Source organism: Tinamus guttatus, unplaced genomic scaffold (assembly GCF_059628265.1).
Source record: "Tinamus guttatus ecotype Peru unplaced genomic scaffold, ASM5962826v1 Tinamus_guttatus_pri_ptg000045l, whole genome shotgun sequence".
NCBI lineage: Eukaryota > Metazoa > Chordata > Aves > Tinamiformes > Tinamidae > Tinamus > Tinamus guttatus.
Genome location: NW_028288579.1, coordinates 1,370,290 through 1,441,624, shown reverse-complemented (window position 1 = coordinate 1,441,624; position 71,335 = coordinate 1,370,290). Strand labels below are relative to the sequence as shown.

General features: G+C 47.5%; 2 protein-coding genes across 2 annotated transcripts in view; one reads left to right on the top strand and one right to left on the bottom strand.

The window, feature by feature from the left end:
* Positions 1-42,088: 42,088 nt before the first annotated feature.
* RGS9 (regulator of G protein signaling 9) lies at positions 42,089-64,725 on the bottom strand. The gene is made up of 17 exons (XM_088537639.1): positions 64,634-64,725; positions 61,238-61,334; positions 58,589-58,639; positions 58,317-58,423; positions 57,493-57,544; positions 56,341-56,399; positions 55,873-55,949; positions 54,505-54,586; positions 54,041-54,103; positions 50,599-50,628; positions 49,912-49,973; positions 48,092-48,205; positions 47,047-47,162; positions 46,465-46,552; positions 45,573-45,711; positions 44,320-44,405; positions 42,089-42,381 (listed from the first exon to the last, which is right to left on the bottom strand). Exons 1-17 carry the CDS (start codon positions 64,694-64,696, stop codon positions 42,210-42,212), a joined length of 1,458 nt encoding a protein of 485 aa, XP_088393765.1. The 5' UTR covers positions 64,697-64,725; the 3' UTR covers positions 42,089-42,209.
* A 5,533-nt stretch (positions 64,726-70,258) lies between these two features.
* The window catches only part of GNA13 (G protein subunit alpha 13), a 21,611-nt gene continuing 20,534 nt past the window's right edge, over positions 70,259-71,335 (top strand). Inside the window, exon 1 of the mRNA XM_010211892.2 lies at positions 70,259-70,600. Coding sequence (XP_010210194.2) covers positions 70,318-70,600 — 283 coding nt within the window. The 5' untranslated portion in view covers positions 70,259-70,317. The remainder of the gene's footprint in view (positions 70,601-71,335) is intronic.

The following is a 71,335-nucleotide window of genomic DNA, read 5'->3' as shown; positions in this document are numbered from 1 at the left end:
ACATTTACAGAAGTGCTACACCAAAAAAAAGGGAAAGGGGAAAAACTCCACTAACAACAGTAACAAGGTCAGCTCTAAAACCAGAATTAAAAGGCACTGCCGGGGAAAAGACGACGACTCAAAAAAAGCACCAAGAGCTAAGAACACAGCTTGCCAATCAGATCTATACAGATTCCCCTTGATATCTTCCCACTAACAGGCTTTCCTGCAGGACAAGTAAAAAGTTTAAGCGACTGCCCTGGAAAGGTGGGAGAGAAAGCGGGGAAATGGCAGTCGCAGGTTTAACATGGATCTTCAGGTCCTGCATCAATGGGATTTCTCAGAGGAGCTGGAATCTGAAAGCAGGGCCTTTAGCAGCAAAGCCCATGGAGATGGGCAACTTGAATCCATATGGACACCCACACCTGAACAGCCTTGCAGGTGCCCTCTGACTGCTTTTGGCACTGGCAACCAGGAGACAGAAGGGTTATATCAGGGCACATAAAGGGAAGTCGGGTCCTGAGCTTCACCTAAAGCAAGAGTTAAAATTAGGATCAGCTGAAGTCAAGCAGGAAAAGCACTTCCTCATGGAAAGAAGGCTTCCTACTTCACTATAAAGAAGTCTACTTTCTGTTGAAAAGCTTCCCCCGTCTGGGGGAACATGGAAGTTTTCAGCATTTCACCAGAACAGATGAGTGCTTTTTACACAGCAAGGGCACAGCAGCCCTCTCTACTTCCTGCCACGTACATATTTATTTGGGCTTCGGTGACTCCAGTCAGGATGTGAGCACGTTCCTCCCTACCAACAGCATCCAACCATGAGGCAAATTCCAAAATTCCCTTTCCACCAAAACTAGCTATGCCCCATACCAAAAGCTAGGGAAAATAAGTAATCTTGAGATCTTTATTATCCTAAGTCTCACTGTTCCCTGATGGCCATGGAGGACAAGGACGTTTCACACCACATGCCAATACCAAATCAGAAAATCCTGGGCACAGACAGTGCAGCATTTCTGAGAGCCAGCCGAGCCTTACTGCTAGGAGCTCTGATCTAGCATCTTAATTTCAGCCCCGTTAGCTCCATGTGAAGACCAAAGCTGGAAGACAAGGGACTGAACTTCCCTAGATGGAATGAGCTCTTGCATCTTTCAAGTCTCAAGAGTGACACTTGCACTCAGCAGCGAGTCACACTCAAGTGGGGACTGGTGCCTGAGCAGGAGTGCATAGGTGCAGTTTTGGGAGCCTAGGTGCAGTTTTGGGTGCCCTGAGGACCTCCTCAACCTCCGCACTATGCTGGAAGGCACACGTCTCCTGCAGGCTGGGCCGTACCTGCCAGCCCACAGAGATCTGCATGCCCCAGGGGTCCAAAAAAACGGCAGGTCACTGACTAGCTCCCTAGATAATGCAAAGTTGGAAATACCTGCCAGGATGATAAACACCTGCCTGAGTGGGGCAGTTAGTTACCCCAGCTCATCCACAGGAGCTCAGAGAGACCAAACATCACAACAAACCTGCAATCACACACCCTCTGCTAACATCACTATAAAAGCCAGATAGGCTCCTGCAAACTAATTTTGCAGGGCTGGGTACTAATATTGCATTTTTAAAGCAAGTCCTGCTTGCTTTTTGCCCAGTCCCTTTGCTGTAGAGCAGTGCTTGTTAGTGAAAGCCAAGAGACTTTTGATTTCTAAAGCCAATGTTGGAATGAGCATTTCCCCGTGAGAGCACCTGGTTCTCGTGTTTAATGAGTAAACACAAGGAAACAGAGGCTTGAAGAACGATTGTTCCCAACATCATTACTTCTGAACCCAACATTAAAGAGAGGTAAAAGACAACAGCACAGCAGTTCTTTGTTTTTCTACGACTCTTCCTTAAAAAACATCTTTAATGAGACGCATTTGAAGTCTAACACGGGGCCGTTCTCCTAGATTATAATTGATAAATCTTCCAAAGTGGTATGGGGAAAGGATTGTGTAATAATTACTTGTTTCTTTTGAGGAAATAAATAAAATATGAAAAATGTAATTACTAACCAACAAAACGTGGAGAGCGGGTTTCCTGCCGCTCTGCCAACCAGAGCGTGCAGAGAGCCAGGATTTCAGAAGTCTCTCCCTGAGTTCAGCATGACATACAATCATGTTGCTGCTCATCTTTGCTTTCCAAGTGCCAACTTTTCCAGTCAGAGTCACTGGATTGTTTGAAGCTCCTGCATTTATTCATGTGCCATAATTAATTTTGCTTAAAAAGGGAACAAATTGCTCTCCTTGCAGGGCAGGTGGTAGGGAGCTCCATCAACTGCAGAGTGGCAGGAAGGGAAAGAAGGTGGGATGGGGTGACCAGGGCTCCCCAGGTAGCTTGGTGCTGATGTGATCTCCACAGCCTCCCCTCAAGGGGCACAAGGACCCAGGTGCAATAGCAATTGCATTGGGTGCAGTATCTATTGCAATATCCATTGCATCCACTCTGTTCAACCTATAGCACTGCTGGCAACGAGGAGTCTTTGGGGAATCGTTAGAGACGCACCTGAAGAAACCCTGCTTGGGATGAGCAGGGGAGCCCTTCCCTGGAGTTTCGGCAAATGAGGCATTTGCACAACAGGTCTGCATCTGCCACACAAACTTTTGCTCAGTTCTGCAACTTGTTCAAGTACTGGATTTCCCAACCAATGCATATATCTATGCCTCCTAGACCCTTTGCCTTTCTTGCCTTTTTAACCATTGCTTAGAACAACAGCATGCAAATTTAATAGATTTAGAAGACTTCAAACCAATTCTCCCCTTCCTAATTTTGTAAAATGTTATCGTAAATGTTTTATGGCATTTAAAAAAAATCCTTCCTTAAAGTAACAATTTTAATATTTCATGCACAACAAAGACCTTTATCTTATTCACAGTTGTCATTTTCTGTTTAGCATCACAGCACACTACTAATAAGAAAATGGATATGAATTGCCTTAAGCAATATTGCCAATTTTAATGTATGGTACAGCTTTGTTCCTATTATTCCTCTTTATAGGGCATCCTTAAACCTTTTTTTTTTGTTTCTTTCCCCTCAGAGAATGTCATCCGTTGGTTTTTATATAGGGTCAGGTATGCCTAAGAAAAATGAATGACTTTTTGATTCAACTACTGCGTGGCAAAATCCTAGCAAAGACAATGAATAGTAAATTCTAGTTTCGTTCTACCCTTTATAAACTCCAATCCTAAAGAAAGGAAATCTAGCCCAGATGCTCCTCTCCAAGCAGGCCACGATCCTCAGAAGCATTTCTCAGACTCCTACCTAGCAAATTTTGTGTTTGTTTCTGAGACTTTGTAGTATTAGATGGCACTAGAAAACCAAGAACCATCCATAATGCTACAGTGACCGTGCTGTCAGCAACATCTGTCCAGAAAAAGCCAACTTTTCTTGGTTGCACTTTCTCACGACAATGGACCTCTGCTCCAAGGAAAGCATTTGTTTATGAATAAGGTTGAAAGGCCCCCAAAACACTTCCTCTCAACCAAACCTGCAGATAAATTAATCCTGGATCAACCTCAAGATGGACCACAACACACCACCTTAGCTCAGGGCAAGCGACACACCTGGGATGGGTCTCAGTTAAGGTAAGTCCCCCAGGCCTGAACCAGTTCTATCGAACCTGAGAAGAATAAATGGGTCTGCCAGATCTCTCTGCTGAAGAGATCTGCAGCTTTCCAGACTCCAGGCTGGGAAGTGCATTGCTTTCAAGTTCCCAGGCAAGAGATTTCCTCTCCTCCTTTTGCTTTTGAGAATTCTACCAGCATCTTCCATTAAATACAAAGATATTTAGCCTTTTAACCCTCTAAACGCAATACCACAGGCTCTAGTGATCTATTGTCAGTTAAATTTACCCTCTACACTCACTACTACAGTGTCTCTCTTGTATTTTCTTCCCTGCTGCGTGCACTTATCCCTGCATTGAAAATATGCTTTTTAGGCTAATACGCACCATTGGTTATTTTTAGGTATCAAAGACATTTTTCTCAAGATCTTTCTTCATTAATTCTCTAATTCACTTTTTTGTCTTGATCCCTGTTGCCCCATGTTCTTTAATGTCTCTTAACCCTGTTTCTCAAAACGTGTCAGCACAGATTAACAGAGAGTTTGATAGCTTCTGGAGAATAGTATTTCACATTTTCCTGCATCATTTTAATCAGGCTTAAACTTTTGTGGCCTTATGTGTAAGTTCAGTTTGCAAATAGCCAGAAAGCCTCCAATGAAAGTCCAAATAAGAAAACAAGTACTTTTTTTCCTATTTCAAAATACACTCCACATATGCAGAAATGCAAAAGGAGTCAGAATAGGGAAAAAACAACTGAAAGTTTTGCTCCTTCTATTAGTTATATAAATAATTTTGCTTGAGTAGATCAATAAGAAGAATCACATGGTATGACACAGAAAACCCTTCATTCTCTTCTGCTCCACAGCAAAGTGGAGTATTGAGGCCAAGAGATAAGAGCTGCAGATGTGCTGTAGACCTCTGGAATGGACTTCTCAGCAATCCCACAGGAATAAACCTCAAACCTCAAACTCAAATGCCTCTTCATCCTAGGGTCTTCAGAGTTCGATCCTAGTTCTTCTCAATTCGGCAGCCTGAGTCCATCTCAACTCTCAACCCAGTCCAAAATAATACATCGTTGTAAAAAATGTAGCTTTATCCCCTATAGACTAGTTGTCTTAGTAATAGCTTCTTATTCCCAATTGCTTTTCCTATGCCAAAATGAGCAAAGGCTCAGCAAGCAGTTAAAGGTGGGATTGGGAGTCTGAACTTCTGGCTTCTAATCCCAGCTCAGCTCCTCACATATTTAGGGAAAACAGGCTACTTTTCTGACACCACAGAATTGGTGGCATTTCTTTATTCTGATACTTAGGTCACAGAAGTTTGCAAATGGCTTTGAAATCCCTGGCCGAAAAGCTCTGTAAAAGGTCGAGGTGCAATTATAAAATATCATATAGTCTCTTATTTCCCATTACTGGGTCTAACTTAAGAAAACGCAACTAAAACAAAACTTTGGGAAACTCAAAGGACTCAGTATTATGGGAAACCTGAACTGTCTTGAACTTGTCCCACATTGACATCCCCAAGAATGATTTAAATAGGAGCAGCCCTAGAATCATTCTCTTTTGAGGGCTACCAGGTGTTTCTGAGGCCAGAGAGATTCAAGCCACTGAAAGTGATGCAAAGTCTCTGTCTCTACAAAAATGGCCAGCAATGTCAGAGTTGTATAGCCCTGGAAAGAGTAAACAAATTCAAGGGCTACTTCTACCATTGATTCAAGATCTGACCAGCCCCTTGGCCTTCAGGCAGCCTCAGTGATGTCAATGTGCCTGATCCCAAAGTCAGAAATGGGTAAATCCAACAATTCCCTGTCTAGGCAATGGGCACAGCAGGCTATTGAGGTCACCCCAATGCTACGGTAGGAAAACATGGCCTCAGAAAGCAAAAATAGCTTTCTGCAGTGTTGGAGACCAGGAAGCGTACCCAATTCTCAAGCCTAAAGCGAGCCCTTTGCAAATACAAGTAGTACTTGGTTGCAGAAGCAAAGGAGTGCAACAGCCTTTTCATCCCACAGTTGCTATTTTCCAGTGCCCACATTGTTTTCTGTTGGTATCCAAAAAACAGAAAAAAAAGTCAGCTTATGCTAAGCAGTGCATACTTGTCACCCTACCTCTGCCAATCACCAGATAAAAGAAGTCATTATTTTAAGACCCCTGCAGATGTCTGTCTGTCTTTTGTAATGAACTCATGAGCAACAGAGATCATCGTGGCACCATTAATTGGAGCACCCACCGTGCTGGCTTCTGAAAGGCCTGTTGTTTGTGTCACACAAGGATTTCTTCTTCCAACAGGTTTCGTTTTCATAAATACAAACATGTCTGCACATATTTGGATGCAGGTGGCTCTAGAAAGTCAGCTCTTCTTTGGAGGAAGGCTCCTTTAGACGACTTCTCAGGGCAGTGTCTTCCAGAAACCTGCTCTGCATCTCCTCTGGGACACAGGAGGGAGGGCCGGGGTTGACAAGGTGTCCCATTAGCTTTATGGGAACCAGTGTGACTGGCCACCCAAGTGTTTCAGCCTCTGACAAGCTTCCACCTGCAGCAATAAGCTCAGTTGCGTAATTAATACCAGCCTTTACTACCTGTGCTACCAGGACTGCTATGGAGAAGGCAGTTTTGTTATTTTTTTTTAAAGGGCTTTCATGTGGTTACTGAGGCTTATGAAAAAAACAAACCCCAAATCCCCTCACTCCCCGCAATAGCCGTCTGTGCAACCTGCTTTGTATTTTTCTCCCCCCTACTCCCTTCCATGCCTTTCAGGCTTTCAAGTCACATAGTATTTCAACATGGCACTGGGAAAACAAGGAAAGAACAGAATCATCACAAAGATGTTTGAAAACCTAACAAAATACTTGAACAGCAGGGCTAGGTTAGTTAGCAGCTTTGTTTAGCTTGATTTCTTTTTGAAATTTATTTACTAGAAAAGCCCAGACTCCAAGACATAGCATCTGGTTTCCATGAGGATGTTCCAGCAATTTTTTTCTTTCTGCAAGAAGCAAAGAAAAAGTAGACCTGGCCCATGTCACTTATCAAGTTAGAGGCCAAGCCCAGACTAGAAAGAACAGCTCGTTTCTCTGCTCCACCCTGCTGCCATCTCCGCAGTGCCTCCTGTCTCTTTGGTCCCTGTCACCACGCCACACTGCTCTGTTTGCAGTGCTTCAAGGCCAGAGTCCAGCAGCCTCATGTCTATTTTAAGCCTCAAGCACTGGCATTTCCTATCAGGCTACTCGAGACCCCCAGAGGCACCTGGCCGATAGATAACCAGTAGCTCAGGGGCCTAGGTGGGCTTTAAGGTAGCTAAAAGTAGACTCAAGTCTGCCCACAAAGATGATGGGCTCTGGATAACCAGCATCCTGCAACTTTGAGCATCCGTTTAAGTAATTTCCCCTACAGATATGGTCAGTCAGGTGCAGAAAGCATGGGACTATTTTAGCTCAAGTGCTCCACAAACTTCACCACTACTACAGCAACTCAGCCATAGCTCAGCTGATGTGTCCCAGTCTGGGAATGGAAACTGCTTGTCCTACTCCAGCACGTGGCTGGGAGGAAGTCAGAGGCAGGAGCGATGCTCCTTCCAAGGGCAATGGGAACATTGGCCCCAGGGTGCCCCAAGTTCCATCCTCCAAGGGCAGGATCCTGTGGACAGGCAGTGGCTACATTTCCTTGGAATTGCACTTTGCCCAACAACTTGCTGCCGGTCTAGAGTTCAGTTTTGAAAAACATTTAGTTGTTGTTTAAAGGGTCTAAGTGATAGAAGATCTGCTATACAACCATCACAGCATCTTTTTCAGATAAGTACACCCTGTGCAAATCTTTGTCTTAATTTTAGTCTGACCTTTGGTGGTTCCAGCTTACTGGATCTTGCTCTTCTTTTGTGTGCAAGTTTAAAGGACCCTCCAACCAGAGTTGATTATGGGGAATAAATGAACTTTCTGCCATCTTTGCTACTTCAAAATGAGTACAAGGTGATTTCTCAGCACTGCAATCAAGGGGAACCAGATGTGACTAGTTACCGGCTTGCAAAAGGAGCACAGCTGGATCCAAACACACACACCTGCTTATGCAGCAGATATTTCACAAGCTCAAATACAGACATGAAAACTATGAAGGAAAGAAAGACAACCTGCATTTAGACATTGTGTTGGTTTTGCCATGCCCGCATTCCATATAGGCCTGTCCATTTGCTGATGATTTATTCCTATTCCAGAGCAGCATTTAGAAAGCAGCACAGAAGCACAAAGTGTTGAGAGGCCCTTCTCCAGACCCAGGAAAAGAAGGCACAAGTTCAGGAGGGGTGAGGAAATTGGTGTATGGCTCCAAAATGATCAAACAGCCACAATTTACAGCTCAAGGAAAGATGTCTGGACCTAAGCACACGACAGGTCGTTTGTTTTTTCTCCTCCTCTCCTGAGACCCAAGGGAGAGTCTGGAGGGGAAGGTTCAGTTCAGTGCAAGCTCTTGTAGTGCAGAGGGGTCCAAGATGCCTAATTTCAGCTGTGTAAAAGTCAGGTTCAGTCTCCATTAAGTGAGAGGGATCCCACCCTCCACAACTATATGTTACTGAGCAGCAAAGAGTGGTGATGTGCTGTGTTTCTCTCCGTTTTCACCTGGATTTGCACAATAATGTGCAAAGTGCTCTGTGCCCAGGGGCTGCAGCGATGCTCAGACTCTCTGGTGATGCAGCTTGGAGTTCAGACCCCTAAACAGTCCCCAAAAGCAAATTTCAGGTCAAATATTTTAAGTATGTTGTTAGTCCGTCATCGAAGCCATTTGTAAGGAAAGAGAAACAATACCATATGACAGAGTTAATTTGCCAGCATCGATAAAACTATGAAGTTTAACTCTTTGGGAATAACCTGAGGTAATACAAAAGCAAAAGAAACTAGAGATAATGACTAAGGGAGATAATGACTAAGCTACCTTTTCTCTGCTATGTGAATCATACTGGTAAACTCTGCTTTAAGGAAAAAGTGCAGCTTTTGTTTTTTTATTTGCTTGTTTTTAAGACAACACTTAAAAACAGGAGCTCCAGCCTCAGAGCAACCAGTTTGACTGGGACATGAAAGCCAGGGGAATCACAGCTCTCCAAAACAGTGACAGAGCAAAGCAGCACCTCAAGAAACACACCAAGACATTTCCAATGCTCCCCTAGAAAAAGCCACTCGAGTGGCAGAGCCTCAGCCATTGCACCCTCCTAAGGACAGCTTAATGCTGCAAGGAACCAGACTAACCATTACAGCACAGAAATGCAGCACGTGGTAGATGAGAGATGAGCAACCCTGGCAGCCCGTGGGGCTGCTCATCACTGCCTCCAACCCTAGCTAATCCTGGGCACAGGGCAAGAGGAAAAGGAAAGGCAGCAAGGAAGCAGAGGGGGTCAGGACTCAGGAAAGTCAAGGCCTATGACAACATGCACATCTTGGATAGGACAACACAACATTGCATGGTAAGGTTACCAGTGGAAAAGAACTGCCCAAATGCAAGAGCTAGGGCTTGTTCCATCCCCTTCTTTCATGTTTCAAAGACAGGCCCGATGATTTGCTAGCATTATATAAAAGTATCAGCTTCTAATTACTCTCAAAGCTCTTTGCTTTCTGAACAGAGGACCAGATCTCAACTCTCCCTGGAAAGGTAACAGAACATGGATCAGGGCGTGAAAATAGCCAAGAACACAGGATGTTTGCAATTATTGCAAGAGCCTGAGAACCTGCATGTCAATATTTGGAAACTTATCCAAAACCATGAGTTCTAAATTTAGCTCAGAACATAGCACATTAGAGCTGAAACTATTTTGTCTTTGGCAAAATATGTTCTGCAAAGTTTATGATTTATTCATCTCGTTTGTTTTCTTTGGTCATCCTAGACGCACAGGGGAGTTATTTTCAGACATGATTCTGCATAGTTGTAATTAGTCTTTTATCATTGCAAGAAAAGTAAGTTCTACAAATGTAAGATTTGGAATGATGATCCAGAGGTTTCCCAAGGCCCTGCTGGTGTATCCAGAGGATCAGGAGACAGTGCAAGCAGCTGGGTACGAGGGGATGGGGGTTTTTGCATTGCCAAAAGGAAAAGCCAAAAGCAGCACTCAGCGCCCTTGAATCCCCTTCCACAACACCATGGGAGTAAAGGGATAAAACACCAGTTTACACCTCCAATAGTCATGATCCTGCGCACACAGCATTAAACTAGTAAGATCTACTCAACAATTATGCATTCAGAATAAAAAAGATTCTTTGAAGACCTGGATCATACATCCATTATGGAGGAGACGAAGAGGTCATGGTTAAAGTGGTAGCCTTACCCCCTTGATGGCAAGGATCCCTTGCCCAAACTCGCACTTTGGTTGCCTTCACTGTGCAATGGGGGATGGCTACAGGACACATGAAGAAGCCAATGAATTAATGCCTGTAACTGCTTTGAGAGTCTCAGATCAAAAGTGCCGCTAGAGGCAAAGCATCATATTAGCCTGAGCCAGTGGTTATCCCCCCTCACCATCTCCAGTGGCAATGTCCAAACAGTGTGCAGTGTGTGGGCCATTATTGCATTTTCCTTAACTCCATGTTTTGCTTTCTTTTGCTTTTACTTGATGGAGAACTGGGATGCAGGAATAACAAACACAAGTGTTTAGAGGGACCCACACGCTTGCGGAGTCAGTGCAGGCGAGATCTGTCCCCATCTTTCATTATTGCTTATCAGCACAACAAACACACTTGAATGTAAGAACAAGAAAGAGGAGAGACTTGAGCTGTAGCACAAATTCAGTCCGATGCTCAGATCCTGCAACTGGAAAACCCAGTCCTTGAAGAGGAGAGGTGCTCCACTGGGCTTTCCAGAGGGAAAAATTCAATATGAGCTGGTGGAGTAAATAAACCACAAGGGCATCCTTACATCTAGTGCACGAGAACCTGCAGCACCAGCTGGACCCAGCCAGAGTGAGGATGGGGCTGCAGAGCATCCTTACTAGCTTAGAAAACACCTGCTGCAAACTTCCCTTTCTATAAGGAAAAGCAGGGCTAAAGCCATGCCAAAAAACCAAGACTTTGAGTTGGTGGCCAACTCTGGAAACTGCTGGCCCTGCATTTCAGTTTCTGGAAATGCTGCATTTTTCTCTTGCAAAGAGCTGAAAAAATCCTCTCCCTTTCTCTCCCCCCTCTCAGCTGCTCTGAGCAAGGCCATACCTAACAATTATTCAAGGAAACATTATGTTGACATTGCTGTTTAGAAAATAAAAAAGGGTTTTTAAAGCTAGAGAGTAACATCATGACCATATAGCACTAGTGAATGATTAAAAATTTAGATGACTGCCTTTGAAACAATAAAAAGCTTTCGAAGCTTCTTAATGAGCAGCTATCAGAAATAAAGCATTTAAAACTTCAGAAAGTGCCTCTGTGGAAATTTCATTGTCTTTGATGCTGTAAAATAACTGCAGGGTGGATTCATTTCAAGTTCTTTTTAGCATACTGGTCGTTTAGAAATATTGGGAGATATCTTTCTTAGCAATATGTGGGGAAAACAATGTCTTGGTCGCTTTCATTTATCTGCAATTTGACAGGAGTGCAGTTTATTAACTTGAAAAGAGACAGATACATTATCTGAAACACAGAGAGTATAGTGGGTATTGCCTCCTTTTCATAGCAGTGGGAGTCCATGACACTTTGAACTTGCTCACCATTAAACGCCTTCCTGAGTTGTTGAAGAGGCCTTTAAAAAGGGAGCCTGTGCATTTATGATGTAAATTCGTTATTTTGACAGTCTTTGAAATCTGTCATATTCACGTCCAATTTAATGCACCGCAAAAATTCTTTTCTTTTAAAATACTTTTCTTTTAAGATTTCAAAGCCATTTTCATGTAGAAAACTATTGTTATACCTAATATATCCTGAAAGTGTTTTAGCAAAGGAACTTATATGATTCTGTTTTAAGTCATGTCAGGTTTTTAAACATGTCGTTTCTTCAAATAAGCTTTGACCATGTTATCTCTCTCGCTTTTTTTTTTCATTAGTTAAAGTGCACTTCATTTCCATGGATACAATTAGTCAGAATATAGGCTCCAGGATCATCACCGGATCAGACGGGATTCTTTCAGCCCGTGTTCGGTGCAGCAATTGCCCACATATCCGAGATCAATACGGGCAGCTCACAGGTAGGCAGGTGCAGGGAGGCAGTGGGAAAGCAGAGGATTTAGCCAGAGCGCAGGATCTGCAACAAGAACCTGCCCTGGCCGGAGAATTAAACTACTTTTCCAAAAAGCAATGAGCTCTGAGGATTTGCTTGCTCTGAAGGTGGAGTGGGGGGAGGCAAAGGGGCAGCGCGGGCCCCGTAGCATCTGATGAAGCCCAACTTGGGCTTCATGCTGATTGAATCCCAACCTCAGATGCTCCAGCTCAAGCTTCAGTCCAAAGCAGCCTCCTTAGGCTTCACTAATCCTTATTACACAGTGATTTCAGCTGTACCTGCATCTCTTTATCAGGTTACAGGATATTTTCAGCCAGCACAGAGGTCTCGGTGCAGCTCGGCTTCAAAGCGGCGGCCGCGGAGGTGCTGCAAGGGGAGCAGCGCAGCCGCCGGTGCCGCATCGCCACGGCCGGGGAGGGGAAGCCCACGGCTCCGAATCATCCTAATCTGCGGGAACCATCAAATAAGAGTTTCAAAGATCTCCTGCTCCAAAGGGAGGCATTAAGCTCACTGGCTGCCCGGCCAGCATTGCACCCATCACACCATGAACCTGCCACAGATGAGTTAAGTACCATTTCACATGCCCCCAGTGGCCGCGTTTAAAATACAGTGTATCAGGAGCAAGATAAACCAGGAGAATCATTACTTCAGTGGCACCTAACCCTATAATTGAAAGGGTTTTGTTGTTGTTGTTGCTTTTCAGAACTAATTTTATAAGGTCACCCTGGTATTTCCTTTGCTGACCACCTTGGTACGGTGCCCTCATGTTGCTGCTCTTACCCATTGCAGGGAAAGGTACTTCAGGGCTGAAGCGGTGGCAGGTCTGTAACCACTGCCTTCTCTCACACTGCAATGGTCTGCAAGCCTCAAACAGCCAAAAACTAAGGGTGAAGAATCTGATCATTTTATAGCCAGATCACCTTGCCCATCTGCAAATGTGGGATGTTCTTCCCTGATAGAGACCATAGCAGATAGTAAGGCAATACTACATTTAATCTCAGAGAGGGGAAAAAAAAAAAAAGACAAAAAGCAGCCATTAAATCACTGGCTTGTGCCAGTGTGAGCTGGCACAAGCAAAACCCTGGGCTGCATCCAAAAATACTTTAAAATTCTGCCCAAGTGATATGAGTGGAGTTCAAGGCATAGCACACCACAAACCACCCCAACAACCAGAGAGAAACAACGTCCCCACGTTTGGCTTAAACAGCAGAATATTTCCTCTGCAGAAAGCTTTCTAATGACACTCAGGTATAGGTTTGCTGGGGCAAAAGGAGCCACCTGGTCCAGTTATTGACTTTTCCTGGAGAAGGAAATTTCTGCTGCAATCCAGGGAGGTGTCCAGGGTCCATTGCACCAACTGCATTGGCTTAGCTCACCTCATTGCATCTCCTCCCTCGCCTCAATGCACCTTCCTGTGGTCTGCAAGGCTCATTTCCACCCAGATTTGCTGCATTCAAACTTCAGCCCCTGGGATTTAGGCCCACTTTCCTTTTTCCTGCATTTTTCACTCCTTCCCCCTCTCTTCCTCTCACCAATTGGCACTAGTTAGATCTGATAGAGCCTCCTTGGTGGAGAAGAAACAGAATGCAGTTGCTATGAAGTGGTTTTTTTTTTTTTTTTTTTTTTTGGTAGTTTTTGAGTTATTTTCCCCAGTGATGCTGCTGAACACGGGCTGAGGTTCTTGGCCCTGCCCACCCTTCAACAGAACCAGCCTCCATTAGACCCAAACCTAGGCAAGCAAAATCACTTTCTCAAAGCAAAAACCAGCTAACTTACGATGTGCTGGAGATTCGTCTCGCATGCAGGCAACGGCCAAACCCCTAAATGACAGCAACATCCTCACCAACACCAGCAGCAGCCTCCTACCTCCTGAGATATCACCTTTGCAAATAGTCACAGAACCAGAATTTTACCCAAAAGGCGTTTCAGTGATAATTCCACTTGGTCAAATCTGCTTGGTGAATCACTCAAATACATCTGTTGGAAAGGATGGGAAGAGCCTTCCCCGTGCCTCTTACATGAGCACAGGCTGAAAGTGCAGAGCCCTTAGAGCAACACGTGTTGGCAAGGAACCACACGCAACAAGCAGCCTAGCAGATTCTGTACCCATGCTGCTTCCCTAAGGGTTTCAGACACAGCCTTATGTCAAGCCCTACCAAGAATCCTGTCTGAAAGGAGCTGCTTAAGAAGAAAAAATACAAGGAACAGCTATTACCCTGCAGCCCTCTGTCCCAGACTTGCAATCACGTGTCTGCATCCAGAGCCCCGTTCTTCACACTGGCACTTCAGGGACTGGAAGGAACAATGACCCGCGCTCATTTAGGAAAGAGCTGTTGATCTTAGCACAAACATTGCCCAATTATGTGAAAGGGCTCAGTGCCTTGGACACATGGATGTAATTCATGAAGGAATCCAAACAAGGCAAGATCAAGGAATCCTGATGGGTTGTGCAACATTAGACAAAGAACAAATATCAAGAGTCGCTAAGGAACATCATGGCACTGGGGTGTGCGCCAAGACATCTTGATATAGAAGTTTAACTGTGCCTAAGGGCATCTCAAAGAGAAAAAACATGCACCATCCCACTTGTGCAGCTTCTTGCTCTTTTTAGCACTTATTTTTCCATTGCCACCTGCTCCAGATCACCCATACGTGGCCTTCAGAGGCTCCCAACCCAGCCAGGCTCCCTGATACACATCTTTTGCTAACATTCACTCAATACTCTTGCTATCTATTTTTTTTTTTTTTGGTCTTCTGGAACAGACTGCAGATGCTAGTCCAGCTGTTAGGATTGCTGAAAACAATACAAAAATAATCAAAACAACAACAAAACCAGAGGCATAAAACTGAGAGGCAACTAAATATCTCCCTGTCAGAAAGTGAAAAAGCAAAACTGCAACAGTGGGTTGCAAAAGCAAAATCTATTGAACTTAGCAACACGTCCTGTTGTTTATGAACCATCTGAAGTGAGTTTTACCCTGCAAACTCCATGGGGATTCTTGATTTCTCCAACCCAATTAACTAATTTTCCTAAATCATACTAAAGTCTGGTCATTTGATCTGTCACTCAGAGTCTGTCCTGTGTGTAAATAAAACTACCCCATAGTTCTGATTCTACTGAAGGCCACAAGAAGAATAGTGGTATCTTTAATAGGGTTATTAGGATGAATATGCTCCACTAGTTCACCTCCATACAGTGCTTTTCGTCCAGAAAGAGGGTAAAGAGCTCAATTTTGGCAGGAAAAAAATCTTGAAAATGACTGAGAGGAAAACTATTTTTAGGCCTGCCACATATTTAAGATCATTTAAAACCTTGGGTAGGCTATGTTTGAGCAGGAGGCTCCATGGTACCTTGTTCCTTGGATGCCCTTTGCATACAGCCACCAACATGCAGCCTACCTTCTCCCCTCTGCATACACAGAATAGCTTCATATACAGCTGGAGATATTAAATACATGCCCTGTTGTCATGATGAACATCAGGAATGGCCATAAATAACCTGAGAAAAACACCAGAAAGAACATCTCATGCTATTCCTATTCAGTGGACAAACTGAGACCTGCTCAGTCTAATTGCAGTAGACACCCAAGCACAATCCTCACCCAAGCTCTCGAGGGGAGAGGCAGCCCTTCCTTCACAGGCCCCCAAGCAGGATCCTACATTGGGGTACCTCAGTATAGCATTGCCCCACAAAGACTTAAACAGCCCTTATCGCATTGCACTGACCATACCTGGACCCTAGAGATGGGCTTGGAGGGACATGCCCCACCAAGGGCCCAGAATTTAAGCATGTATTTGAAGCCCAAATTAGGGGACTCACTCCCATTCCTCTATAACCAATGGAAGAAAAAAGCTGGAGGAAAAATAGCTGGACATGCAAAGGCAAGACTAGCTTAATGGCGTGAAAATTATGGTCCAATTTGTATGTTTTAAGATATAAAACCCATTAGGTTCAGAGCTGCTTTCCTTTTCTAACTTCATGCATAACCCCAACAGCTTTGCAATCACCACTCATGCCCCAAGTCCTTTGGTTTTGTTTTCTTTCTGCAGGAGCTTTTGTCCACTGGGACCAGATGGAGATATCAAACCTCATTTACAGCACAGCTAATGTGCTTAGAGCCAGGATAAGGTGATAATTCAAATGGAAACACTGCAGCTAGCTCAAGCTTTAGATATTTGCATTTCTTCCTGCTGTCATTTCAGTATCAAGCCCAGATAGACAGATATACACAGTACACAAATATTGCTTTTTAAAAGGCACTTTTTTGATTTCCATTTTATAGTGATATTTGATCTGTTTCCCCAGCAACTTCAGTAGGACTAACTGTCTCAGAGGTGTAACAAGAGCAGTAAATTGTATTTGAAATTCATGCCATGTAAATAAGGACTTCAGACCCAGGACAGCTGCTGGAGTAGTAGCTCCTAGTCCCAGGCTCTCACCACCCATAGCTGGACACGACCCTTCTCTAGGACTGGTCTCAAATCATCCATTTTCTGAGCTGCTCCTGCAAGCTGGCCTGCGACAGTAGGTTTTGTACTGCAAAAATAATTTTATAGCCTCATGAAAGTCATCATTATTATTTTATGGACTTTTAGGCAAGGCTGCAGCTCACCTGCTTGCAAGATTCACTTGCAGCCACCCCTTTAGGATGCACCTTTTCCAGAGCATGTGGCAGCTGCCACCATCACACACGTCCCTCTGCTCCCTGCTCCCCATCTGTGCCCTGCAAGGCTGGGAACTCCCCAGGTGCAACCAGCTCCTCCAAGACTAGCCCAGCCCCTTCTGCACAAACACAAGGCTGATTAACACAGAGCTCATTAGGGAAGGAGGAATCGAGCACCTTGCTCATGCATCCGCATCCCCAGAGGGCTCCCGCCTAGGTATGGCACACAGGCTGTTCTCAGCACATAGCAGTATAGGCAGAAACATGGCAGGAGGGTGGCAAACACCATCTAGTTTTGACATGTGCTATCATAGGTGTGAATTCTTATTTTAAGCCTCCTTAGGCTGTCAGTGGGATATAAAAGGTTCACGCTTGTGATATTTTGCTGATCACCAAAGCAAACCCCATAGCACACTTGCTCTCCAAGGCTCTAACCCCAATTGCAGCTTCTAAGCTGGCCCAGTTAAGAAACACTGGGGACTCCCAACTGTGCTTCAGTGAATGCCCTGTGAGGGCTTTTCTCCAGGGTAACGCAGCTGATCACATCTGCATCTTCTGGCTCATCTCTACATATAGACCCTTGCGCTGTGAAGCATCTCCTGGACAGTACCACATTTCTGAGGTCTGAGGGGCTCCAAAGCTGCACAAGTCCCTGGTGAGACCCAACTCAGCTTCCTCCAAGCAGGATTACATAGAGCAGGGACTGTCCCACACAGAGCCCACAGTCCCCAAAACAGAGCCTGTCCTGCACACTCTGCAATGGCCGGTTCCGAGCTCCCCATCACCTGCTGATCCCTCATCTCACCTCGCAGCCAGGGACTGCACAGACTTGTGCAATAACGCAGGTCAGCAAAGAGGACAGCTCAGAATGTCCCCTCTGCAAGGGGACATCCCGCCAACACACCACGGCAAGGAGCAATAGAAGGAACCGTTGATATTCAGTCCAAGTTCTCCCTTGGAGGAAGGGGTAGCATTTATTTCCCAATTCCAGATTTTCTCCTGCACTTACTTGTTTGTCCATGAAAAAAAGAAAAAATAAGTCCTCTATTGTAAAACTTGTCAAATGAGACCACCCAAGCAGCTGAAGGGAGGGAATTGGGAAGGAAGAATAAATGCCTTGAAAACTATTTTCTTTTTGATGGTTTAGAAAGGGAATTGAATGTTATTGTCTCACTTTAAGTATGCTCTTTATGAGGGGGTCATGCAGCAGGCACATCATTTTCTAATTACAACCACGCAGATAACACAGAAACAAAATATATGGAGATTTTCCAAAACAGAGGATGCATTTTCAAACAATATACTGTACCACTCATCTTCCAAGCCTCAAAATAAAGACAGACACTTTACTCAGAGGGAACTAGATATAATTAAGCTGTTAATCACTTTCTTTTCACCAATTGTTTATTGCCAATGGGAAACCTAAACTTAATCAGTCGTTGGGTAATAATTGGAAAGTTTTGCCTGGGATTTGCCCGAGTTTCCCAGGGCATGCTCTCAGTGGAAACAGGCTCTCTAAGCCCACTTCCAGTAAAGACTGGATTCCGACTCAGAATAACGCTAGTAAAACCCAGAGAGTTTGCCCAGGAAAACTTGCTCAGTGCAAATCGCATATGAAGGGACTTGCACAATGAAATCCCATTAAACTGACAGGAAATGAAGCTTAAGTGAAAACCAGCGCTCCTCCCTAAAGCTTTTCAGAGGCACAGGGAAGCCACGTGCCCTTCCCAGCAAATCCCTCCCTCTCAGTTTCAGGGAAAGGGATGCACTGAGATGCAGGGCTGAGCACCAGGCTCTCCCTGGGGTGGCAGCATCTCCACTTGGATGCTGTCCCCATGCCACCACCCTGGCAAAGGGCAGAAGGGGCCTTTGCGAGTACATTGCCCTCCTGTGGCTACTTGGGCAATGCAGAGCTCCCCGTCCGCTTTTTTAGGAGCTTATTGAGGCAGCATGAGAGCATCCTGCCACAGCAAACAAGCAGGTAGATTCATGGAATGATGTCCAAGCGCACGTTCATAAATTTCCCTGATATTGCCTTTTCTCCTCTCCTTCCAAATGATACTGCAAAAGTATTTAACAAAATAACATGGAGAAGGCTTAGCTGAAAAGGATTTTTTTTTGAGCTCTCATAATTCAGGTCTTGTTGAAAATATTTACACTTTTATTGAAAGCCTGAATCTCCACCCAGAAAACCCATTTTTGATTAGGTGTTTAGCAAATGAGTAGCGACACTTTCATTCTTGCAAAACTTCAGCATTTTTGTGTCCAAGAGGAACTTAGCAAAGGTTAGCAAATTTGTGTGTTGTTACTTTCATTGCTTAAAATGCTGACTTAAAATACTATTATTTTGTCCAAGTTTATTCTCATGAACCATACCAGCTCTGCCCAGTAGCATCCTATTGCTTTACCTATTTATCTTTCTGATTAGTGGAAGAGTTCCACCAGGGACCAAGATTTTTTGTCTCAGTAGCTGCATCTTTTATCTCATTTTCCATCCAAAATACTAGCCTTACTTTCCAGGCACGTATCTGCAAACAGGTTGTGCATTAGCGGACCCTATTGTAGGCCCTTTTTTCTTTGGGAAATATGGACCAGGAATACAATTTCATAGATTTGTTGCAGGATGAAGGAGGAGCAAAAGGAATATACAGCATTGAGCAAAGCTAAAGGAGCCAGCATTGATTAGGGAAATAAAAAGAGCAGCCAGGGGCACTGGGAGCAGGTGGGAAACACGCTCTGGGCAAAGAAAGTTGCTCCTTTGTCTAACTGCTTTCAGTCTGCACCAGGCTGGGGTGAAAACTCCCCTTTAAGCAGGGACCTGAATGGCAATTTGCACCTGTAAGCAGGAAACATTGCTCCAGGAGGGGTCACACCAGGACAAAGCAGCATTTCTGCAAGAGGGGCTGGAAAGGTTGTGGGGTTTTTGCTTTGAGGAGTTGCTTTCCATCTATTCTACATCTCCAAACCTTTTAACTGAAGAACTTTCCAACCTGGCAATGACATCATGCCCCAAAACCCAGAAAAGCAGCAAACTTCACCTCTCCCCACCACGCAAAACTCAACTCAGGTGACACCAACCCATGGGCCATTCCAGCACAGCACACGGCCAGGCTGCACAGACACCAGAGTCACTTCTCTTCCCTGTACCAATTAACTGTACAAGATATTAATGATCAATTGGCTCCTGCTATGATCTCTACTCTTAGCTCGGGACCACTTGGAAGCCAACATCTCCTTGTTCTGCACATTTCTTTTGCCAGACAATTCTAATGAGGTCAAAATTTCCTTCCAATTTCCTTCCTTTCCTCTAATCTCCTCAAAGAACAAAAAGAAGTATGAAAAGAAAACACAATATTTATTGTAAATCAGTGACTTCTGCATTAAAATGATCAAAGTGTGTTTGCTGCATACTTGAAGTTCAGATGCAAAGGGATTTCCAACTTAAATAAATAAAAGATTGTTTTTCTGTAATGCAAATTGAGGAGGAGCGATCCACACACAAGCTTCAGACGGGCTCTGCTGACTCCTGCACCCCACATATCACGTACAGACAATGCTCTTAAGTGTTTCAAAAGAAACATCCCTCCATCTGAGCCCACTAACATGTGCCAGGGAGGGGGTAGACCCCATATGTGACAATATGTAGATAACAGTATGATTTCTCATATTGATCCTTGGGAGCAAAGTAGCACAGGGAATAGAGCGAAGCAGGGGGTGGAGAAGGATCTGCTGCCTGTTTTCTCATCTAACAACTCCCCAAAGAGACAGAGTCTCCCCCAATCCCCATCCCCACACATGACACGAGATCAAGCCTCCCTGGGGCTGCGCACTGTGCCTTTCAGGTAAGTTATACTATTATTAATGATCATAAAAGGAACTATCATGGTATTTTGCATTTCTTTCATCTGGCAAGCCTGCAAGCACATTTATTAATTGAGGAAGCCTCTTTTCTGCAAGGTAGGTTTTAGCTTTTCCCTTCTACCACCTGGAAGCTGGAAATGATGCTCTTATCCAAGCATGGTCCCAGGAACCCAGTGCCACCGTGGGTGCCACCAGCATCCTGCAGCTGGGAACAGGAAGGGGACTGGCCCCTCTAGGTGACCAGTGTCTCCGAAACAAGCCCAGCTCTCAGACAAGGGCTGGGAAATGGGAGCTGAACCTGGAATAGATGTGGCAGCCCCTTGGATCCCACAAACATGTCTACATGTGTTCAGCTGTCTCTGAGTGACTACGGCCATTAACTACATGAAGGAAAACATGTGCTTAAGTGTTTGCAGAATTCAGGAGTAAATCAAAAACTGGTGGGAGGGTTCAAAATTTGAGGAAATAAGTACACTTGCACTCCATCATCCTGAGCAAGCCATTTCCTAACATCTATTAGGAAAGGGCAGATATTCAACCGCAACGTGGCACCAGGCTGCTTGTAGAGTGCAAACTGCATCGGGGTTTTACATTTCTTGCACAGCCCAGAGGAGCCCTGTTTCCTGGCCTTGTCCAAGGATCACACTGCATCAACTTTTCATTTCTTTCAAATAGGATAAAAATAGACACTTATACACAAACTAGGCATTGCTCTGTGCGTACTGTGACCTCCATAATTAGCAGGTAATATTCACTATTTTTAAAAAAGCTGCCATGCTAAATAGAAGATTTTGCTTAATTACAGGCTAATCCTATTTCCACAGGACATGTAATCAGAAATTCTCTCTTGAAAGGGAAGAGGCCCATTGGAAGGGGAAAATGCTCTTGGGCCTTACACCATGACACCCCAATCCCCACCACGACACCCCAATCCCCAGAGGGAGCTCGACTTTCCCCAGAGCTGTTTGCTGCAGCACCCAAGTCCCCACTATCCAGAAGGAACCACGACAGGGCTCAACTCCTGCCCAAGTCCCTGTCTTCCTCTGGACTAGGTGGCTTTTGTGCGGCTCCTCTCCATTATGCATAGCCTTCCTCTTCCCCTTAATGATTTAGTGATGTTTGTTCCCTCACACTGCGCACAGACCTTGCAGATCAAAATAGCCAGTCATCTAAAAAAAATTCTGCATCCTTTGTTCTTCAAAGCAACCAAATAATCTCGATCCTTTGAGAAAACTCAAAGGGCGAAGGCAAAGCACGAGGACGGGTGGGAACAATAGCAGCGAATCCCCCAATGAGCAGATGCAGCCACGCTGCCGTGTGGTTATTAGACAAAAAACCCACATTCCTTCTAGTAAAAATTCTTGGGTCAATTACTTGTTGCCACAGGGAGATTTCCTAGGAGTTTTATTGTTATTATCACTATCCAATGATTATATGTAGCAACACAAAAGGTGAATTTTTATGCAAAGAGATGCAATGTTTGGTAAATCTTAAGCAACACACTGTGGAAGGGGGTGGAGAAGAAAGATCAAAGTCCTTGCAATTCCAGCATCACTGGGAGCCAACACTGCCCATTTACTATCTCAGAGGTCTCATATTTTCCTCATTTTGGACATTACACAGACAGTAGCAACCAAACACAGTCACAAGTGTCCATTTCTGCAGACCCAAAGGATGCACACACTCATCATCCTGCTTTGAGAAGGTGGAAAAGACCCTTTGGTTTACCTGGGACGCAACCAAGCTGCACATTTACATACTGAATGTTCTTCTGAGATGAGGCCCATTAACACCCTTAAACCTATCTCCAACTGATACCACCAATACTCCAGCAAGTAGGTGCAAATGAAAAGAAAAGCTGGACAAAAAGTTCTGCAGAACTTTCTCCTCAAAAAGAAAGTCATCTCTGACTTCCTTCTAGTGGTGGCTTTGCCCCCAGGGAGCACTCTCCCTTCCTCTGCAGCAATAGCTTGCAGGGTTGGCCAAGAAGGTGGTTGGGTTGTCTTTTTTTGACTAAGGGCAGAAAGAAGTATCAAAATGAGGCTATAGGATTTCCCTCCACACCACAAACAGAAGCCTTCCTTTGAGAAGTAAGGGGAATGCTGATATTCATTGTGTTTTCTTTTTTTTTTTTAAACCATTTCTTTCTGTTTCTAATATGAAACACACACACATTTCCCAACCAGCTGCAGCAAAAATGCTCCAGTTCACACCTGGAATTTGCACTGAGAATAAAGCTTGGATTTGCAGAACTTATCTCCCTTGGACCCCTTTGACAGCCTGGCTCAAGGGTTAGCAGATGCCAACTTTTCTTGCATAAGAGACAGTCAGGGCAAGGTCTGTTGAACACAGGCAGTATAGAAGCACCAAGCTCTCTGCTCCTGGTCGCTGCTCATACCAAGATGCCAAGAATGATCTGCAAAGAGTTTACTCCATTTTGCTTTGTGCATGGTGAAAGATCTTGTTTTTTTTCTTGCTCTGTTCATACTATCGCATACAGGACTAGCTCTCTTCACAGTAACATGATCCTAATCCCTTGGTCTTGCTTGTGCTCAGAAGAAAATTTGCACATCTGAATCACATCCCCAGGGACCCTCTGGGTGCCTCACATAAGCAAAGCTCCTTGCAATCATAAGCCTGGCAGAAGCAGGGCCTAAAGAAGGCATCGTTCCTATTTAACTGGTTGCCTGAAGAGAATTAATCCAGTAAGTGCATGTTCTGAAACGATACATTTGGATGTGAGGGCTGATATGAAATGCTGTCTGGGTATCAAATAGGCAGCTGAAATATGTCTATCAAGCCCAGGGTCTTTGATCATCAGAAGTCACTCATAATTTACACATCACAGGAGGATGCTCAACTCCAGAAGGCACAGAGTCAGCCAAAAAGGGAGAAGGATCTGCTGAGTATTTGTGTCTTAAAGACATGCAGCCATTTAAAAAAATACAAAAAAAAAAAAATAACCTAGTCACCTTCCCAAGGGCAGCAGCATCTTATGCTCAGACAATTTATATATGCTTCATGCAGCTCTTCACTCTACTATTCACCAAAGAGTTAAGAAATGTTTTCATTTCTAACACCACTAAGCAATCGCACATCCGATTCCTCTTACAAAATCATCCCGCAGGATCTCCCCTGGATTATTTACAGCCTCTTGAAAGGATGCTCGACGGCTGAACGGCAGAACAGCACAGTGCAAATGCATTTTAGGGCTAGGGACCTTATTCTCAGTGAGTTTCAGCTGAGGAACCTCTGCAGCCTCCCATCACTTGCAGGACAGCAGTGTCCTGAGTCAGGTCAACCCTGGGGGCTCTGCAGACTTCAGAGCACAGAGAGGTAGCCAAAGAGCAAGCAGAACCATTCCCCAGCACCTCCTCCACGTCAGGAACACCGGGAATGAATGCACGATAGAGCCTTCTGCGCTTACACGATCAAAATGAGCACTATGCAGTCTCTACAAGGCACTTGAGATTATGTGATTTAGAAAAAGCCCTCAGACAGATTTATTCTAAGGTTAAACAAAACACTACACCCCTCAGAGGAGGGAAGAAACCCCTTTCCACTGCTCTCTGCATGGCTCTATCTACTCCACAGGTACCAGAAAAGAGCATACTGCAACACAGGGAAAGGGCAGGCGCTTCAGGGGTCCTGTGGCCGCGAACAGAACCATCACCCTGGATGAACCTGGAGCAAGGCCCGTGCAGCTCCACAACTCTCAGCTCACCTGCATGGCCAAGTCCTGCCCTCGCCTTTGCTTTGGGCCTACAGACCATTCTCCTTGGGCTTTGCGGAGGAACCCCACCACAGGGAAGCAATGACAGCACTGGGCTCTTCATCACTGCAGCTGCCCTGAGCAGCACAACGCTCTGCCCCAGCACCAGGGCTTCAGGCTCCTGGAATGGGGAGGATGCTGCCGTGGTCTCTGATAAAGGCAAAGACCCGGCACATGCTCATGGCCACATCAAGGAAGAACAGGAGGCACCTGCGCTGCCCTCACTGCAGTGCAAACACCTGGGCTCCATGGTCCTGATACCTTCTCCTGCAGGAGATGTAGGGATGTCCCTGCCTGAGGGAATATCCGTCCTCCTCCGTGTATCAGTTGGCTCCCAGCATCTCTTTGTGACGAGCAGAGTCCCCAAAAATGTCCAGAGGGAAACCCCATATTTGCTTGGCTCCTTGTGAGCTCCATATTCAGCCTCCTGTCGCCCAAAGCTTTTGCTCCAGTTTACAAACTCCTTGAGCAAATCTGGTCCCAATTTTGAGCTGTTTTGAACTCAATTTGAGCTCATTTACAGTTTGGCGTTAAAAAAAAATAACAACAAGAACTGTTCTTTAAAATGGCAACTTTTTCCATAATTCATGCGAGACCAGATGGAACTTGGTGTTTTCAATTAAGTTTCAGATGGATTTTGTAATTTAGTTTTTGTTCAAATAGAGAGTTAGAGCAAAACATGGAAGAAGGAATGGAAAGCAGCGATTAATTCACATGAAGCTAGTGGGAGGGTAGGTGTATAAAAGTCTTGCAACACAGTGATGTCGTCCTATGTATGCTAGCTGGAAAGGAAAGAAGAGAAGAGCAGAAGCTCTTTTTTGGGCTTATCCTTGTATTGCCCAGCCAGGATTTCTTTCCTCATACCAGACTGGACTTGTAGCCCCTCAGATCCAACATGCTTTATGCAACATATCCAAGCCATTTTGGAACTGTCTTCCAGCTTCTTTCCTTGAGAATTTGGTATTTTAATATCTAGATTAGCCAAAACAGCTAGAATAGACCATGGCAAAACCCAAACCTTTGACATTTCTTCCTAGCAAGTAACTCACAGATTGATGCTCATATTCGAATGTGCTCAGCAGAGACCAAATCAATACTTGAAAATTCCTCCTCCCCGAGGCACCACGTTTCAGGTATGGCGTTTTGTATTTACAGGGGAATATACTGGAACCTTTTAATGGATTAAAAATAAGTTGCAGTTGATCATTTGTTTGTGAGGCAGAAAAGGCTTCAAAGATACACAAGCGGATTAAACAGAAGGGTTCAGATGATTCACGATCTGATAGAGGCCACCAGTCAGGAAGCGTCTCAAATGACTCGCTCCTTTGTGGCCACATCAAAGCACCCCGGAGTGACTGACAGCTCCTTTCTGACCACAGCTCAGGGCGGGGGACAGGGGTGGCAGCAGCGCCAGGTTTTGCTTTGGGGACGAAGGGGAGCACTTGCTCCTCACTGTCCCCTGCTCCTGGGTGTGCGTTTTGCACGCACTTGATCACAGATAATTTATGTGAACGTGTGGCTTAAGAGATGCATTTTCTCCTCTTGGTGTTTGTCCTGATTGCTCTTTTTTTTTTTTTTTTCAATCTTCTTATCTTCGCTTTGTCTTTTTGGGGCTGGATGCAATAACCTGGGGCTTGACCTCTTGTCCCCTCTTTGTCCTTGCCTTAAATGCTCCTAAGCTGAGCAATGCCAGCCCTGAGGGCACGGTGGCATGCCCAGAGCCCAGCGCTGTGTGGGGACACAGCCGAGGCAAGGGATCTATGCCCAGGAACTTGCATTTATGGCCCGGTGAAGAACATGGAAAGGCCTAGGCCTCGAGCAGGCAGATTTGGGAAAAATATAAGTGAAGAGTTGCAGAAGACAGTAAATCTTGACTCAGGACAAGGGACCTGAGGATTAAGTCTCTTGAATTGAGCAAAAAGGCTGCAGGAGATGAAGCCTATCTGCATTACTTCAAGGCAGATGCATAAGCAGCAGCCACATATACCATGTGGCAACAAGAACCTCAAAAGTTCCCAGCAAAGCAGTGGCAATTTAATGAAGTTTACTGTGAAACTATCTAGGAAAACTCGACATAAAGAGAGGAGAGAGACTGCATATATAGCATGTGAGATCATTATATTGCAGACTTTCAGCACCATTTCATAAGGAGACACTGAAAAGGACCTTATGAAAGACTAAAAAAAAAATCCCGCACCTCTTCACATCCTGCACTTTAAACCAAAGGCTTAACATGCACAGTGAGCAACGCTTTTCATATTTAAATCCAATCAGCACGACAGCAGGCCAGGAGGAAATGTCCCGCTTTGGAGCCCAGCTAGGAAGGGGGGAACACTGAAAAATGGGGTCATCTGTGAAAACAAGCTATAGGAACTCCAGTGTGGCTACCGTCTTGCTGTCTCTTTTTAAAAGGGCACTAAGTTATCCCTGTTCTACTAATTCCTCTTCATCCTCACGTGGGTCTGATGTGCAAGGCCTTTGTGAAGGAGCAGGAGCACCCTTGGAGCCTGGGAAAGTGGCGACAGGCGTCGGGGACTGTGTCAGGGCTCATGCAAACCCAGCCCAGATGAATGAGAGCCAGCAGGTTCCTTGCTTAGCAATCCCTTTGCCAAGCGCCGTGCTCCTTCTCTGTTTGGATTCGTGCTCACAGTGCTCTCTCCTGTATTTTGGCACTCCAGCATGCAGGCTGCTTCCAGCTACTGGGGCTGATCCTGCTTTCATTTCCTGCCAGAGCAAACTGTGAGCCCACAGCTCTGACCAACCATCAGACTTCATGTTTCCCGACTCTTGGTAGCCTTTCAAAGTTACTCCTCCATTTGAGTTTAGTGAAACCACTTGTTTTGGTGAGGTCTGCTACTTCTCTAAGAGATCCAGGGTATCTCTGAGAAGAACCAGGACTCACTTTGCTCATGCAAAGCACCCCTTAGCTTGTAGAAAGCTGGGAGAGGTTGTCTACCTCTCAGCCCCACGTGTGAGGTTACAAGGCTGTGCACATCTCCGGGGAAGGGTTGCGTTGGCCTCCCTTAACCCCTGAGCCACAGGAAGGGTAAGGCCACATGAAGATGGGTTCAGAGTTGGTCTTGAAGTGGAGTCAAAGCTGGGATCGGGTCTCACATCCCACCTCCCCAGATCTGTGCACATCTGTGCCCAACCTGGGCAGCTCCTGGGCTTCCCACCTCCAAGCTCTGAACACTGTTCTCCAGGGCTCATTCTGATAGGGAACCCATATCTAATATGTCTCAAAAGTTTACCATTCTTAACAAGGCTAAAAACACAGAATTTTAATTAGATGGAAAAAGTACATCAAGCTCATTAACTAATTACAAGGGAAGTCCCTGCAGCAGATGCCTACATTGCCCAAAGTACTACTTACTCTTAACTAGAATCTTTGAAAAACGATTCTGCCATTAAAGCATTATTTAGTTCCATAAGCACAACAAACTCATCCATTTTTTTATCATGACTATCCAAACTAACCCCTTACAGCTCTGAGGAAGCGCCTGTTGAGGGATTGAGGGAATAGGGAGAAATCCTTGCAGCTTCCTGGGACCTTTCCCTAACGGTCTTTCGAGGGGCCATCTGTCCAGTACCTGCCCCACAGGGTCTGGACTTCAGCTGATGCCTTGGCAGTGCTGTCAGGAGCAAATGACATCCCCTCAAGCCTGTGGGGCTTGAATTTGCAGGTTGAGCTCATGACTGCCCCTTGGGAAAGGGGCAACAACCTCTGTGATCGCTCCTGCGTAGCAGAGCCGCCGAGAGGTTTGTTCTCCGAATTACACAGAGCAATCCCTAAATATTTGCCCTCCTCCCCTCTTGAGGCTGCAGGAATGCTCGAAAACATTTCTAATCATGTAATCTCAGCTGCCATATGACCTCAGCAAGAGAAAATGGCCAAATTCAGACGGAACTGTTTGCTTAAATGTACCATTAGCCCTATTTTTTTTCCTCTCCTTTTTAAATAAACAAACAAACAAGGGAGAAACCCCACAGCCCGCACGGGTGCTGTTGTTTTCCTTTCCCAAGAGAGCCTGCGGCTGGCACGGCCGGGGAAGCTGGGCTGCCGCACGAGAACCGCACCGTTGGCCAACAACCCAACGCTCCGCTCCCTGGGAGCACCATCAATAAGGAGAGTCATAAATCGTTCCCTGAGCAGGAACTCAGAGACCAAAGTCATGTAACTCAAACAGGCTCAAAGCAAAAGAGTCCCTTTAGTGTGAGGGTGGTCCGTGTAAAGTCAGGAGACACCTGCTAGCAAGTCCAGAGACACTAGCATCTGTGTAAACTTGCCCCCTCCCAGCGCCCGCAGCCCTTATAAGGTGTTGAATGAATCCGCTTCATGAAAAAGGCTCTGTTTGGGGTAGCTCTAAGGCTTACATATACCTAAGGAAAACAGAGCCGGTGCTGTGCAGCGCGGGGATGGATTACCAAGGACCACAGGGAGGCCTATTAATTATTGTGACAAGCTGATCTGTTGCTGACTGCCGGCTTGAGTTACGCTCGGAGGGGTGTGCGCGTGTGCGATAACGGAGCTCTCTGTGCAAGGGCTTCCAGGGAGCACCATCATCTCAGAAGGATCCAAGGAAACAGGAGTGCAAGAGGAGAGTCTGAAGCCGAGAGAGCATCTCTAGATGGAGTCCTGAGCTGAGAGCTGGTGGGAGGAGCCCCATCTCCAGCTTGTCCTGTGTCCACATGTTGGGGCAAGGTGGTTGCTGTCCTGCTGGCTCTGGTGGAGCATCTCCTGAGGGTATTGCCCAAGGTGATATAGCACATCTGCAAAAACGAAGCTGTTACAGTTGTCAGTCTGTCAAAGGAGAAATGTGGCTCTGCTTTGAGTCTGTTCATGGTGGGAGACGACGCCAGGCAGGCCCAGGGCTAGTCTAGGATGGAGCAGAGTGTGCAAACAGGAGAGGTTGGAAGGAAAGAAATGGGCAGCACCAGGTAGCAGCCTGATCCCGTGGTCAAATTATATTATCTGAAGCTGGCCAAATTCATGGGAGCAAAACCTGAACAATGAAATCTCTAAACACAGCCCATCTTCCTTTCTTCTGAACTTGGCAGTGGAAGTATTTTAGCACTGGTATCAGTGCAAAGCTGAAATCTGGAAACACCAATATTTCACCAAAGCTCTTTTTTTTTTTTAAATATGCAAAGAAGTCATACATAGTACTCTGAAGTTTCTAGCTGTAGGTGAAATCTTCTCATCATCAACTCTCGATATAGTATGCACTTATCTTAAAGGACATTTACTTTCTGCTTACCGGCTGTATTTGAATTGTCAAATGACACTTTGCTGAAAATATTAAAACCTAGAGGTCATAGAGAACCTGCCTTGAAAGCAGGAACACGCGTTCTTTCTTCTGAGCAAAAAGTATGTATTTGGAATTTTAAATGCAATTTTTCTTTTTTTTTTTTTTTGAGGAAGAATCATTTTCTGTCAGTCAAGCAGACAGCACATTTGAAAGCAGGTCCTACTTTAATTTTTGACAAGCGTTATGAATAGATACTCTTTGCTGCTATTGGAAGAGGACTGAGTGGAGAACGGTGGCAGTAGCAGCAGAGATGGGGAGGGCAAGCAGGGCCTTTGCACAACCTCTCTGGCCATAGCGTGGGCAGCACAGTGCGGCTCAGGTCACAGATGTCCGTGCTAGGTGCTGTCACCGACCAGCTGGGCCACGCTGGTCCCCAGCTCCAACAGAGCTGGTCTCCAGCTGGGGACACCAGCAGCAAGTGGGGAACTGGAGAGCCTGAATGAGGATGAGGAGCTGCCTTGCCCAGGTGCTGAGCCAGGTTAGATGGCATGTAAGATCGTGTCTTGATGGCAAATTAGATCACAGGCAGGGAGCAAAAGACATGAGGTAGAAACAGAAGCCTGTGGGCTTGTGAGTCCAGAGAAGGGTCAGCGCTTCAACACTCTGTGCTTCAGCTGTGTGTAACCAAACACGAAGCACTCGAACCAGAGGATGAAGATCGAGCATCCTGCAGCTGATAGCTCTGCTGAGAGCAGCATCCAGTTCCTCCTGCTGCCTCTTGACCCTTGAGAAAGGCCCCACACTCAAAAGGTTCTGCAGACCCAAGTGGAACCGCTGAAGGTGAGGGCAAAAACTGCAGGTCATTGAAGCAAAGGAGACCCACACATGATGGCAGAGCTAGGAAGAGATTTCCAATACCAAGGTCTATCCCTTCCTTTCCTCTACTACAAACAAAGATGTGGTTGAAAGACGTAGACTCCCATCCCTGCTTTCATCCTGCTGGTTGGTCTGCGTCCTCCAGTCTGTGCTGAAATCCAGGTTGTCACCTCCTCCCAGACACGCTACCTCCATGGCCTGCGTTGGAGCTGGCTTGGGTGTGCCCACAGTCACCCCTCCACCTGCTGTGGCTCTGGACCCTTCTTCACTAGCTGCTTATGACTTGACTTAACTGCAACACTCATCATCCGAGCGCCTTCCCAGCCCCGGGAAAGGCGGTCGCTGCCTGCCAGCCTCCCGCGCTCCTCACAGGCAGCCAAGCCTGCTCCTCAGCTGCTTTTCCCTGCCTCCCGGAGAGCTCCTCGGTGCTGATCTGAAGTTTGGATGCAGTGTTGTTTTTATATATAAATGACATTATGACAAATGATGAAGGATTAAATTACACTTCAATCAAATCAAGCCAAACCAGTAGGGATCAAGGTCCCAGTGGAAAGTGTACATGGAGTTCCTCAGCTTCCTGATTTGAATGACTTTGTTCTTCTTCCAGAGGAAAGGGGGGGCTGAGGGAAAAGAAGAGAGGGGAAAGCGAGAGGAGGGGGGGGGATTTGGCCTAAAATGAAACATTTTCCTTTTAAGTTGAACATTTGAAAATGGCTGGGAGGAAAGAACTGAAACACTGTAATGGCTGATACTGAAGAACAGCCTGGGACTTTTGCTTTTCGAGAACAGAAGCCAGGGAGAGAGCTGTGGTGTGAAAAAGGCAATGCTGTGTGCCTTGAAGGGGAAGGTGTTTGCAGCAGCCCATCTCCTGCAGACACTGAAAACCCCCTGCAAGGCACTAACCCAATTAGCTTTGCGAAGAGCTGCGCTGTGAAAAGGCAAAGGCACTGACAGCGGTTTTGGTAAAGGCTAAAGACAGCTTCACTCTGCCTTGCACTCCCATCAGAGTTACTTCATTACCTTTGTATTACCAGATCTTGCAAGTGTTGGCTCAAGAGCTGTCTCCGCATCGCTGTCCAGCTGGAAAGCTTTGCTTTGCACTGCACTGGCTCGCGGCACTGATTTGAGTACAGGAGCGTTTCTAAATGCTGCAAAAAATGGTCATGCCATGGCTGAATCTGCCTGTAGTAGATAGACTGATAAGCAGACAGGTAGATAGACAAGCAGATATTCTGCCTTTAGTGCCCCCAAAACAAGAGGCACGACCAGCATGTGCTCCATACCCCTCTCATTACACAGCGATCTGCAGGATGTCCATGGGTCTCCAGAAGGAGCAAGTGGACCTGCTCCTCTCAATTTGCAGGATAGCTTGCATTATTCTGGTCATAAAGTGTGTATCAGGTTGTTAGAACAATCTCTTCCATTTCACAACTGAAAATTCGCTTTTTGAAAAAATAAAATTAAAAAAAAAAAACCTTTCTGGACATTTCAGGGCTAGAATATCATCCTCAATGCATGGTAAAGCAATGTCCAATGGAAAGAAAAAAAAAGGCAAAGGCCACAAGAGCACACATATGCACACATACACACATGAGCTTGCTCCATCCTACAGCTGAACAAGATGAGAAGTGGAAAATCATTCCTTCCTGAAAGCTTTTCACAGCTTTTGCTGTGAAAATAGTCTCCCCATGATGATGAGGTTTTGCAAAGTATTTTAAAGAATAACTTAAGCAATGATTCCCAGGAAACCATTTGTTACCTAAGGTTAACGTCCAATCTGTTCACATTACATCTCAACTTTCTGACACAGAAATCAAGGAGAACACTTGCAGAAATCAGGATCCAAATTGGTTCAGCCTCTGAGGATAATAAAGACAGAAATATGTATAAATTTAAGTGGTTTTGAATAAGGATGGCATTTCAAAAAGCAGTCGAATTGTTACTTTGAAATAAGCCATTATTTTCTGCTTTTTAAAATTCCAGTCTTTAATAGGGGACGAGATCCAGACGTCCGCGAATCAAGGAGAGTTTTTGATGCAAATGAAAAGCATAATTTAAGAAGTAGGAGTATCCCATAATAGAGCCAAATGGTTGGCTCCGTGATCTGCCTGGAACATCTCGGGATACATCAAAATCCTTGGATTCAGAGCAGCTGGGCATAGAGCCGCTGTCCTTCCAGACACTGAGCTCATGCTCCCCCTTGATTCTCCTGGTGAGAACAGTTCAGGATTTGCACCTCAACCTACACTTGAATATCTGTGGCCAACGAGTATGAAAAGCCCAATCTGGATTCAGATCCAGACGTGTAACATTCCCTTCTTGCTGGAAATCCATCTGGTGAGTAAGCTTCACCCACCTGAAGGGCTTCGCGTGCTGTGAAGGGGGTTTACGAGCTTCTTACTGGAGACCCTCAGTGGACACCCACTCGTGTCAGCAGGGAGGTCCCTGCAAACCCTTATGGAGCGTGTGAGGGGGGAGGCAGCCTGGGAGCAAAGCTCTCCTCCTGGGCCCCTGAGCAAGGGGAGGTCCTTCCTACACCTGGAGCCTCCTGCAGCCTTCACCACATCTTCCTCTTCCTCCTGGAGACAGGAGAAACGGGCACACCGGGGCACATGATGCATGTGAGCATGGGGAGGAGAGCCCAGCTCAGCACCATGGACCAGGGGACAGGTAACCGGGCAAAAATGTATGCTGTCTATATATATATGTTTATATATCATGTATAAATATATATATATGTCACCATTACCCACCCTCCTGCAAACACATGGCCCAAACTTCTGCAAAGATTGCTCAGGAAACAAAAGGGCCATGGCTGGGATGGGCAGGAGCAGCCTCGGCCGTGTACACCTATTTAACAAGGGAGCTCGTTGATAAGCAAACCACCTGATGCTTGCACAGCAGAAAATAAAACACCTGGTTCTGCCTGTGGGTTGATAAGCCAATATCTTTAATCTTTTTTTCTTCTCTCTTGATGACTGAAGTACACACTCTGTGCGGCCCTATGCTCCAGCCACATTGGTAATAGTAACAAAGCTTTGATGTCCCCCTCATTCAACAGAATGTTGTTTAGTTCAAAGTGAAGAACAGAGGCAATTCTTTGCTTTTAAATTATTAGCTCCCTAAGTCTTCTGTAATGATATAGTTTGACTGAAGTGTGCAGTTTATTAACTACATAAAGACGATATTATTAGAGCGGAGAAAGGCAGCCGAAAGTTTTGCCTTTCAGCTCAGCAGCAGGGGTTTTTGATACTTTGATCTCAATCAATGCTAAATGTCTTTGTGAGATAGAGGGAGCAGCAGAAATTACCTTTGGCACCATGACTACATCAATTATTTAGTTCTTTTTCTTATAAATTAAAGTGTTCTTCAACTTTTACCCCAATTTTTTCTTCTTTTTTTTCCCCCCTTCAGTTGATTGGGAAAGAAAAAAAAAAAATCTGACTTGAAGAGGTCTGGCTGGGAATATCAGTAAAAATCCCACTGACCTTTCTCCATCCTGATCCAGCAGGGTCTTCTCTGTAGCGGGGAGATGGGTTTGTGTTAACAACAAAAGCAAAGGGGTACTTGGGTTAATGTGCTGCTTAACCAAAAGCTGCGGAATTTGTTATTGCAAATTTGTCTATGTCTGATCTAATTCTTTTTGGTCTTTCTAGCACAAACACAGCCACAAAAATGGGACACCAGACAGAAACAGGATTGCTCTGAGCAGGATTTGACGATGGTTAAAGCGCCTTCCATTGATCCCAGCACAGAGCAACAGAGGGAAATTTAAGAACAGCAGGTCGGGCCATGGTCCCCCAGCAAATCCCTTGGGACCAGGTGATGAGTGGGCCAAATGTCACCAACTCCTGGCCAAATATCAGGTAAGCAGTCTTGATTTAGCCCGGTAGAGGGAAAAAGCCATTTCTGTACGGTCCTAAAAGGGGTGACTGCCTGCCCACGCTGGGCATTGAGCAAGTTCAGCACGACCAGCCTAGCAGTGCTGCACGTTGGGCAGCAGCAGACGGATGGAGACATTGCAGGGAGGGTTGTGCTCCTTTAACTCTTCAGGAAAAAGGCAGGTTGAGAGTGCCAAGGCAAGGGACAGGGGAATCCCTGCAGATTGGATGTTCCAATGCATGTTAGAAACCTTGACTGGGCACATGGGCAGCAACAGCATGAGGAGCTGCCTTCACATCTGGGGCTGAAGGCTGGAGACACTCTCCTTCGACCTGTGATTTTTTATTATTTTTTCTGAGGGAGAAATAGGAGAGGTCTTTGCAGAGACATTGAAGCCTCAACTATGGGAACTTCAGTATATTTTGATGCAGAACATGCCAGAGAACAACATAATTCTGTTTTCATGGTGATCAAAGTTTTGCAAGGAGGAGGACTTGAGACAGTGCACTAAGCTGCCTCGGCAACATGAATTTTAAGAAGCAAACCAGCTTGCAAGAGCTTGTCTTAATGCGGTGTGGAGCAGAGGTGGGAATCTGTGCCCTCAAAGGAATCCTGGGGGACATCTTTGCTTCGGGCCAGGCATGCAGCAAAAATGCATAGAACATCATCCCACCAGTGAATTTCCTGGATGTCCCAAAAATGACAAGTCACGAAGAGTCTTTCGTAACCTATTTATCACTCTTCATGCTGGGGGGAGCATGCCATGAGCCATCCTGGTTCCATTCGCCTCCTGCTCTGGGACCCGAGCAGGCTGTAACGCTCCAATGTGGATGTCCTGCAAGGGACAGTTCTCCTGAGGTGGCCGTGCCCCAGAACATGGGGGCCTGGACCCAGGGCTGTGCTGTCCCATGGCCCAAGGCAGCCCCGGCCTGGATGCAGGAGCAGCTTTAATCCCTGCAGGCTCCAGCTCCAGCCAAGGGGTTGAGGCCTGCAAGGACATGGGACCTGCTCCCATCCTGTCCCAACAGTGTCCCCTTGAGGTTGTTGGCTGAGGCAGCTGGGACAGTGCTCTGAGCAAGGCTCTCTGGCTGTGGCCCCATGGACACGTGCCAAGACACCCTGGGGTGCCGGGAGAACAGGCTCCCTCTTGTGGGGTCTCCTGCTCTTCGGAGAAGATCTCACATCCACCCATTTCAGCTCCTGCTTCGTCACCACTCAGGCCTCAGGACCCCTCCTCAAACATCTCCTCCTCACACGTCCTCTGCTCTGCCTTGTGGCCATGGGTGGGTGCGTGGGCTGGCTCCACGAGCACGGAGCTCGGAGAGGGCTCCCTCGCTGCCTCCAGAGCTGCCGGAGGCGACGGTCTTTTTTCTGCCAGCCGATCAGTGGGGAGTTTCTCTGAGAAACTGCCCACAGGGAGCAATCACTTTTCCCTGTCATTAACCTCGCGCCTCCCTGGTGTTCTCCGAGCGCTGGGGATGTCCGAGTCGCTAGTTCTTCCCAGGGACTCCCAGCGGCTTCCAAGGGGCAGTGGCGCAGCCAGGGGATTTGAGCTGCTGGAGCTGAAAGCGCCGCCGCTTCTGACAAGGCCAAGGCCTCAGCTGTCACCACACACGCTGAGCCGAGTGGCAGGAGGGACTCAGGGCCACCGCGATGTCCACAAGTGCAGAATGAAGGCCGTGAGACACTGGCGCCATGAGGGGCTGCCCCGCCATGGGGAAAACCTGGGGAAAATGAGAAAAGATGGAAGAAAGGAGGGCTAGAGGATGGTCCCCTTTGGTGCTCACCGTGGGGACATGCAGTGTCAGGTGTGTTCAGACCTACTTTCTGGAGCCAAACGACTTGGCACTGGCAGTGTTGGAGCCGCACAATGGCACTAAAATCCTACTTTGGAAGAGGGGCATGAGGCCAGGGCTCTACCATGTCCTTCCTTCATGCCTCAAGTTGTACCTGTGCCTGTTCTGGCACAAGCAGCATCTGGGGAGCATCAGCACGAGCTGCACCGCAAACCACATCTGGAAATAAAACCCTGCTTGTCTGCAGCCCAGTGCACCAAAGATAAACTCAGCGATATCCCTCCAAACTCTACCATGCCTCTTCAAAGCAAGGAATGTGCCACCCCGCTAGGGTCACCGTGAACAGGCCCTTTTTCTTAAGGGGTTCTTCGGTGTGCTCCTCGTCCCTGTGCCTAGTTACCTGCATGTCATTAGGGAGAGCTTCTCATGATAACTGGGCATTTCATAGCACCAGGCACATAACTTAGGACAAAGTTCGTATGACTTATGACAAAGTTCATAAGAAATAACGGTGGCGCCAGAGCCTGTTGTGGAGAATTTTATCAGGCTGTTGGGTGGAAAGAGCTTTGGGACATGGCACATGTCTCCTCCAGGAAGTTCAGCGGAGTTACATCTCTTGTGGATAATAGGTGGCAGATATTAGTAGCCACCGCAGTAGAGCCAGCTCCTTCTAATGGAGCAAAGCCAATGGGGGCAAACACACACACATACGAAGATGAACGTGCTGTTGAGCTGTGACATTTTATTGATTTTCTGAACCTGTCCTGCTGTCCCATGATTAGGGAGCAGGTCTCCCTAAAGTAAAGTAAAAGTCTCATCTCCAGCCTGGCCTTGGAAGAGGAGAACCATGCTAAGTGTTTCGGAGCGCCGGATCACAGCCCTCGCCCTGCTACGGCTCGTGTCCAAGTGCCAGAAGGCAGCCCTACACAATGTACTGAGCAGCTCTGCAGCTCCTGCCATGGCAATGTGGACCACTGGGGTTCCATATACAATCAGAAAATACACAATAGCAACACCTAAAGTCACACTGGACAAATTACAGAGTAAGAACCACGTCACACACATCTAGAAAAACCCCTCTGCACTTGAACCAAAAATCCATCTTGAAGCACTGACACCACGTATGGGAGGGAATGTTTGAACACTCTCAACAGTGATACAGTTAAGATGGTGCAATGCATCAGTCTAAGTCCGGAGTGGCCAAAACCATCAACAGATTTGTGTGTGACCTTCCCAGGTCTTGCAGGGATGCAGTTCAATCCAGGGTGCTGAGAAGCCACCAAAAGGACACCAGAACTGATACAGAAGTGCTCCGGAGCCTCTTCTGTTCTCCTGCAGCACATGCTCTTTGGGATCATTTTTGGTTTTGATCAAGGAGGGATGTCCTGCCATATGGCACAGGGCTTCTCATGAAGTGTTCAATCTATCCTGTCTGCAATCAGCTGTCCCTTAGTGAAATTGCTTTGAAATTAAAAATTCTTAATAACAATCAGGGGTGGACCCGAGCTGGGAACCTAACATGCCCCAGTCTTAGCAGTGCTTGAATTCTGAGTCCTGCTCTGAAAAATGCCTGCAAGCTCTGCTCCAGCTGTGTTGTGTACAGAGTGCTGACACCTCAAGGCCATGCAAGCAAGTCTGATAAGATTCCATTTCCCAGGAAATATATATATGTGTGTATTTTATATATATATATATATATATATATATATATGCATGGATGTGTATATTCTGCATCTGGTAGAAGGCAAGAAAGGCGCTTCGTTTGTCAGGAAGTTTGCAATGAATGGATGTGAATATACCAAAGATAGGAAGGAAAACAAGTCCAAAAATGCTTAAAATTCCTAAATTACAAACAGATGGGTATATTAGGGTCCCCTATTCCTAACTGCAGTTGTCTGAGCTTCCTTGATGCTGAAAGATGGCTCTAATGCATTTCTTTAAAAGCCTGGTTCCTGTGCTGAGCCATACGTGGCTGTTTCCCGGGCTGCTTGCTGTCCCCCTCTCCCTCCTTCGTCAGGGTTCTCCCAAGGGCAGATGACCTCCTTGGCCAAGTCCTTGTGGGCTCGGTGGCAGCGCTCCTCTTCCTCCTCAGAGCCCATGGGATGGATCCATCTCTCCAAGGAAACATCCATTTTTACCTGGAAGAAGCTGCATTGCGAAACAGAAACTCATGATGCGACAAGCACTTTTTGAAGTGTTCTCCGAATCAGCAAATGCACAGCACGGAGCCTGGCTTTGCGTTTGCTGCTGCTCAAACCCCAAGCCTCCAAGCAAAGCGCCTGGACACGAGCCCATGTGGATTGGAAAGCAGGCAAGTGCTGCAGCCCCTTTGAAGTGAAGGCCGCACCGCAGCCTGTCGGGCACGCAGCGAGGCCTCCGGCACGCGCTTTCCATGGGTTAATATGGATTCATCTGTGCGCTTGGCAGCGTTGGCAAAAGCTGGTGTGAGGGAGGGGTGAGGCAAGGGCTTGGTTTCTCTAGGCAGAAATCGCCATTCTCTCATGTGCCAAGTGGAGGGCAGTTTTGAGGATAGTCCTGCTCTCCTGCCCCCTCGCAATCTCCACTCACTCCCCAAGAGCTCAAGCGTATCCCAACCAGAGTATGGGAGCGAGCAGCAACACGGGAGTGAGCACCAAAAGCGGTGCGAGCGCCAGTACAGGATCTCATGGCCCCGGTGACCGCCATCTGCCCTGGGCCTTGTGCACTCGCCTCACGGATTGAGCCCCAAACCCCACGGAATCGGGCAAACGGCCTCTCCTGCAGAGCCAACGGAGGCAGCCGGGCCCAGCGCGCTCACCTGGCCGCCTGCCCTGCGTGCTGCCACTCGCACAGTGGCTGGACCTTGCTGCGGGGCAGGGCTGGGCAGCGGGGAGACAGCGTGGCGAGCACGGGCGGTGTGAGGCAGCCGCGCTTCAGGAGCCGCCCCAGGGAGCGGGCCGCCCGCGCTGCCCCCGGCCACCCGCTGCCCTCTGCGGCAGGGAAGGGGTCGCTGAGGGCCGGGTTGAGGGCCGAGGGGCAGGCGGGTGATGGCGGAGCTCCAGTGCCAGCGTACACAGACGGAGAGGACTGCTGTGGGGAGGAAAAAGCAGACAGTTGGATCACGAAACACAGCCCCATGGGCTGCAGGGACTGCAGTGGCCTCCACCTTGGCCCTGTCTTTGCTGTGTCCCATGGGGCTGCTCAGCAGGATGGTGGGGACAAGCACTAGGAGGGCACAGAGCACACAGCCAGCTTGTGGTGCCATCTCCTCAGCGCAGGGGCAAAGCAGACCCAGCCAAGCAGCAGCATTTCCGGGGCCAGCAGCAACATCCAGAAACAAGAAGGAAGCTGCAGTGCTGCCTGTAGCGCTTGAATCCAAGCCTCATTTTTGGAGGAGCAGAGGGGGCCTCAGGGTTCACGGTGTGAAATCTGCACGTGGGTCCGACCTGCAGAGCAGACACGCTGTGCAGCACTGTCCACCCTCAAAGCGGGAGGGAAAGGGAAGAACCGCCATTTTTCCCAAGGAAATGAGGCACAGAGAAGGGATATCTCCAGGGTCAGGGTGATTTCAGGCCCCACAACATGGACACTTGAGCTCCTCCACCAGAAAAGGCAGTGGCAGGGTGCTTTGCCTACGGAAAACAAAAGGACCCTGCAAGCAGCCCCAGGGAAAGGTGTAGGGAGCAGGCCCCATATGAGAAAGAATGATCTAAGAGATCATCTTGTCCAACCCCTCACAAAAATTAGGTCTAAACACAGAGTCTGCTCTCAGTTATGAATGAACTTACCGGGGCTCGGCCAGAATAGCAGCCTGGTAGCTGCCGTGGTGGCTAAGAAAGAGGACAAAACCCCAATGACCAATAATCCAAGATGCTACGTGCTGGGCTAAAGCCCCGTGTGTCTCCCACTGGCAAAGCAAAGGCTCAGGCTCCACCAAACCCTCCTGACAAGTGGAGTACAGACTTAGAACCAAGTGCATGGTGCACAACTGGGTCTTTCCTCCTTTCCCAAGGATGCGCAAGCAGAAAAGAAATGAATCCCTGTGTCCAAAAAGGCACAAACAGGAAATACATGTGTGCATGGTGAAGAGATGACACAGTGAGGGATGAACACACTGAGACAACACAAAGGATAAACCCGGTTCTTTTTTCTTCATTTTCTCCATTTATTTTTATTAGACAGATGAATGCATGGAAGCAATGGCCAAGAAATGAAACATATTGCTCCAATTTTCAATGGCAACAAACCATTTCTTGGCTGACACAAAGTTCAGTTCAATTTGTACCGTGGTCACACTTTGTACCATGCAACCTTCCTTCTCATGGAGAAGGAGCAGCGAGGACTGCTACACTGGGTCACACCAGCTTGTTTAGCCTATAAGCACAACAGAGCCAGCAAGGGCAGACCCAGTCTTTCACAAGCACAGAGACTCCAGAGCATGCTGCATTAACCCCCATAAATAGGACAACTATGCAAAGCTGAGATGATAGAAAAAAAGGGGAGGGGGAAGTGGATAGAAATAACAACAAAGAAGAGAAGTGGAATTGGAGCAATTGACTGGAACACACAGGTTATTTATTTATATCCTGCCTTGATCTTCCACGTGTTATTACACACTAGCAACCCAGTCTGCCCAGTGTTCCCTCCTATACAAGTTCTGAGGAGACGGTACAGCTCCTCAAATAGCTTTGGGCCAGCCCAAAACCCTGACACATGTTTCCAAGGTCCTTCAGAGCCCTCATGTCTAGGTAGGCTGCTGTGCTCAGTACCTCACATAAGTCAGTCTTGCAGTTACAAGCAGAAATAAGAAAATTTACAGTCCGAGCCTGCTTCCCTTTATGGCATTGCAAAAATTTGCCATTGCTTCCATTGGGAACAAGAGCAGGGACACAGCAAGCAGGCCTTGACAACCAAGTCAAAATCCCATACAACATGGTTTCAGTTCCTCTAAGATTTATCATCATTAGGTTAAAAGAGGTTACAAAAGTCACCTTAGCTCAGCGATAAAGCGAAGAAGGTTTTACAGTGATACCAGCTCAGACCAGATAAGAGACAGAATCAGGATTAATATGCACAGGGACGGCAAGAACTGCTGTTAGGGACCTACATTGCTCTGCTATTTCCATGTTAGTGAGAGGCTGGTGCTGAATGCCCTGATACTCAACAGCTCCCAAGCATCCAGCTTTCTGTACCTCCCATTTGCTGCAAAATCAACCCAGTAGGAATGATGAACAAAACGCAAACAGACGGACTCAACAGGTTTCCTGTCCCTTGGGGTTTCCCAGCCAGTCCCTCTGCTTCCTCTAAATTCTGTTGAACAAGAAAGCTTTTCTGCCTCCCCACTCCTTTTATTGGGCTTTGTGAGAATCTTCTCACTTCTGGTGCAGACACACAGGGGCTTCCCAGCAAAGCCTGGGATCTCCCCAAGTTCTTTAACACTAAACGAGTTGTTCAGGTTTCCTCATTCTAAAGAGCAAAAGAGAAAAACCACTACTTAAAGCTGAAATCAGCTATTAATGCTTCCATCCTGGTTCTTCCTTGCCTCTGGGCTACAAACCAGTGGCAACTGGAACTACATTATGTTAGTTTTTTTTTTTTTTTTTTAAGCAACATAAAACAGAAAAGCAGGAAAAAGACAAGATGAGCCAGAAAGGATTTGGTAGAAGAAACGCAAAGCCTTGGCTGCATCCCTGAAGCCCTTCTGCAGGCTCCTGCAAGAGACTGCTCTCTAAGCCTGCACGCCAGGTCATCGTGAGGAAGGGTAACAGGGAGAGACCTGATGCTTTCACTCATCGCCTCCCCGTGGAACAGGGGACTTGGGACAATCATTAAAATTGAGGGTCACCTAAACCTTTGGGAGCCCTCATTGTGTTGTTCTCATGGGAAGTCTGCCCAATGGTTGTCCGGCTCTTCCACATGGTTTAGGGGATGTGCACCCACTGTCACACTCCAAGGTGGGCTGCCGCACTCTGTTCCCAGTGGGAGCATCCGCCTCTGCTCTGGATAAACCCTATTCAACCCAAAGGACTGGACAGCAGGAGGAACAGAGCCTTATCCTGCCTCATGCCACCCCAGCTCCTGACTGCCAGCAGCAAAGCAAAAGGCGGGGAGATGCCTGGCCATCCTGGGGACTCATGGGCTGCCAGAAAACATCCCACTCTGGAGTATGTGGGGATGGGAGCTGGCCCCGCACCGCGGCTCCCGCCCGGCCAGCAGCACTTCCATGCCTGCGGTACTCGGGAAGCGGCGCAGGGAGCACGGAGCTGCCAGCGAGCCGGCTGCTGGCAGAGCGGGCCTGGCAAACGTAAAGCAGCACTGACACCTTCAGGAAGGGGAGACGAAGCTCAACAGCAGCCTCAGCTTGTCTTTTCCCTGGGCTGTGCCCTGCGGGGCTCAGAGCCTACTTGGGAGGATCCTTTTTGAGCTGGCTCCTGCGGTCCAGCTTGCTCATAACCTGTGTGATGTCCACAGTCGTGGCAGCTTCTCTGGCTTTGGCCTCTTCCTCCAGCTTCCTCAGGATGATGGGGCTAGGGCTGGAGCGGAGGTGGCGCCGTCCAAATAAGAAACTGGAGCTGGGCAGGGAGTGAAAGAGAGAAGCAGTGAGTTACCGAGGGGCAGGAGGGCATCACAGCCTCACACTGTTGCTCCCTAAGCAACGAGAATGTCCTGAAATCCCAAAGCATCCAGATGGCCCCGGGCAGAGCAGAAACATCAATTAGAAAAACATCCCTGTCCAGTTAAATCCCTGAGGTTGTGCATGGGGAGGGCACCTGCCTCAGCACCTGCTAAAGCCTGACCTGGGGGGAAGAAAAGCACCTTACACATGAAATACAGAGCTGTAACTTGGCATTTGGGCTGACTTGGCTGTCTCAAAACTTCTCCCCCCCAGAGCAAGGCCAGCAAGACCTGCAGCAGCCCATTAACAGAAGGGCATGCTCAGATGGAGACGAACATGCCACCGCCACCAAACCAACAGGGAAGTGCAAGTACAGACTAGGTGGTTTCAAGCAGGACTCAGTATCACGCATCAGCTGTGGAACTGCTAAAAAAAATAAAAATAAAATAAATAAAATAAATAAATAAATAAATAAGCCTTGTCCTGGGCTCCCTTTGTTGCCTGCATTTGTGGGCAAGACTGAGAGCCTGATCAGCTGTGAACAGTGGAATCTTTTATTCCTGTTGTCCTCAGTAAGCTCAAGATAAGGAGCAGGATGGGTGGGGATCTGATCTCTGTGATACCTGAAAAAATTCCCACCCTCCACTTCAGGAAAATACTCTCAGCAGTGGCGAAAACACGCGTTAATTTTGGATGAGATACAAGAGCTTTACCCTAAGCAGAATGGCAAGTACTGTATTCCCAGGGGAGACACCGGCAAACACAAAGGGAGTCACCAGGTGTGGGAGAGGGCAAACCAGATTGAGGTTGGCCATACTTAGGCTAAAAGACAGGGCCTGGCGCTCGGAAGATCTCGCGATGCACAGAAAGGCAGGAGTAAACAGGCATAGCCCATATAAGGCGAAGTATGTAAGCCACGCACGCTATTGGTTAACGCGCAGCCCTTCTGCATCGAGCACGAGCATAAAAGACGCTGATACGTAGCAATAAACGCCATTTGAAGCATCCCCATATTGGTGTCTGTGCTTCTTTGGCCCGGGCATGGCGGTGGTGCCCGTGCCGCCTTGAGAACGGGAGATCAGCTGCAGACACAGAAAGCAGCACCAGGGAACTGCCACCATCTGCCAGCGGCCTTGTGATGCGCAGCTCAGGGAAAAAGCAGCCAACCCCTGACAAGGCATCAGGAGGTTTATTTTCCACTGACTTGAAATGGATGAAGCCAAAGTGTGAAAGTCCACGATTCCTCTTTCTTGCTTGCTAGGTTAAAAAAGTGGAAGAGGAACAGAGAGAAGCACTCCACCCAGCTCGGCTCTGACACTGCACATTCAGCTTCACGAAGCAACTGCAGTTCAAATGGCCTAAATTTGCTATGCAAGCCTCATCTTAGTCTGGAAAAGCCCTTTCAAGCCTGTTCCTTTTCAGACCTTCTACCTTGTGCCAGCAGTCACTCACATGCAAGATACTGTTTGTTCCAATTTGGCTGCTTTTCACCATCACTTCCCAGGGGGTGAACAGCTTTGTCCAGGCAGAGCTGAGCAGAATAGATGGAGAACACTGCAGTGGCTCTGCCTCTACCCTAGAAGCCAAGGTTGTGTGGTAGAAGGTTCTCCCATACCCACTACACACTGCTCTTATTCTTCTCAGGAAAGGAGCAATGATTCATTCCAAAAAAAAAAAAAAAAAAAAATTGCAGACCAAGTAGCCAAGCAATTGCCAAGTGTTCTCGTATTCTGACTGCCTTCAAATCAGTTCCAATGGGCTTATAAACAGTGTAATCCGTCTCAAAGCATCTTCTTAGTGAAAAATTTGTTTTAACTAACACCTAAGTCATAGCAACTCTTCTGCAACTTAAGCTGTTTCCATCCTTGCTACAATTAAATCCAATTTCACTTGCCTTTTTTTGACCGTCTCCTGGGGCACAATGGCCTTGGCCAGCATTTCCTTGTATATTGGAGACTTTAAATAGCGGCCATAGGAGTCCTACTAGGAGAAAAGGGAGAAAGGGTAGTCACAGGCTGCAAATACCTTTATTAAAAATCACCACCAAGTACAGCTGCTCCGGAGCCAGGGCTGCTGGGTGAGACTATCCAGTTCCAAGAAACTAATGCAATCCTAATGCACATTTTTTATTTTTTTTTTTAATCTCATGATAAAGCTTTCCAGGAAAGACCCAGACCAAAAGGTCTGGACTCAGACAAGTCCAGATCAGAGGTCTCTCAGTGTCACTGCAAGGTGAAGTATTTATATTTCAGGAGCTGAACCTTTCACCAAGTGGCTCAAATCAGAAGAGTTTTTATGCTTTCAGCATCAGTTGACACCAGCTGCTCCTCTGGCCACACTGCTCCTTCCTGAGTGTGTTTTATAGCACTCGTAAGGAGGATTCACAAGTTATTTGTGATCTGATGACTTAATGAAAACCATGACATTGTTTGCTAAAAATATCAGTCCCCAGGCTGAACCAGTCAGACCTAAAAGGGTCCATCAACAAAACCATAGTGAACTGTGAAAACACTCAACAAACTTATTTCTAAGACCATAGAGGAGCCATATCCTGTTATGTTCTTGGTACAAAATTCTTTTTGTTATAGCAGTTTCTACTAATCTTCCCAACCACTGCTGAAGGACAGTCGTGCAACAAGCATCCCAACACTGGGATACTGGATGTAGCCTTCAGACTGGTGCTTAGGATGTATACAAAACACTCCTTAGAGGAGAGCACTGCTGCTGCTATACAGAAAAAAAAAAAAATCACTGATACTACAAATGTATAACACACTTTCGGGTGCTGCATGAACACTGAGTTAGTCTCAGACCAATCCTGGGGGTAGAAAAGCAGCAACATCTCAGTTTTATATCCAGGAAGTTATAAGATTTGTTCAAGACATGGATAAGCTGGTGACCCAGTTGGTATCAAGAAGGCAAGACTTCGGGCACACAGCTAAACTTCATTACCTTGGGGCATGCTGGTTAGGAGAAACTGGAAGGAGAAGCAATAAAGTACAAAGGCCTGAACCAGATCTCGCTCAAGTCAACAAATTTCAGGGATTTTCAAACAAAGGCCACTTGCAAGCAACACTGACAGCTCACACAGCCCTGGGAAGGCCCCAACAACATGGAATCCCCCTTAGACTTTGGAAACTAACAGACCTTTTTCATCAGCATGTAAATATGGGTCTGAGCAGCATCTAAAACATAACGATGAGGGTGCTTGAGACCTCTGACAGTGATGCCCATTGTGGTGCCATCGATGTTAATCCAGCGCCTTGCTCCTGGAGCCAGGAAGAGCCTGCAAGGAAGAGGAAACAATGTGACAGTTAAAGGGAGAACTCCTAGAGACCCTTTTGTCTATGGGACAAACAAGAAGTCCTTTCAACTCCCAGCTGGGACTGGCCACCGTAGCCTAGGGCTGTCCATCATCTCTTGGACAGAGGGAGCTGAGGAATGACACGCAGTCACTTCCTTCAGCAGTGTGACACAATATACCCATTTGGGACCCACTAGTGGCCAGATGAGTCTCTTCAGTGCCCTTATACAGTGCCTGCTCTGAAGTACCTCCATGAACTAATCATCTCTAATCATCCTCTCATCTATAGGAAGCTTGGGCAGAGGATAATTCTTAGACTTCTCACACTCGATGTCATGTATTAGCTGCTCTTCAGTAATCCTGCCCCAAGGTAGATCCCAATGATACATGAATGATTCCTTAAATTACCTGTACTTATCCACTTATGGTTTGCCTGTGGCAGTCCCCAGACCTTTGGTATTCCACTCTGGTATTTAAACTACAATCTAAGCAACTTCTCTCCTTTACAAGATTTAAGTATAACAGTGGACAAAAAGAATAAATAAGTTTATATAACAAAAAAGTGTTTATGCTTTAATCTTTAAAATGTTTCTTTACTACATGAGGACATAGCACAACCCACACTTGGCGGCTTACAAAGAAAAAACTTGGGAATAAATTATCTTGGGAGTGGTGATGTACAAAGGAGGCAATGGGGCTTGTTATAATGAGTTTAAGAATTAAAGATTTTCATACTGGTAAATTTCTTCTGCTTTTTCTTTGACTTTGGATTGGTCTCCATACTTGAGATCTTCACAGGCTTCCCAGAAACTCAAATTCTCTCCTGCACAACAAGGACTCAGTTAGGAGAGAGCAAGACTGAGGAAAACTCCTTTGCATTTTTTAAATTCTAAAACTGAATTTCTTTTATTTGGTGTGTGTTGACTCCAACTCCAAGCATCTCCACTTGTCACATTGACCCTGGAGATCTCCTTGGGACTGAAGGAAGGAGCAGCCTTCTGCTGCTCTCTGCTTAGGGGCAAGAGACACCTGCAGAGCGTATAAATCCAGCCACAGATCCAGCTCTCTGGGAGCATTCCCTGTGCACACTGCTGTATTTTGTAGCCTTTGCCACTAGGTGGTATTGCAGGCACTGCCTGCACAGCCAAATCATTCTCCAGAATCATTCTCTAAATCGTTTGGCTCCCTTTGCTTTGTGATCTTGCCAGCACCTCAGCCCACGGTACCTATCACAGAGGTGGATTTTCCACTGCTGCTCTAAGCTATGCAGGGCCCTTCAGTGCCTCCTAGACAGAGGGAAGGGACACATGGACTCACCGCTGAATTCCTTCTTCAGGAAGAGCTGGAAGTTCTGCCGACCTTTGGGGTCTCTTATCAGCTCGCTGAAGTTGAGGGCCCATCGCTCCACACGCATTCGGGTGGGGATTTCCACTCTGCAGAGGTTTGACACAAACAGCACTGCCCATTTCACATGGACCATCTAATTGATGTGTTAATTACAACCAGGATGCCAGGAGATTTCTGTGCTGTTTTCCAGAATGCTGTAATAAGCTCCTGAACCCAGCCTACTAAGTGATAATTAAGGAGTTTGGTACGTGGTGAGATCAAGGTTTGCCTTGTGCCTGCACTGCTCTTGCTACGCTCACCCAGCTTTGCAGGTCTGACTCAGCACCAGTCTGGAGGCAGCAGTGGTTGTAGCCCTGGGCTTAGCTCCTCATAAAGGCACTCTGTGCTGGCAACATCCTTCAGGGCTGCCTGACAGGGCACTGTCACTAACTCCCAGGAGAGTCACTAACAGGCTGTACACATTTATCCCAGAGATGCCCTTGTATAGTTAGCACATACCAGAGCAGAGACCCGAGAGAGACCTTGCAAAGGGCATGGACAGTCGATACACATCTGAACCTCACTTCTGCATGCGTACTTAGGGCCAGCTCTGCACTGCTATACCATCAGCAGTGCATGAATTAATAAGGTTAAAGATAAGCCAAGTAGCTACATCCCAGTATTACTGGTCATATTCTACCCCTGTGCCAGTAAGGGCCAACTGCACTCATCCGAGGTGAGGACTGGGCCCACTCAGCAACTGCCAAGTGTGTAATCCCTAAATGAGCTTGTGAATTTCCATAATATTAAGGAAAACTTCACTTCAAGAGGAAGGGGACAATGTTGTAAATCCAGCATGAAGCATTCCCAAGACAGCATTTCCTTGGCACGGACAAGCCATGCCAAAAGGGGAATGCTTCCCGACTCGTGATCAGCAGCTGGGTATTGTGGCAAGATCCGTGCTTCCCCTTTCTCATTTCTATCAGTATAAAGTTCTGCATAAAACACGAGAAGGGGAGAGAATAAAAATACACACAGCTTTGCATTGAGGTCCCAGAACTCGGGATCATCTGTTATCCAGGGGTTGCTGGGGAGACATCCCGACAGGAAAGGGTCATTGGAGAGGAACTGCTCACAGTACTTCACAAGCCTGCAAGTAAATTCAACAAAAAACAGAATATTAATTTGCAAGCAGAATTGCAGTCAGCCCCATTATAAACCCAAATAAATTATTACATGGACTGATTAATTAGCACATTCATTTTTCCCCCCATTTCCCATCAAACAGTAGCCTTGCGGTTATCTTTTAAAGAGGTGATTTTGGCAGCTCAAGTGCTAAGAGCACTGCATTGAACTGGATTGGATCCTCCATTGGCCTCCCAAGGGATTGGGAGAGCCCGGGAAAGCCCAGGAAAAGCAGGGTAGCATGGAGGAACCTTGGCCTCTCCTTGCCTCCGTGTCCCTGCCGTGCAGCTCATTCCTGTGCAGTGGCGCCTGAGGAGGGCTTGGCACGAAACGAAAATCTCTCTCCGAGCAGGAACCAGACAAGCACCTCTCCTACACGTCCTGAGTCGGCCAGACTAGTAATTACAGCCAATTTCACTAATGTGCTGGAATTTTAGTTTTCACCTCCCTTTTTCATTCTTGGGGAAAAAGAAAAGAGTCTTTTTTCTCTGTTTAAAAATCATATCAGACCAAACTGCTTTAGCGTGTGCGAAGCCAGGAACAGCGTCCAAGGGCTCATTGCTAACAGGCACCTGGGCAGAAACCCTGCAGTTGTACATGCTCCTGCACTAAGCATTCCACAGGTTTGGCATAGACCTGCTCGATCCTATCTTCGCAGTGGGAATGCCGAGGTGTTCAGCACCTGCATAATTCACTCCAATCCGTATATTCTAATCATGCTACAAATCTGTCAGCTTAGGTAACATTGCTCTGTCTTTTTAATGATTAGAGCTTTGCAGCTTCTCCTGAATCAATGCAATGCTCCAATGCACGAACACCATCTAGCTGCTGATCCTACCCTCATCAAAAATAATTAGAATTGGACCCAAATCCATAGCTGAGATAGAGATCCAAAGATTTTTTAGACCTAGAGACTAGGTGCTACATATTAGCAAGATAAGGGCTAACATACAAAAAGTTCCATAGCCAAACAATTAAACATCACAAAATTCAAGGATGTAACCAAGCCTCCCCAATCCAGTTCATTTGGGAAACTGAGGTGTGGAGAGTTTTAAGGGACTTGGGAACAGAATTGAGGGTGCCTCACAAGTTATCATCCTCACCACAAGAAGTGTTGCTTCCTCCAGCTCTTCATCCCATTTCATTTGTCCACAGCCATCTTCTCGCAGCTAAATTATCCCAGCTAAGAGGCGCAGCACCTTATTTAGCTCAGACTGGGAGGGTGAGGCTGTCTGATGCTTGTCCAGCACAGGCAGAGGACGGACACACTGCTGTGTCCTAGCACGATGGCCCCACAATGGCAGAGCTGCTGTCACAGCCTGCAGGATGTGTTGGGCCTCAAGCCCGGCTCAGCTAAAACGCCTTGTGATTTCAAAGGGAATTTCAGCCAAGAGGGCGATGCTGCTCCACGAACACCCATAGAAAAGCCCTCCTTGGCTCCAAGGAAGCCTCTCCATCATGGCTGGGACTCCGTCCCCTCCTCTGCATCACACATTCTGGCCCAGGGAACATGCAGCCTGGAGCCAGCACGCAAACTCCACCGTGCGTGGCCGCCAGAGCCATTCCCAGGAGGGAGCCCACTGCCTCCTGGAAGGCAGAGCTCAATCAGCTCATTAAGAGATGAGCACTGAAGGCTAATTAACATGTGGACAGACAGAAGTCAGGACTTACCCTCCCAGGGAGACAGAGGATTTCACTCTGGTCTTCATGATGGCCTGCTGATAGTACATGATCTGAGAGGGACGAGATACGAGCACAGTTAGGAACATGAAGTGAGAGACCCTGGCCCTCCCTACCTGAACCTCAGCTATGGGAGAGAGTAACTAGGCTGCTCCCTCCCTAAAAGATCACAAAGTCTCTAAACTATCCTGGCCACACGGCTATTTTCACTAAGGTTACACCAAACATCAGAAGAGCATTTTACAGTGGGCAAGCAACTAACACGAGCTCCTTACGCTGCATAACTGCCCAGGAGCAACCCCATTGCATCCGTCCCCACAGCACACTTCTATCCACCTAAAAATGCTCTGGAAGATTTAGCATGCCAATATCATCAGTCCTTGGCTGTCTCTATACTGGTGCCACTGGATGCATTTCTCCCACTAATTTAGATCTAATGAATCTTAGCCCTGGTGCCTGTCCCTGCTTGAGTTTTCCTCAAGGAGTCAGGATTGCTCCCTGCGACGGGCGGTGCCGAGGCAGCAAATGTCCTGAAAAGCAACTGTGTGGAGTTCAGAGTCTGCCAACCACCCTGGGTGTTTTTAAAAGAGCTTGTCCCCTGCCAGAGAGACTTTCATGCAATACTGTATAAGCAATACAGGAGGACAGACACCTAGAAGCAAGGGAAGGACCAGTTACCTCTCTCCTATAAACATCCATGGTTTTTTTCTGTAAAATAAAGAAACAAACACCATTAAATTGGAGTAGGTGCTTGCACCCACCTTTTCTCTGAGAAATTAAACACTACTGCAGGTCTGCCACTGTGCAGTCTTCTCCAATTAATTGTCATTACAATTAAAATCAAACATAGCAAGTTTAACTAATCAGGGTATCATCAAAGCTAAAAGCATCCACATTCTGTAAATGGTTCCATTAGCCGTATTTACTGTTTAGCACTGCCTCTTCCATCACAGCCTGCTCGTATGCCTTCAATTAAGGGTTATTCTAATGGAGCTAAATAGATTCGTTTACAAGACACAGATTAGATCATTCAGTATTAGCTAAAGGAGACAGGAACCAACACATTGCAAAATATAAACACCACAATTAAAAGCCTCAGGAGCAGTAGCTGCTGTGCTTGTGTGGTGATGTGAATAACTTACACTATGCTATATGTCACCCACGAGTGAGCAGGCAGTTAACTGCAGGGTGTTTATTCACACAGCTGCCTTCGCAGCACAGTTACTTTGTGTGAGAAACTCGATGAGGGAGAGGGGAAGAGAGGCCGAGTCGGGGATGCTCCCAGCAAACCCTTAAGGCTTGTGCAGGCTTCCAGATCTGCACCTCCCATTTTAGCCATGCAGCTAATCCACAGCCCAGAATGATCCTGTCTAACGAAGCTTGTTATGTCCCCGTGGTAGGGACACTGAGGACATATCTGCCTTTTAATCCTATTGCTAGTCCTGCTCAGGAAGGAGTTGTTCTGCATATAAAAGAAAGATATCCACATGTAGCTGAAACTCAGCTGGTTTTGAGAAGATACACTCACCATTTCAGCAGCTGGAGCCAGACAGGCAGCAGATCAGCCCATTCATATAGCACTAACACAAAGCCAGCCCATCTGATCTTCATGCAAACCTAGCCTAGCCAGCACAGCACTAACACAGACCCTCGTTGTGGGATTGCAAGAGGGAGTTTTTTTTTCCCTCCTGATGGAAGTGCCATAGCTGTCCTTGAATGACTGCAGTGCACGTTATCTCAGCAGGGACAACTAGAAAAGTAAACACGAGCTGCTGCAGAGACGCTCTGCAGGCCACACGCATGGAACTGAGAGAAGGATTTCAGGGCCAACACATTAAGGGAAGCCCAAGGATCTCAGACAACAGTAGGACCATCAGCCACAGATCTACATCCTCTCCTGTTCCCCAAGTAGCAACTGCAAAAGCAGGAGAGCAGAGCTTATTAAAACCAGGGCACTGACACTGGTATCTGAAGGTAAGCAGAACTTCAAGGCAAAAGTAGTTGGGCTCAAAGAACCAGCATCAACTAGTTAGCTTGGAATTACTGGGAAAAAATTACCAGGGATAGCAATGCGGGCACTGAGCAACAGCTTTACTCCCTTTCTTGCTTTTAACAGTCTGCCTGATGACAGGCCAGCTTTCATGTAGGCCCTGTTTCTACAGTGTCATCGTTGTTTCAGATGCATTGTGGAAACAGAGGACAAAACAACTGCTTATAAACTCATTACTTTTACTGTCCTAGAATTGCCCTCTTCAGAGGGCTTCATTTCTGTTCCAGGCCAGCTATTTCCTGCTCAATAGGAGCTCATTATCTCCTTAGGGAACCTGAGATACCAACCAGGCCCCTCCAGATTTACAAAGTGCCAGTGAACTGTTCCATTTGATGAAACTTAAGAGCAGTTAGGGCATTTAATTTAGGAAAAATATCAGCAGATTAAAACCATTAGGTGGTTTTAAAAGGCCTCTAATTTCTTCTTCCCTTTTGCCAGATGGATGCCTTGGACAGCCCTGCTGCAGTGGGGTGAGAAGAGGTGGATGTTGGCATAACTGCTGGAAGACACCTCATGTGGGTGATTTTGTTAATCTTCTACAGGGGTCTCAGGCAGGCGGTCACAGCACACACATGCACGAGACAGACAGCTGCTGGGAAAGAGAAAAGAAACACACAAAGTTAAACGTTATATACAGCAAGAAGTGCCATCATGTAGAAAAATGATATGAGGTAAATAAATAAAGCTAACCCTATGCCTGCCCACATGGAAAGCTCCTCGGAACATACGTCCTGCACCAAGGATCCTTTCCTGATAGAGCCTGAGCGCGCACAGTCAGCCCACCAGGGAGCCAGGCCTGGGAAAGCTGGGGCAGCTCCATGGGGGATTTGCAGAAAAAGGAGCAAGAACCACCTTCCCTTTCCTGCTCAGTCTCCACAGAGGAAAGGCAGCTCAGAGACCAACTTAAAGGAGAAGGGCACTGAAGTCACCTCAAGCTTGGTGTCCTCGGCTCAGGTCCTCAGCGCTCCTTGGGATCTCTACCTAAGTGTGAGGTGTGGGGGGCCTTTCATGTCCAGGGTGGGAATTGAACCCATCCCCTCACTTCAGCTGGGCTCCAAGCAGCTGTCAGTTGGCAGGAGGCTTTCAGAAAGTTTGCAAACCCCAAATCTCCTGCCATGTCAGCTGTAAACTGTGGGCAGAACGGGAAGCCAGCCGACGCTTTCAGTCTCCCTTTCTCTCCTCCACTCTTTCAATTCCACTCTGAGGGGGGAAGCATTCCAGCAGCTAAAAGTTACAGTACAAAGAAATAAAATATCCCCAACCCTAGCATTTTGCTCGCTTTTAGTCTCTATGGCAACAGAACACAATTGGCCAAAGCAATTATCCAGCCTCTGCCTGTTGAGATGCTTAAAGACTGCAACAAAAATGAGAAGTTGTGGGAAGACAGCGCGTTTGATCGCAGTAACATTTGCATTTAATTGCCACAACACACTTTGACTTCACTTCCAAGTGAATGTTATGAAGTGCACAAATACAGGACCACTTAAAAGGACTGATGAAGAAAGGAAAGGTTGGCACCAATTCTCCAGCCACTGACTGCATTTGTTGCACTGTGGACTCTGAATCTGAATCAGTTTTCAGTCTCAGGTCAGTAATGTTTTTTCTTCAGGACATGGAGATACACAATATTTATTCTTATGCATAAGGGACGAACTATGTTACACTACCCCAACTTCATCATCTTCCTGCTCATTCCCCTTTTGGAGGTCTTTTTTATAAACCTGGATCTTTCCTCTGATCCTTTATATCCCACAACCCCATGGTTAATTTGGAACTAACAGAAAAAGCATCAACAAGCAGCTGAAGGTAAAATTGCCTTAACTCAGTTTCACCAGCACAGAAATTGTCCTGTAATTGCACACACACACAACCTGAAATTGCCAAACGCTGTTTTGCTGGCCACAGCCCCAGGACAGCAAGATAGCTCCAACTCCTGGCCCATTCAGCCATCAGAGCTGAGTTGACTTGCTCAGCCTGCAACGCCCCCAAAAACACAGTCATGGGGCCACATCTGCATCTTCCCAAGTCAAGTCCATAGATATGACAAAAATGCTGCCTCACCTGGTTTACCTTATTTTCATTAGGATCCGTTACTCGGTCTATTCCGTACTCTAGGACATCTTGCATGCCAGGCTGTCATAAACAAGAAACAACAGCAGCTTTGTAGCTCAGTTGTTTTGAAGCCAATAGGACACGTTAAAGCCAAGGGGAACCTCAGACCTAGAAGGGCTGTTGGTCGTCATTCTTTTCTGCCACCTCACAGTATTCTCAATTGAGGCCTTTGACCAAATCTCCCTCCCTTGTGTTTTTGAGGGCAACCAAGGAGAAAGGTGGGGTGGATTCAGGATTCCTGTTGCCTCCAGGTGTCCATCTGGGAGAGCTGATCACACCGCAGCTTGTCCTGCTCTGTCTATACCTACAACTTTCCCCCAAAGCTCCTTTGCATTAATGCCACCAAGCCAGTTGGTTCATCAGCCCCGGGGCTTGGTAGCACCACTGAGATACTAAAACGATGTACAGCCACCCAGACTTACAGGTGTTCGGTTCACAAGCCAGTAGGCTCTCTCCTGGCAGTCCAGCGCGTACCTGTCTGCCTTCTTCCGCTCCTTCCCTGCCCTGCAGAGGCAAGCAGGGGAGTTCATTTGAGCAGGGGCACTCGTGAATCTTCACCCCTCTAGACCTGCATGATGACGGAGGTGACACAGCCCCAGCCTTCGCTGCTGCACAGACCCCAGGCTCATTGCAAGGCATCCTCACACAGACTACACGTACAGCCACAGAGAATCTAATTCTAGACTCCAAATTATGGTCTTCACAAGCGCACACATGACTGCTGTTCCCTCCCCTCTCAGTTTTAGGGAAATTATCTTCTTCCTGAGCCCAGCTGGGAGCAGACACATCCTCTTTTGATTAGACAGACAGCCCTTTGGTGCAGTTTCGTGCTAACAACCCGTTACTTGTGGTCAGTCAGGCTGCCTCATGTTTATTGGCCTCAGATATTGCTGACCAGTGTCTGGGACTTCCACGCAGAGAAATATTCTATATGTGTCATCCCTGTCTTTCAGTTAAGGGTGGTATTTCCTCGCAAAGACGATCTCGAATTGCTGCCAGGAATGTTCTCAGGAGCTAAAACTCAATCATCTCAATAATCCCTACTATTAAACAGAACAGGCACTAGAAAAGTTTGGGCTGAAACAACTAATTCTTCCCCCAGACAAGGCCTGGGCACAACTTGGTAATGGTCCCTTCCCGTGCCAAGTCCCAAGAAGCTGTTCAAACGTGGCCACCCTGCTCTGCTTTGTCTGCACGGACACAGCCTGCTCCGCAACAGGCAGCCTCAGCAGCAAGATCTCGTACAGGTTTAATCTACTATTTTATACATAGTCTTATCTACCTTTAAATTGTATTTGGCATCCCTTAGCCTAAGCCTGACCTCAGTTTACAACAACAGCCTCATGATTAACAAGACAGTTATCTGATGAGCTGTATTCTGACCCATTGACTACAATCCTGGGCAAGATATAAACAGTCCTTGCATAGCAAGAGCAAAAGGTGCCATGCTGGAAAGTAGAAAAGGTAATAGGAATCTAAAAAAAGGGAAAAGATCCTTTCTCTAAAGGAATAATCCCATCTCATGTCCACTAACCCCCCTGTGAATTTGAAGCATCCAGCAAAGTTTCTTCACTCAGGAAAAGTAGGGTGAACAAAATGTCCCTCCTAAACTGAGAGGCCCCAAGCTGATACAAAAACCAGGTTTGTTTTAGTCTTGAGGGGCACTTGTGAGTTATTTTAAAACTGCAATATATGTTTTAAACTGTACCTTCAGTGCGTACCTGGACAGGAAAGCTTTGCCTCCCCATACCTCCCCAGTGACACAAGTAACAGAAACTGAGTCAACTCACTTATACTGCTCTTTGGCCTGCATAATAACAAAATCCCACTTGTAGTTTATTTTTTTATTGAGCATGTTGTAATGTTCCTGAAATAAAAATAAAAAAGCAGTTAGTATGAGAATGCTGGACACAGCACTCCCATCCTAGGACTTTCTTGACTCTCCACAGTTTGAGAGAGCTGGCAGCTGAGCTAGGAAAAGCAGTTTGTTCCCACCATAATTTATATGAACTACAGTATTTCAAAAATACCACTGCAAGGAGGGCAATTACCCTTGTTGAAATTATCACTGACTTGAGAATCCTCTTCCTGCACCAGCTGCTTTTTCACTGTTACAATTTTGGCCTTTGAGGCCACTGGAGGAACATTTCAAGCAATTGAAAACTGATTTTCTTTGCCACACTCCAGCTATGGGAACAGATGGCTAGAGCTAAAGCAAAGCAGGGGCCTGCAACAGAACAAGCATAACAGCTCCTTACCTTTTCATATTCTTCTAAAATCCCCTTCCTCTTAATATTCTTCTTCGCTAGGTAAATTGCTGGGTGAGAAAAAGCAAATAAGCAGTAACATACCCTTAAATTGAAATATCCACATCTAGGACCCCTGTAAACACAATCTTTGTCTATTAAATAAGATATAAAGATAAAAATGTCTTAGTACCTTAATAGACGAAGATTGTGTTTACACAGGTCTTAATAGATATTAAGATATTTTCCCAGGCATGAGCTCCAGGCCCACAAAAAGCTCATCGAAGATGAGCTTGGTGCTTCCCTTCTGTCATGGACACTGAGCCAGGGCAGGGGTTAGAACATGGCACAAGCAGCAACATGGGCCCTTATACCAGCAGCTCCCTCCTCTGGGAGCCAAGCCAGGGCTTCCAGGGTCATGGGATATTGAGCCAAATCTTTAAGATTTGAGGTTTTAGTGTTCTTCCTATAAGCTTTCCAAGTACAGGCCAATGTGTTGTTCCAAGTTTTATTCAAAACATTCCAATCGAAAAGTGTTTTTCTTCAGAAGATCTACAATGTAACACAGATAAAAGCCACACAGAATAGTCTTGGCGTAAACAAACCAATCTGAGCTGCACAGCACAGCCTGAAGGAGCAGATCAAGCTGTTTGGCCCAAGTTTCATGACCAGCCCTATAATAAAAGGCATTACAATGGCAGCAAAGATCAGTATGGCAGAACTGTCACAAGATACTGCAGCAACCACAAACTGTTTAAAGAAAGAACCATCTCTAAATGCAGGGCTCAATCCAAGCTGCAGAAAGACAGTCTTGGGCCAAGGTCCAGGAACACACTCAACTACTCAGGGAAATCTAAGCTTGTGTTTAAAGTCTTCCCTATTCAGTAGGGCATTTTAGATGGATTCCAGGCTGCTGGGTCCTGGTGGAAAATGGAGACTTAAACACGTTATCTACTCAGGGTCACGATAAGGCAGTCACATCCAGAGTGCTCCCTCCTTTCTGCATTACTTTAAAAAAATAACATAATAGAAAATGCAAGAGGCTGGTCGCCACATGGGGACACAAAGCAGAAAGGCATGAACAGCAAACACAGTACAGGACTGTACACACAGAGACGCAGGACAGAGCTGCCCCTCCTGAACAGGAATAATGCTCCCACTCACCATAGTCTGTGTCATCAGCAGGCCAGCTCTGTGCAGGCCAGAAATAGGGAGTCTGCAAAAGAAACAAGTCCTTGGGTAGCACACAGGAGCTTTGAACTCATCCTTATAGACACCCACATTGGAAAGAGAAGAATCCTTTTCTCTCTCGCATGCTCAGAAGCTCAACGTCCTGCTGGTGGGTAAGCACAGACAGCTGAGCAGCCGGGCCAGCTGGAGCAGAACAGGGTTCGTTAGAGCATCGGTGTCAAATCTCCTTCCACCCTGCAAGCAACTAAAATGGAAAACCCTTCAATACTGCCTGAGCATTTAGACTGAGATGCTGGAACCTCACTTGGCAATGGAGGGGAATCAAACTCCTCATTGGAAGTTCCTGTGAGCCTATCTTTATTTCCTCATCATAAGGGAAACAGTCCATACACGAACTTGACCATAACCCATTACTGTGCTTTCTATGTATTCATTATTCAGTCTCCCCAGAGAGTACTTGTTATCACCTAGATATTACCCAGAGATCATCTATTACTAGGATTTCATTTGATACTTTTTAAAACCCAGTAAGAAAAACAATTTAGAAGAAATCACGGTCTTTAGAGTTGAATAAAAACACTCATTTAGTAAAAGGAAGCATCACAGCTTGCTTGTAAGCTATGTCAGAGTGGTAAAACTGGCCTCAGGCTCTGTGGACCCCTTTTCCATCCTTCTGCATGCCAAAGGATAAGCAGCTACATAGTTCAGCCTCATGACTCCAGCTCCTGTAGAACTGCTCTAGTTTTCTGCTTTTCAAACTAGCTCCAGCCAATGTCTTTAGATGAGGTGCAACTCACTTGGAACCTGTACAGGCTGCCATCTGCTTTAAGGGCAAGATTCTTTGGGTCCTGCAGAGGATAGATGTATCCATACTTGACAAACAGGTCTCCCAGGTGCAGTGCCTCTGGAAATGGAGGAGGAAGATGGTGTGATTGGACAGAAACACTGCAGTGGAGTTCTGAAGTGAGCTCAGAACACAAGAGCACATCTAAGGAGGTTTGTTTATGGAGATCTTTTAAGTTTTATGAGATGAAAGCTGAAAAGCCTTCCCTGTTTACATTCTACCTACCTTCTCCAGTGATCTGCAAACGCTGGAGAATCCACTGCAGTATATCATTACCTGTAAAGCAAATAAATTATCAGGTACTTAGAAACATGCAATGCATGGGCTGAAGTGGGATTCCTCCACTTCTTACCCCAACACTGCTCTGCAGCCTAGCAAATGCACAGATCCCTCATTCCAGACATATTCTCAAATGCACTGTGCAAAGAAAGGAGAGAAATTACATTGCTGTTCCCTGCTGGCCATGCTGTTCTTCAGGCATTTCTCCTGACTGAGTCTGCATCAACTTTTGATCAGGAGGGAGCAGGGCAAAGGCAAACAACCTGGGACGGTTCATAGCGAGCGTTGAGGGGACCATGTGTGGCCTGAGCTTCGCTTAAGCTTTCATGATTGGTTTAGAAAGGACTTAAGCAACACAACTGCTCACACTCCCAGGGAAGATCCCTGCCCTCCTTTTGCACCATCATATTTGGAAAGAATCACTGCAAAGCATCCCCACACTCACACAGCATGGTGTTAGCTCAGCTTTTAGAAAGGCACTGATCTTTTCCAGTCCTTTAAGGACACTACTTTCAGTGTAGAAGCAGCATCTAAATCTTAGATCTACTCAGATTGGGGTAGAATTCTACTCCAAGTTGGGGTAGTAACAGGACATATTGAAAGGAAACAAGATTTCTACATTCACAAACATCTCCGAGTCCATTTCTTGTGATGTAGCCAGTCAAACCCATAGTCAGCATAAACTTCCAGTGGTCTCACAGTGTTCATCCAGAACATTTAAACAAAGTCAGGCACCAAAAAAAAAAAAAAAAAAAGGCACTCAGTCCCACATCAACAGACCCTTCCTTCAAACGTCCCCTACAACTGCAAAATGAAGCGATAACCTTTCTTGACATTGGAGCGAAGCCTTAGCCTTCTAATGGGGCTCAGAGCTTTTATCCTCCTGCCTGTTTCCTGAAATAGACGAAATTAAAGGATTATCTCATCACTTATTTCTAGACAGCTCTCTCTGTAAGCATTTCCCTAAAAGGTGCACATTAAACATGGATAATTATTTGCCTTTTCAGTCGTGAGTCATTTTCCTGACAGGGAATTTACCTAGCTGTCTTCCTGAACTTGAGGAGCTCAGTCCTCTTCAGTGGATTAGCGCCCACCAATTGATTTGCTCTAATGTCTTCACAGTTCCTTCATTAATCAGGCTCATCCGCAACACCTAGATGCTAATCAGTGTATATACATTTTGGGGAGCACTAACAATACCATAGTCTAGAGTCTCATAATGACTGAGGGGAAAAGAGACCCTAACATGATCATCAGAAGCTGATGAGAATGAACGATCTCCACAAGAGGGAAGCCCCAGCAGTACTGGTTGAGGAGCCAGAAGGAAGTGGAGAGCACACAAGGAGGATAAGCACTCATGGGTATCTTCCCTCCGTATCATCCACCTACTGACTTTCAGGAACTGGTATTTTATAGTGCTCAGACATCAAATACTTGTTCCCCTTCATCTAAACTAGCTGGCGTGCTATTTTAAGCAGAGGGGAAGCTTCTCTGCCTTAACTGTCCAGCAGGAACTGGGGGCGGTGAGGCCAGATCCTCTGCAGATGTCCCAGCAGCTTCAGCTGCACAACAGCTCCCTAGGCTGCTGCCCCATCTGGATGGTGCCACACAGAACGTGCTCCAGAGAATGAGCTTCAGGTGTCATCAAGGCTCTCCTTACCCTTGCACCGACTCAGGGTGTGCCCATGGGCAAATAGCTCAATCTTAGTGCCTTTGCTTACATATATTGAAAAAAAATGATAATAATTTTTAAAAAAAGGTCCAAACAACACCCAAGGTCCACGGGGCTTTGCCAATGCCATCGGGAAGAATTAATCTATTTGGCCAAGTCTCCTCCTCAGCTGCCTGGAGCAAGCTCACTGCTTTCAGTGGGAGCTCTTGTTCACAATATCAAAGTGTTGCAGAAAGCTCAGAACAGGACGGGATTTTGTTGCAGTCTGTGTGAATATTTACAACGCAGGATCCCTCACGAGAGGTTACGTGAGGGTTTGGAGAACAGGGAACAGAACCAGGACCCTGAGAAAGCCAAGCACAGGACAGAACGCAACAGGAGCTTCCTCTAACACTAGACAGCACAGCTACCCATCTGGCTTTTCCTTAGCCCATTTGAAGGAGAAAAAAACTGTCATTTAGAGGGAGAGAAGTGGGTTGAATATCTATCTTCTTTCCTGCAGTTTGAAGAAAAAATGATTATTACTAGAAAATGTTAAAAGGAAGATTCTGTTCTGCCCAGTTTAATTGGATTTTAATATTTATCTTGATTTGTGATCCAGCACCAGGAAGAACACAACAGGTTTGGGAGCTGAAGCTTCTGTTACCCTATACTCTAAGGCAAAGGAAGGCCAGATGAGTTAAATTCACGTGGGATAGCTGTAAGTGCATGACCAGCAATGCTCGTGTCCCTTCTGCAAAGAGTAGAAGGGAAACGAAACACAAGTGAGAATGTGATCAAGGGAGGAGGTGTTTCAAAGGATACATGGCAGCAAGTTATTGGGAACAGGAGCTCCAGAGCATATCCAGAACCCAAGGGTGGCCACATGTAGCTGTTCTTTAAGAACTTTTTTGGCTAGTCCCTTCCCCAGAATAAGCTCTTACCTGTCACAGCATGTGGGATGTTCGTGATCATCACCCTCTGAGTGTGTGTCTTGATGCCCGTGTCCGGATTCTGCATTTCCATCACAAGGGTTTCGACCTGCAGGGCAGACAGGCAAGGGCTGCGTTCGGATGGGCTGCATTAGAGCAGAGAGCAGAGGCAGGAGGGGCCACAGCAGCCCCACGCAGCCTCTCGGAGGGCTCTGCAGAGCAGCAGCACGAGGTGGGGAGCAGCGACCACCCTTCTCTCCAGTCCCTTCCCCTCAAGACGCCACTTGGAGATGCCCAAGAAGCACAGACCCCAGGGAGGGGAGAACGACCCGTCCCTTGGGAGCCACAGGTACCACCCGACCAAGGCCTGGGTACAGAAAGGAGCAGAATGACCCCTGGGGAAGCACTCCCTCTTTTCACCTGGAGAGATTTCTCATTATGATCAGCTGCATACCATGAGCACAGCGGTTTTGCAGAACACACTTTTGTCTTCTATTTCTAGATGGTTCAAATTGTTCCAACAGGACCAGTTTTGTCTCCTCACATCCATTTCAGAAGCAGCAGCAGCTTTTTAAACTAGGATCAGTAGATTTAGCCGGTGTGACTTGATGGCACTCATGCCTAGGGAAGGATATTGTTTCCACAGGAACTGTGGCGACTTAGGACCCAAGTCTTGCCAGGGTCAGTGAGGACTGCAGCTTCCAGTCGCTGCACATTGTGCAGCACACGGAGCTTCCAGGCCTGGCACATACGGACAGGGCAGCCGCTCATTCCCTGCTGGATTCAGCAGCTGGATCATTACTGAGAGATTGGGAGCCCACCAGAGCCTCCCAGCACAGGATGTTCTCTGCTAACATGCGACAAGCTCCAGACTGTTGTTGCTTTTGCATCCTGTTGGGCTCATTCGCATCGTCTAAGAAATAACTTATGCGAAAAGAAACGAGTGAACGGGGAGCTGCCCCCGGGTGCTACCTGCTGCTCTGGCTGCAAACTCAGCTCTTCCAAGGGAAGGGCCTGCTTATTATGGATCATGGGAGATTGGGAACCACTATGAGAGCCTGCCTGCTAGCAGGGGCCCAGGAGGGCTGGTTAATCACCGCGAGACACCGCTTGCTGTGTTGCTCAGGGCGCTCGCTCGGCTGGCAACGCTTTGGCCAGGGAAGCGCTGCCTGCTTTGAATTCCCCGGCGCTAGACGCCGCTTCCTGCAGCGGTCAGGGGTGGAGAGGCTCAGAGCGAATGCGGACGGCAGCAGCCCCAAGCACGGAGCCCTCCCGAGGCGCCGACCCCGCCGAGGTCTCCTTGCAAACCAGCCCCAATCTCTGCACAGCGGCGACCGCACAGACCACAGCGAAACTGCCCCCCAACAGCAAGAAGCCACTGAGTTTGTTAAGTGCAAAGCACGACTAAATGTGCAAACTACAGGAAAAAGCAGCGCTCTACAAACTCGAGAGCAGCACGTGGGAATCCTGGGCATCGGCAGAGCCAACATGGGCCCTTTGCCAGGGCAGGTCAGTGCTGCTGGTTGCTTGCGAGCTGCCCTGGGTGCCTCCAGCACAGAAACATCAGTCTCCAGGTGCCAAGTCTGCACGGTAACACAGAGGCGACAAGCAGGAGCACAGATGGGGGATCCCTCTTAGATACAACACAGACATATCCTCCCCCTTACAGGGGGCCCACTCCTGGTGCCAAAATTAAACACGTTCTCATGGAGCTTTCTCCATCATAAATATTTACCTGGTTCTGCATCCCATCCTCTTTGCTACCGAATTCTGTTTGCAAAGATCAATATTCCCTCCCTATTCCTCAGTAGGGATACAACCTTTTATCCCAATTCCTGTCTCAAAAGGATAATTCGTTTCCTAGGCCTGCATTTTAACAATCCCACCTTTCCGCATGCCCCTTTTCCCTCCCTGTGCCACCTTCACCACCCCAGCAGGAGCTCCTAATAGAACCTGCAAAGCAAATGCAGCCGTGCCCAGCCACCAGCACAGCACAACATCCACAAAGTGTCCAGAGAGACGCGGACATCTTGTTTGGGAGGTTCCCCCTACACCCCGACACACTTTCCAAGGTAGTCTGGAAGGGAACAAGCCACAGGCCAGCAGGAGAGCCGGTGCATGGAGCAGCCTGCCAGCTCCGGAGGCACAAAAGCACCAGCTGCATCCCAGGAAATCCCAGCTCCCGTGGCAGCTGGAGGCGAGGCAGGAGCACAGGCTTAAGCAATTAGCAAAGCTTCTCTCCAGGATTTTAGCTCCTCAAGGGTCTAATTCTGCAAGGTGCTAAGGGGATCTATGCCAAGCTCCTCAGCTGCCACCACCCACAGCAGCTGTTACAGGTGCCTGATACTTCAGGGCACGCTCTGCGCTCCGAAATGTGGCCAAAACCAAGCAGAATGCACCAATTCAACAGCCAAGGCTCCATCCCGGGCTTCTCCACTGTCTGGGATAAATGGGATCGGGCGGAAATACTGGAGACAAGAGCCAAGGACCTTCTACCGACCCCCAGCAGGTCTGGGGCACACAAAGCCTGTAACTGCTCAAACCCTCTCCCTGTTCCCATGTGAGCCATTTTCTCCAGAACAACCAGCTGCTTTAAGAGCTCTTCCCACCCAAGGATCATGAGCTTCTCCTCCACACCCCCACATGCCACCCCAGTGAGTGTTCACCCAGCACAGGATTTGGCCCAGTGCACTTCTCTCGGCAGGGCTCCCCAGCCAAATTTACCTACAAAGACATGGCACCAAAGAAAACATCCTCTTTACTCCCTGCAGCATGAGAAGTGCCTGTGTTTGCAGCACCGATTGCATGTTTTGGGGCCGAGCAGCCCCCAGGTTTTCCCTTCTGAGGCTGCTGTGCTCACCTCTGGAAATCCAGCTAATTCCACTCAACAAAATAAGCCACAGGCAGGAAAAGCCACTGGAAGAAACACTTACTTACGCTGCTGTAAAAAAAAATATCTCTGCAGCCATCAGTTATGCTAAAACTGGCTACATTTTTTGAATGAACATCATAGGAAAAAGAAAAACCCCAAAGGCGTTACAACACTACACATCCCATCCCGAAAGCGTGGGTGCATCTTCCCACTCACTCAGCTGCTCCCAGTCACAAACATGGCAAGAACGGGAAGAGGGAGCCGATAGCCGCATTCCCTCGGGAACAACGAGCATCACCTGGGAGCACCGTCCCCAGGAGCCCAGCAGGTCGGGGGCCTAATGCAGCAGGTGATTGTTTTTTTTTTTTTTTCTCCTGCTAGTTCATGGCAACATTTTAGGGCCTTCGAGGCGCTAAAGAGAGAGTAAAGGAAGGAACCCAGCGGCAGGACAGCTCGCCCAGCACCGAGCTACAGGAGCGGACAACGCGGTTTTCTCCGCGCCAGGCAGGGCTGCCTCGGCGCGATTCGGCCCTCACCTTTTTGAGGAAGGCCATCCGCGGGCGATGGCGCTGCCCCTGGTCCAGCCGCGCGACGGTCATGCTGCCAGCAGGGCAGGACGAACCGAACCGAGCGGAACCGACCGGAGCGGAGGCGCCGTCCGAGCGCACCTGGCTGCGGGCACCGCCGCGGCCGCCCCTCACGCCCGCCGCAGGCGGCGCCGGCGCCACGCGCCGCAGCCAATCAGCGCGCGCCGTCCCGCGCTCATTTGCATGAGGGCGCGGGAGCGCGTGCCTGCCGCCCCGGCCCGCTAGAGGGAGCGCGGGGCGGGGCGGGGCTGGAGACAAGGACCGGGACCGGGACCGGGACCGGGACAGGGCTGGGTGCGCGGAGTTAGGGCGAGGGGCAAGGGGCGGGGTCACGGTCGGTGTAGGGGTCACATCTGGGTGCAGGGGACAGCGCTGGACTCGCCCTGTCTCACCCAGCGAGTGGGTGGGCGCTCTCTGACAGTAACACTGGAAACTCCAAGCTCCATCTGCACAGGGTTGGCTCCTTGGGCACAGCAACAGCTCCAATCTCCTGCTAAGCACTCGTGGGAATTGGTGCCAGCCACGTAGGCACGTTCTGCTTTACACACATTGCAACCCACACGTACTGGCGCCCACCCTAAAAGCACACTGAGCACATACACAAATGCCCCCTCGACACCATGCACATGTGCTCGCATCCTATAGATGCACGTGTAGGCTCACACGCTCCGTACATGGCTCTTCCCAATTCGCATACGAAGAACCGTTTCATGCAGAACCACACATGCAGAACCGTTTCTCGGGGTGAGTCTCCCCAGCCCGGTGTTTTTGTGACCGTTCTGACATGATGATCCGTGGCTCGCACGCTGCACGAAAGGATGTTGGCTCTGAGCTGCTCTTTTTCTATTCATAGCAATAGCCTGAAGGCACAGGCTGCTTTCCCAGTTGCTTTGCTGCCCTCATGGAAGTATTTTATCTTTCTCGCTGCTCTTTCACAGTATCTGAACAAGAGAGTGGTTTGGAAGGCCTCTCTCCCATGCCTGCTCAGAATGATTCCCATGCGAAATCCCCCGCGTGAGTCACAGCAGCCTCCGGATCACAGGCAGTACATGCTTTCCGGAAGGCTTTTCTAGCATTCCCTGCTTTGGGCTGCTAGGTAGTTTAACTATTATGAATAACGTCTGTATTTCCATGTGCTAAAAACAAAGTGATTGTATCTCATGCTTTGAGGCATCAGCTATTTGCCAAGGCACTGGACTGTCCTGAAGGAAACTGCAGGAGAGAGAAGAAAATCCTTGTGGAATCACAAGAAACAAGGGAAAAGCCAGTAAAGCCAACAGGCATTTCGAGGGTGACAGGTACTAAAAGTGGCTCCACTTCTTTCTGAGAGACCAGTTTTTTTGGACATACTATCAGGGTAGATATTACTCAAAAAGAGGTAGCATTGTTTCTTGGTTCGGTAAGTAAACCAGCAAAACTTGTCACAAGCTGCAAATGGTTTCTCTGAGCAGCTATTTGCATCACCTTCCTGTGTTGTGGAAGGGCTGAGAAGTACTTGAGGTGAGGTGCAAACCCTGGCCTAAATAAAGCATCCAGCACCACCAACTGTATGGGCTCCACATGCTTTCAGGGACGAAAAAGGGTCATTTTGCCGCCAAATGCTGACTTCAGAAGTTCCACTGAGGGATATCACTGTTTTATTTAGGAACAACCAACCGCGTGGGCACACGAATTCTGAAAGAAAGATTTCCTGGCAAGAGCACCAGGCACCGTAGCTGTGAAGAGCTGCAAGCCGAGGTGCGAATGCTCCCCCCTCGCTGCGCTCAGGATCCAATGCGTTTCACATGCTGCACTGCTGCCAGCGGGACTCCTCCACTCAGCTCAGCTGAGGATTTTTTTAGTCCATTTCTAGTGTTTTTTTACTTACAAGCTAAAACAAAACCTATAAGTGTCTTTCTATCCATATAAAGCTGCCTCATCTTTTTTGTAAGAAACGCATGGTGTAAATTTAGCTACTATGACCATTTGTAAATGATCCAAACCTCCAAAGGCAGAGAAGACCAGAGATAAACTGCTTGTCACATGCTGCCCAGGTGAATTACCCCACCAGTTAATGAGCTGGGGCAAATTGGCCTCCTGAAGGTGTTTGAGTCCAGTTATATAAGCTTGGAAAGGGCAAGAAGCCCAGGGCCCCACATCAGGGTGAGTTAGGGGTTGAATTTTTACCCAAGACCCTCCAGGGAACATATGGCTCAGAGGCTGTGCTTCACCTGCTGCTTTCCTGGTTGTAATACCCCTCAAATGGTCAGGAAAAGGTCCAGGGGGACCTCAAGCTTTCTCTTTCCATCCCCCTCTCAAAGTCCCTTTGTGCTACCCTCCTTACTAGGCTCATTCACAGGTAAGAGGATGATTCTCTTTGCTTTCTCTTGTGCAAAGCAGGGTAGGTGGAATCCCCCCTTTTTTATAGATCTTGTTTCCTACGGTGGTTGCCCTTTGTTCACACATCACAAGTGGTGTCTGCAACACAAAAGGCATGTGGTGAGTAACGACCTTTCTAAGGAAACTGAGGATGGTGGCGAGGGGAAGGAAGGGGCTAACGTAAGCGTGGCAGTGAGAATGGTACTGTGAGCGTGTTAAGTGCTGCCTGAAGTTCAGCACATAGTTCCTTTCAGGAAGATTTCAAAGCAGTTTACCAGAAAAGAACTATCTGGCAGGGCACAACCACTGAAAATGAGGGGCTTCCTCAGCAGCCGCATGGGAAGAGCTGGAAGTGGGAATGGGCAGCAAGCACTTGTTTCCCGTGTCTCCAGGACCTTCCAGAGACAGGAAAACTAAGGAAAGAAATGGCAAAGAGGAAGGAAAAAGGTAAAACAGGGAAAGACCTTGTGTACCCTGTGTTATACATGAGACCTGGCTGCTGGGGAAAGAGGATGCAGCTGGGTTTGCACCTGACCCAGGACTGAGGCATTTTGCTTCCCCTGCCAGCTGGATAACACTCAGCCCACTCCAATGTCCTCCCCAGGGAACTCTTGTCATCTTCAGCCCAGGTTTTAAGGGGGGTGCAGAGCAAACTTTGCTTCTCTGCAGCACACTGAGGGCCACAGTCCTTTGGCAGGAGCCTGGGAATGGGGCAGCAAGAAGTTTTTGGAGGGTGCAGTTGGGAACACAGAGAGGATTGATGGCAGCACTAGGAAGAGACCAGTGACGAGTAGGAATGAGGTGACTTGAGCACTTGGAAATGGGCAATGGGAGCCGATAGGAATCAGGCAGCAACGTGACTGCGCAGGCAGGAGTGACGTGGTCCCTGTGCCGACAGGAACAGCGGGAATCGGATGATGATGGTGGTTATGGGTAGCTGGAGAGAGAAACCAGGGAAGAGGGACACTTCAGCAAAGTCACTGGCTGGGCTGGGTGAGAGAAAGTGAAGTGAAAAGAGGAAAAAGGGGAAGGAAAAGGACAAAACTGAGACTACCAGGGAGAACTAGAGAAGAGGCTGAAGCAGCCCTGAAAGGAAGCACAGGTAGCCCTAGGAGGTGCCTGGCTGTTTTGACACGGCCCTCACTTCTGGCCTGGGTTAAGGTCACTGCTATCAGGCGACACCAGAAAACAGCCTTTACTCTTCTTTCATTCCCACTCTTTATCGTTGCACTCCAGGATTGCTGCCTGGCCTGGAAAGCAAAGACACTTGCCAGCCTTTTGCAAGCCTGGCTGCTGCTATCTTTTCTGCTGCACAACTGTGATTTTCTTAATCTATTTCTATGACTGAATCCAGTTTTCTTTGCTATACTTTACTGGTAAGAGTTAATCGGTTGCTCACAAAGAAGGCGATATAATATTAATATTTTAGCTTCAACTTTTTTTAACTCTCTCCCTTGTTAAGCAGTAATAAGTGTTTCTTTCCCTATAGGAAGAACATTGAACTTCTCGAAGGAAAGAACAAGTACAGTTAACAGTTTCCTTATGCAGGCAAGAAGCATGCAACAAGAAAGGTTGGCAGGCTTTTAATTCACCGAAAACTACTTAGATCCGAGAGGAACTGTAGAAACTTGGGAGTCATCTGCATTTCTGAAGATGAGATTCTTGGGGAACTGTGTCAAGCCAGCAAAGATTGCTTGGTTTTAAATCTTGGACCAGAGCTCAAGAATTACTGGCTTTTCTTTCTGTACTAAGACCACTAAGATGTGCTTCTTGGATGATTGCATGAATTTTATGCAACCACATCCTGCTCTTATGATTAATGTTTTTTTCTTTTTAATAAAGACCATGTGGAATAACTCAAATCTCCTTATGGGAACAATCCTTGTATAAGGTGTGAACATTAGTACCCATCACAGTTTTGATGTAGGAGGGTCCTTGCAGTTAACAGGCAAAGCGACATTTTCATGTGCTAAGCTTGGCTAACAGTTTCCTCATTCATCTCTCTGTTTTTCGAACTTAAAAAAAAAAAATCTTAAGGAAAAGCATAAGGGCATTGGTGGGGGGAAAAATCAGGAGGCAGTGAAGTTAAGCTGAAATGGAGACAAAAGAATTGTTTAATCATGGCATATGTGTTTGTGTGTATGTGATTTCTGTGGTATATGCTATAAATGGCCATGTCAGAAGAGCGTAACACAGATGTATTTGCAACCGAGCTCCAACACTTGTGGGTGGGTGCTTGCTTTTCACTTGGATGAGTCCTGACATCTAGGAACAACCCCTAGCATGTCAGTGGGCAGCTCTATGGACTGATTTGACCAATATGTAGGTCCTAAGAGTTTTCTGTATAGATTAGGGCAAGTGTACCAATCATTGGGAGTGATGCTTGCTTTGCCTTTAATGCGATGGCTGGAACCTTCAGTCAGCACAGGTGCATGTAGGCAGGGCAGCACCATGCAGGTACTCGGTGGTGTGTTTGTGGGCTCATTCCTGCTTCGGAAACACAGGTGGTATAAGAGAATTCCTTGGTCTCATGTGGAAAAGGGGTTTTCAACACTGGCACCTTTCTCAGGTATTATTTCTCTACTCCACATGTAACAGAGTATCACCAGGAGAACTTTTAAAAGTTTTAAAGTGCTTACTGTTTAATAAAAGTAGATGAAAAGCTCTGTTTTCTCTGCACCGTGGCATCATGTGAGCCCCTGCGTGGCCTCCAGACAGCTTTTTTCCCCCCACCCCCGGTGTCATGTCCCCAGTCTCCTCCTCACAGAGCAGTAGGCAGGAAGTGCACGCCGAGCTGTTCGGAGGCTTTTAACCAAACGATTCTCCTTTTTTTTTTTTTTTTTCCTACCGAGAACAAAAACCTGCTGAGCTGGCAGGCTGCATCCTGCACCCTCAGATCGCGGGCCCCCAGCCACCCGCGCCATCGCCTTCCGGGAAGTGGCGCTGCGGCGGCTTCCCGGCGCGCGCAGGCCCCGCTCTCCCCTCCCGCGGGGCCGAGCGGCCGGGGCGGGCGGCGCTGCCTCACGGCCGGCGCCCCCTTCCCGCCATTTCCCGTAGGGCGGGGCGGGGCTCGCGACGCGGCCACGTGACCGCGCCGGGGACGAGCGGGCGGGGGCGGCGGGGAGCGCCGTCACGTGACGCGGTGGCGTCACATGGCGGGCGCGGCGGCGGCTGTGCGTGCGCATGCGCGCGCAGAGAGCGGGCTGCAGCGCGCCGCGCCGGGCGGCCGCTCCCTCCCTCACTCCCTCCCTCCGCGGCTGGCAGTGCTCGCTAAGATGGCGGACTTCCTGCCGTCGCGCTCCGTGCTCTCGGGCTGCTTCCCGGGCTGCCTGCTCACGAGCGGCGAGGCCGAGCAGCAGCGCAAGTCCAAGGAGATCGACAAGTGCCTCAACCGCGAGAAGACGTACGTGAAGCGCCTCGTCAAGATCCTGCTGCTGGGCGCCGGCGAGAGTGGCAAGTCCACCTTCCTCAAGCAGATGCGCATCATCCACGGGCAGGACTGGGACCGCGCGGCCCGCGAGGAGTTCCGCGCCACCATCTACAGCAACGTGATCAAGGGTGCGTGAGGGCGCTGGGGAAGGGAGGGAGAACGGGGAGGGAAATGAGGGAGGGTCGCCCCTTCCCCTCCCCCCCGCCGACCGTTACGGCCGTTAAGCTCCGTTGACACCGTCGCGGGGCCCTCGTACCCGGCGGGACGGCCGCCCCGCTGTCACCCGCCCTCCTGTCCCGGGCGGGCGGTGTCGCAGCCCCGTCAAGTCCGGCCTGAGTTTCCGACGCGCTCCGGCCGCCCGCCCCCTTCGTTCAGTGCCCTGCGTCCTCATTCCCAGGGAAAACTGCCTTAGGAAGCCCTTCCCAAACCACACCTGGGAAGGCTATAAGCAACAGGGTGGTAACAGTGACGAGCGGCTTTGTGGACCTGATTATAGTTCAGTAATAAAGTCAGGTAATTTTTACTTTATGCAAGCATGCGTGCCAGAACAACATGTCTTCTAGCTACTTTGCTGCACTCGTTGATTTTGACAGATGGAAAAATTATGAAAAGATTATGAATCTTGATGGTATTGAACAAGATTGTTGTTACAGAGCCAGCTGTTAGTACATCTTGGTTCCTTATGCCTGTCCTGTGCCTTAACATTTACTTATTTTCCCCCACCACCAACCATAAATCTAATACTAGATTTTATTCCCCTGGCTCTGCATTATCAGCACTGGCATGGTGTTGTTTAGTTTTATCTATTTAAAAACAAACAAGCTTAAAATGTTCAGCTTCTGCTGGGGAATATTTACAATAGC

Bases quoted from the DNA above. Each gene is read 5' to 3' on its own strand.
- RGS9 (XM_088537639.1), bottom strand. From the start codon at position 64,696: ATGACCGTCGCGCGGCTGGACCAGGGGCAGCGCCATCGCCCGCGGATG. The intron at 56,400-57,492 runs GTGAGTGGGAGC...TTTCTCACCCAG, and splicing joins TGCTGATGACACAGACTATG to CAATTTACCTAGCGAAGAAG. The intron at 49,974-50,598 runs GTAACTGGTCCT...CGTCCCTCTCAG, and splicing joins TGGATGTTTATAGGAGAGAG to ATCATGTACTATCAGCAGGC.